This window comes from Callithrix jacchus, chromosome 4 (genome assembly GCF_049354715.1).
Source record: "Callithrix jacchus isolate 240 chromosome 4, calJac240_pri, whole genome shotgun sequence".
Taxonomy (NCBI): domain Eukaryota; kingdom Metazoa; phylum Chordata; class Mammalia; order Primates; family Cebidae; genus Callithrix; species Callithrix jacchus.
This window is the reverse complement of record NC_133505.1, coordinates 58,201,269-58,255,550: the sequence shown is the minus strand read 5'-3', so window position 1 is coordinate 58,255,550 and position 54,282 is coordinate 58,201,269. Positions and strand designations below refer to the sequence as shown.

The 54,282-nt window shown below is 33.9% G+C and overlaps 3 protein-coding genes across 3 annotated transcripts; all 3 read left to right on the top strand.

The window, feature by feature from the left end:
* The first annotated feature begins 8,654 nt into the window (after positions 1 to 8,654).
* DEFB113 (defensin beta 113) lies at positions 8,655 to 9,714 on the top strand. The gene is made up of 2 exons (XM_017970789.3): positions 8,655 to 8,778; positions 9,488 to 9,714. Exons 1-2 carry the CDS (start codon positions 8,721 to 8,723, stop codon positions 9,712 to 9,714), a joined length of 285 nt encoding a protein of 94 aa, XP_017826278.1. The 5' UTR covers positions 8,655 to 8,720.
* A 6,971-nt stretch (positions 9,715 to 16,685) lies between these two features.
* On the top strand, positions 16,686 to 20,748 carry DEFB114 (defensin beta 114). Its single transcript, XM_017971566.4, has 2 exons — positions 16,686 to 16,803; positions 20,553 to 20,748. Exons 1-2 carry the CDS (start codon positions 16,746 to 16,748, stop codon positions 20,705 to 20,707), a joined length of 213 nt encoding a protein of 70 aa, XP_017827055.3. The 5' UTR covers positions 16,686 to 16,745; the 3' UTR covers positions 20,708 to 20,748.
* Positions 20,749 to 34,253: 13,505 nt separating this feature from the next.
* Positions 34,254 to 37,584, top strand: DEFB110 (defensin beta 110). The gene is made up of 2 exons (XM_078370889.1): positions 34,254 to 34,311; positions 37,454 to 37,584. Exons 1-2 carry the CDS (start codon positions 34,254 to 34,256, stop codon positions 37,582 to 37,584), a joined length of 189 nt encoding a protein of 62 aa, XP_078227015.1.
* Positions 37,585 to 54,282: the final 16,698 nt, after the last annotated feature.

Sequence of the window (54,282 nt, the reverse complement as noted above, 5' to 3'; positions counted from 1 at the left end):
CAAACTATGTTTACTAATGGTCCTGCTTATCTTTAATTTATCTGTAATAAGAAAACTGTATAAGAGGAAAAATTTTATCTCTATCCTCTTAGCTTTTTCAGCAAGAACTGAGAATTATAATTTTATTTATGCAGACTTCCCTCAGCCTTGACTTTCCATTTCTCAAAAAGGAATATTAAAACCTGCTGGTATAGGAAAGACATCTTTCAGATAGGAATTTTATCATACAAACATCTATTTAGTTCACTTGTTTTTAGCAATTATACTTGGAGTCCTCAAGAAGATGAAATATTAAACAGCTAGTTTTCCGTCAGTTGAAGTTATTTTTTGTACTCATAAATTTTAAAATGTAGAGATAATATAAAATTACTCCCCACTCCCCAGCAGGCCTCAGTGTGTGATGTTCCCCTTCCTGTGTCCATGTGTTCTTATTATTCAACTCCCACTTATGAGCGAGAACATGTGGTGTATAGTTTTCTGTTCTTGTGTCAGTTTGCTGAGAATTATGTTTCCAGCTTCATTCATGTCCCTGCAAAGGACATAAACTCATCATTTTTTATGGCTGCATAGTATTTCATCATGTATGTGTGCCACATTTTCTTTATCCAGTCTATCATTGATGGGCATTTTATATACCCAAAGGATTATAAATCATTCTATTATAAAGACACATGCACACGTATGTTCACTGCAGCACTGTTTACGATAGTGTTCACTTTTTGATTAACATTGTCTTGCTTTAGCTGTATTGCTACAGAGTGATAATAGGCAGTGTTTAGAGTATGTGCATGGATGTCACACTGCTTGGAGTCTGATGGCCTGTGGACTAGTTGGGACCTATTCTTATGAGTCGTGAAACCTTGAGCAAGTTATTTAACTTGTTTAAGTTTTGGTTTCCTACACATAAAATGGAAGTACCAACAGGGATTTCCAAATTGATAACACACGCCTGTTACAATTTCTTAATACATCTAACTGGCAATATTTATATTCAGTCTGATTTTATTCACCTATTTGTCACCAGAAATAAAGAAGAAAGTGAAGGTGGAGTGATAAGAGTTAAGAAGTGAAGCAGAGAATGTACAATCAACCCTGCAGGAGCCATAGAGCCATGGCCATATAGTTCCATGCAAGTCTGAAGATTGGAAGGAAACATTGTTTGGGGTAGTGACGTGAAAGATTGTAACTGTCACACTAGGGATGTGTATAAAAAGAAAGAGTGTATATTTGATATGTCATCTGAGAACCTTGAAAAATGAGTCATCAAATTGGGCAGAAGAGAGGGGCCTAGATTTCAGCTAGAGAAGCAATGACAGCAACAGAAGCATGGAGCAAGAGTGATCCCCACTATGAGGTAACAAGTGCGAAGTCATTAAAACAGCAGTGAACCTCAGAGCCATGAGCAAACCACAAAGCTGTGAGTGAAGTCAGAAGGTGGTGATGACTAGTGAGACCACTTCAAAAGAGAACATAATGGCCATCAAGCAGAACACAGAAGCCACAGCTGACTCTTCCGGGGACATGGGAGACCTGTGGGCTGGGTGTCTAAAAGTAGAATGTCCATGGCTGAAAAACAAATTGTTCAATAACTTTCACCCACATTGTTTTTTATATTTCTATAAATAATTATTAAAGGTGGGCATATAGTTTAAAATAGTTAAGAAATTTGTCTAAATGTAAACTAGAGATTCAGGGTGGACTGCCAGGAAATCATTACAAAACTTAACAGTGTTGAAAACTACCAAGTTTTCTTGGTATGATAGCATACAGATTCTCTTTAATTTTTTTTAAGCCATACTAGTGAAATTTTTCAACTATGCTCCTCCTCAATAAGCCATAGATTCAATTAGCTTCTAAGATTTACTGAATCAAACCATGTACCACACAGGTGAAATATAAATATAAAGGAATAACTCATCCAAATGCTAAATAGTTTCATATATACAGTCTCATAGTTTCCTATGTTAAGAAAGCCCACCAGCCTACCAGGAAATTGCTATTTCTAATGTTTTCTATCCTTTTGGTACACATTTCCTCAAAAAAAGTCTAATATAGTTATTAGAATTTTACTTGAAAACAATAGAATGGTATTCCTGAAGTTATTTCCAGATTATTATGTATAATCCAAGTAAACATAGGGCTAGTAAAGAAGTGCTCATACAGAATTAATGATTAATTCATCAGGACATTACCAAACTTGTGACTGAGAACATCAAGCTTGAAAGAGGTTGTAAGGTGTGACTGGTAGCCCTAATATTACGAGTAAAATAGTAATTCTTTATTTTTTTTATTTTGAACTCTGAACTGAAATCTACACCTAAATTTAAATCATTCAGTTTTATTTATACTGGTTGTAACTCTTTTCCAGCACATATTCTTGTTAAACATATTCTTTTGCATCTTACAGGGAGAAAAGCCTGAGAGCTATATATCCTTCCCTGATTGATTTTTTTTCTCTCTGAACTGCTACTCACTTCACTGACTGAAAGGGAAATTAATTGTAGAATTTGGTTTTTAAAAACTGCATAACCAAAATTCATGCTTACATGCTTATTCTTTCATCCCAATTCCATCATAACAAAAACATACATTGAAGATGAATGAAAGAATAATTATCACTGCAACAATTCACTTCTAATGTGTTCTAGTCATCGTGTTCTGGGGGTATCTTCTCTATAGTGACATCAAAACTGCCCCCTTTCACTAATCAATCTTTCTTTCTCTCTTCTTTCCTCTTTCTCTCTTCCTCTCTTCTCTCTTCTCTTTTTTCTCAAGTGTTTATTCTCATAATTTTTCTGTTTAATGTTTACTCATCTCTCAGCTAACCAGAAATATTCCCCATGAGGGTTTCTGTTTCTTCCTTTGTGTCAGATGGTAACACAGTTGGGGAATGCACCCTAACATGTACATTTATCATAAGATAAAAGAAAAACCCATGACTCTAAACTCCCACATGGCTCCGTATATCCTATTATGGAACTGTTTCTTCAGAAGACACAGAGAGTCCAACTCAAGGCTGACCAGAAAGTGGAAGAAAACACAAGATACATATCAATGATTAGTGATCAGATAATGGGTCAGAACACTGGGACAGGCTCTTCTAAATTGTGATCAGATGTGAGAGACAAAGGTTTGGGCAGGTTTACATGAGGAGAACCTAGCAAACCCTTGGGGACAGTTAAGAGCAAAGGGAGAAAGGGATAATCAGCTCAGAGAAATACCTTATCTGGGCTACCATCTTTTCTCTCACAGAACACTGAAGGAGTCTCCAAAATTACCTCCCTTTCTGACTTCACTTCTACTCCCCTTCTGATAGTTCTAGAATTTGTAACCCTCAACTGGCATCCACTAAACTTAAAATAAAGTCCTTCGCTTCATCATGGAGTGAAGTGGCCTGTGTGTTTCTAGACCTCACCCTACCACTTGCCCCTTTCTCAGTAAACGCATCTCACTGGCCTGATTTTTGTTCTTCACACACATCATGCTTCCAGAAACGTTTACCTTGATCTCTTTGCATGAGACATTCTTTGTTGGCCACCTTCTTCCCAGGATGATAGAAATTATCTTTGATCACTTATGATAATGCCTTTCTTGATAGTCATTCTTTTTCCTACCACACTATTGGATTCTGTGCAGAGTGATTCAAATCTGAAATAACTAATTTGTTTGATTATTATGTGACTCATTTCACTTGCTATAAGCCCTAACAAGGGCTGTGACCATGTCTTTCTTGCTTACTGTTCTACTCTGAGGTGTCAAGTTGTGCCTACACAGAGTAAGAAGTCAGTATTCTTCAAAATTATTAATGAATGCCTTTTTGTCAGGTTCATGCATAATCTTATTTATCTTATTTAATATGCAATACAACCCAGTAAGTTTGATGTTACAATCGCCATTTTATAGATGAGGAATGGGACTTTAAAAAGATCACTTGGGTAGTAAAATCATGCCTGAAATTCAAATCCAGTTCTTTCTAATGTCAAAGAAAAGGCTCATGCTACATTCTAAACAGCTCATTTAGTCAAAAGGTATCAGACAAAGGTGACTTATCAAGGGTATGGATGCTCATAAGTAGGGAATTGTATTAAAAGGAACTTGGAAATACTTTACAAATGCTTTTCCTTCATTTACGAGCTTCTGGGAACCACTTTCAAAGTGATGTAAGCATGCAATCGAAGTTTTAGCTCTATTCTTTAGTTTTAGCTCTTAAAAGTAAATTCTTATTTATAGGACCTCATATTAAAGGCCATGTTCTCAAATGCCATATGGTTTGTGGTCATTTTTAACAATATAGGGTCTTTGTACTATGGAGGAATAAAGAAAAAGTATGCTTCACATGTGGCATCAGCAAGGGACATATTTCTGTAAGGATTGTGGACAATATAGACAAGCATTTTCAGATATTTTCAACTATTTTAGTTGTTTTATTCCTACTCTTTTTTCTTTTGCTTTTTTTCCCCAACTGTAAGTATAGTATACATTATTGTATACACAAACATACACACACACATAAATAATTTTCTTTCATAAGTAGTCTTCTGACTCACAAAGCACAAGGAAGTATCAAAGGAAGAAAGCTTCTGATAGAACTGTGGCTTAAGACTTCTGGAGCTGTTAATACAGTCAAATGTAGAGGGTACTAATTTAAAGGGAAGAAGCATTAGTTTAGGTACCAACTACTTGCCTTACACAATTTACTCTTCATTTCTTCAAGATGATTAATTTTATCCCCAGTACTCCCAAGAAAGCTGATGCTGAGAAAGGAAATTTACCTTGCCTGACACTCACAGCCAGAGAGTAAAAGGACACTTTTACTATTTTTTACTCAGTTAGTCTATCCACAATCACATGTTATGTTCACTTTTAGATTCTCTTAAAAACACAAACTCCCAATAGCAGTTTCTTTTCAAAGTTTCTGCTTTCAGTAGTGTCCCTCAGTTGTAAACGTAAAAGGTGAGGCAATAGAATACCACTCAGTCATGATAAAGACTTTGTCATTTGCATCAACAAGGATGGAAACATAGGACATTATGTTAAGTGGAATAAGCCACAGAAAGACAAATATTGCACATCCTCACTTATGTGTGAGTATAAAAATCACTCATATGTGAGTACAAAAAAAATTAAACCAGAGGCTGGCAGGGATAGTAAGAAGGTGCTTAAATAATCTAAGATAGAATAAAGGGATGATTAATGAGTACAAAAATACAGTTAGAAGGAATAAGAGCTAGTCTTTGGTAGTACAATAGGGTTACTATTGTTGACAATAATTTATGATATATTTCAAAATAACAAAAAGAGTAGAACTGGAATGTTCTTGACACAAAAAAATGATCAATTCTTAAGGCAATGGATACTGCAGTCACCCTGATTTGATCATAAGCATGATATGCTTGTATAAAAGTAGCACATGTACATCATAAATATGCACAACTGTTATGTATTCATAATTGAAAATTAAAAATAAATAAATACAGAGAGAGGACAAATAAATTATAATATTCCCTTTATCTTGGAAACCACATATGCCCTTTATTATATAAGTTTCCTTGGAATTCTAAGATAACTATACCAAGTGATTTAGGGTATGTCATAATAATGGTTTAGCAGGTAAGCTCTGCAAATATAATGTGTTTAATTCCAGTTTCACCACTTACCAGCAAGCTGATTGACGTTGGGCAAATAACTTAAATCTCTTTTTGTCAGTTTCTTTCTATGTAAAAAGGGGCTAACATTATGCCTATGTCTTAGGAGTTTCATGAGTTTAAACATGTTAGCACATGTAAATGCTATACACTAGTGCCTGCAGGCAATAAGCATTTAATAGTTGTTATAAGGCACAGCAGAATTAGGCATGACAGAAGCTTAGTTTTTCAGACTCATGGATTCTAAATATATGAACCCTCAACACTGGAATGTACATAAGAGCTTTTAGAGTAGAAAGAAGTAAAAGTTGTGGCAGAAGATCCAGCTACTGGCACCTATGCTATCTTTTGTTTTATTAGTAATTCTCAATGGCATCATCTGTAAAATAAATGTATTATTCTTTCAGATTTGAAAATATCTCAAATTTCCAATCAATGTCACTGTTACATAGAATTAGTCACATAATAGATTCTTTTACTTTATTTTTAAAGTTTTGTGGCCATCAGTTCATTGAGATATTTGTGTTTGGGAGTGGAGAGGAACTGGAATAATGCAGTGACTGGTAGTGAAGAACAAAGAATGGGAATGGCATCATAGTTTTGCTCTGCAAAGAGACCATATGTTGTTTTAGACTGTTATTCCTAAAATGTGAAAGCTGAGAACCAGGGACTGACTGACAAACCAATACTTGATGCGGATGACTTAAAGAAAGTATCAAAATTTTGATTAGCAACTCTTGTAAGAGAATAGCATTGCATTTGGTATATCCTTCTGATTATCTCCTCATCATCATACCCTTTATTTGTATTCCCAACATCCATGTCTTGGACTGGAAAAGTTTCCCTCTTAGGCATTTCTCAGCCCAACATCCACAAAGCCTAACCACCCTCTCTTTTACAGTTCCAAAAATCCTTACCTCTAGCTTTGAACTACTCAGTTACTGCCTATGATTATCTATTATTATAAGAAGAAAGATAAAACTGAAAAAAAAAATCTCAAACTCCTAAATTCTGATTCAAGTAAGTAGAAATATGAAGGCACATCCACCTTACTATTTAGTTCACACACTTAGAGTCAGTTCTCTATTCTTAAAGATTTTCTCTGTACCTCTTCTTTTTCCCTTTTCCCTTAATCACAACCCCAATCACTTTCTCACACAGCTTTCAATATTTTTGTCTCTTTCTTCCTTAAAAAATTATAATCCCTTAATCAGAACCCCAATCTCATTCTCACCCAGCTTTCTCTATTTTTATCTCTTCCTCCTTAAGAAGCAAAACAAAATAAATAAAAATGATTTTGTTATTAGAAATCTAGAATCTGAATTTCTTCCCAATTACACCACAAGATGCCCATTGTAAGCAATAAATAACTGAGTGAACTTGCTTTCTATGCATTTTGTTAGGTTCTACTTAATGTATCTTGCTGGGAGACCCTTACCTTTGTTCAATGTGATTCAGGCATAATTAGACCAAACTTCACTTTTCAATATATAAAGGAAAATATGCAATTTATGAGTTTGATTCATGTGCCAACTCAATAGAAGTGGCTTATTTTATACAGATAAATTGGATATGGTTGCACTCAAGCAAAAACAGGCCCTATTGTGTAAGGTCATTTTCTTATGCATGATATCACCATGATACTGCCCACTTTTTAAAATTTGCCATTGCTGTTTTTCTCTGTTTATATACAATTAGTGTATTAAATTTCCAATGGTTCAAAGGGTCCTTACTAGCATTTTACAGAGAGAAAATATTAACAGAATAGATTTTTCATGGTTTGACTATAAATAGATAGATACCTTTTGAGTGAGAAATGAATTACACAAAAGACAAGAGAACTGGACTGCTGCTTTCTAAATTCAGATAATAGAACATATTTCTAATTTGTTTCTCTCGATGTCAGAGGGAGTTAAAATATAAATTAAGTATAAATATAAACAGTGACATTCTCTAATAATAAGACAATATCATTAAGTTGTAAGGATACATCTTTTTGGATTTAAATACCCAGCTCTAGATTTGTAAAAGTGGACCAAATTGTTTAAATTGATTTATTGATCATTTATTATTTTTTACATGTTTTCTACTTGATCCCTGCTATTAAAACTCTGAATATGGTTGATCCTACCAATCTGGCCTTCAAGAAGAGAGTCCTAAGGCTTAGATAGATAAATATTTATCTCAAATATATAGATGGTAAACTGGAGACCAGACCTCAAGGTTAGTTTTCCCTATCTAAAGCTAGTGTTCTTTAGATTCTTAACACACTGCTTTCCTCTCCTAATAAAATAATCTCATGACTGAATCATCATTACATGGCATATAAATAATGATACTTATTATTCCTCTGGTACAACTATGATGATTGTTAATATAACAGTATTGAAACAGTGATATAGAAATATTTTATATTTGTATAAAATTGAATCCCAGAAACAGTGCCTGGTTCAGGCCATGTGTACACAGAATAACTACACATTACAGAAACCCAACACACAGCTGTGAGAGTGATGAGCTTGGAGGTTAAGAGAATGAGCTCCGTTATCATATAACCTGATAATCAGTCTCTACTCCACCAATGACTACATGTGTAATTTGTGAGCCATTACATAATCTGTCTGTGTTAGTTTTCTCTATTGGAAATTTAAAAGTTCCTATGTTATAGAATTTTTCATGAGAATTAATCCATATAAAGTGCTTAGAACAGCCCCTGGTACATAATAAATACTCAAAAAAGCATGTGGTTGAACATGTAAATGATACTGATTATGTATTTTCAATTAATTAGTGACCAAGAATACTTTAACCCCATTTTTTACTTAGAAAAATGGAAACGAATTCATGTTTGACTCACTGAAATTGTAACAGCACTAAACTCTCCAGTATACTTGTTTGCTATTTCACAATACTTCCATGAATATGCACTCAATCTGGAAAGGCAGCATGAATCAGAATTGTAATCATTCCAAGAATGCTATAAAAACAAGAGCCCACGTTTATTTTACCAAAGACTAGCACAACTCAGACATTTTGAACTCTGTCCCAACTTTACTTGGTGTAACTGCATCAATAATGAAGATACTTTGTATTTTTCTGACCTCTGTCTTCACTGTGTCTTGTGGTCCATCAGGTAAGATTTGTTATTACAAAAAAGATGTGAAGCGCAAAATGTTCTTATCAACGCTTTACTCCAAAAATAATAAAAACAAATAAATTATCATTAGCAGATTTCACATGAACAGCTTTTAAGGCAAGTTAGTCTGTTTTTTTAATGGGGGAAGAAATGAGGAGAACTGGTAGTTAAGAAAATAATGAAAAAACGTTTTCCATAACATGTAGAATTAAATCTATGTATTTTGTTGTTTTGTGTTATGAGACTGTAACTTTTTAGATACTTCCTACTGCCTTCACTTTCAAAATCAATTTTACAAACTGGCACTGTGGCTACTGTCAAAATTAAGCTTTTTACAGCCAACCTAATGATTGCTAGGGGTCGAGAAAAAAGGGGCTGGAGGTAGATGATTATTTAGAAGACAAAACATGTAGACTATTTCTTCCATGTCCTTTTCTCATTACACTTGAAGAAGCATACACAAATTAGATATTTTAAAATGTTCTATTTATAAAAAGTTAATTTAAAAAGCTAGTAACAAAAGCACTATTGTTGGATAAATAAGTATATTGAACTAGCTGGTAAAGGGAAAAATCTCAATAGCATTGCGTGGGCATGATTTCAGAAACAGAATGGTAGAATTCTACATATTAAAGAGTTTACTTTATTCATCTCTGTATCTAAGGATATTAAATCTGGACTTATGGTCATAGCTACTTTTTCCTAGTTCCACAGAAAAATACAAGAGAAGTTGCAGAAAGAAAAAGAGAATGTCAGCTTGTTCGTGGTGCTTGCAAGCCTGAATGCAACAGTTGGGAATATGTGTTTTATTACTGCGGTGTTAACCCCTGCTGTGTGGTACGGGAATACAAAAAGCCAATCATTAACAGAAGCACCGCTAAACCACCAAAAATAAGTTATAATTATGAAACACTATATAACATTACATCATAACAATGTTATTAATAAAAATGAATTTTTGTTATCAATCTATATTTGAGTGGTTGATCTCTGGCCTTCTGGATTACACAATGATATCATGACTAGTGAGTTCAATATTGGCTTAGTACAAGAGAAATAAAGAAAAAAAAAAGAATGGTAGCGTGTTCTTCACTAAATCGGCAGAAGTTTATCTCCATCCATATGATAGAGTACTTTTGATCCTTTACTCTTAATCTCTGTCCTATTTGTTTGTCTGGTAAAGAAATATTTATTTTCTTTTATGTACCTTTTCATAGTTTCTATATAAATGTGTTTTTTTCTGGGACACAAAGTTATACTGATGCTAATCACAAAATAGCAGAATATTGATAAAAATAATTTTAAGAAAGAGCTAACCAAACTGAAAAGAGAGTAAAATTAAATCTATTAACACCTTACCCATGTAAAAATACATCAAAAAAGAAAAACAGCAGAGGAAAAACACTAAGACCTAAGAGTAATTATGTTGGAGAGATGAGTTCGTGAGTGATTTATTTACTTCTTTTTTTAAAAAATTTTTTATTGCATTTTAGGTTTTGGGGTACATGAGCAGAGCATGCAAGACAGTTGCGTAGGTACACACATGGCAGTGTGTTTTGCTTCCTTTCTCCCCTTCACCCACATTTGGCATTTCTCCCCAGGTTATCCCTCCCCTATACTTCTTTATACTGTTATATTGTTTTACATATGTATTTATTATTTTATTATCAGAGTAAAAGCAAATTAAAACATTTTAAGAGCTTTTAAAAGTTTTAAATAATATGAAAATTTAGAACAATACAGAAATGTTCAAAGATAAAAAGAAAAGTCACTTCTAATTCTGACATCCAGAGCTGACTATTATAATCAATCTTGAACATAACAATTTAAGGGTCTTCTCTCTCGGTCTTCAAGAATTGTATTTAACTTCTCTCATCTTATACATTAACACTGAATGCTTCTGTTTCTGTCCTTGCCTTCAATGAATTCATTGGGTTTCCAAGTTTCCACATTCCATATTAATTTCTATTATGATATTAAAATAATTTTAACATAAACTATCTTATGAATTATAAAGCATCAGTCAAACTTGGCATTCAGAATTTAAAGTATCCACTGAATATATTTCTTACTTAAATCTATGACAACAATCTGGACAGTATAAAAATTTAGGGCAGAGTTCTGACTGAGAAGATATCACAGAATTTCAGTGAATTTGGGTTTAAAAGGTATAGATAACTTGCAGTTTTCTTACTTGAAATATTTGCCTAACAATGTGATCAGTCATTAGAAAATATAGTAAGAGGAGCAAACTTGGAAAGAAACACTTATGACATATTAAGTTTACACTTTCCTGCTATATTCATGTGTAAAGCACAAGAAAGAAGAATGTGTTTTCAATATAGATTTGTTGATCCATGAACTAAATCAGAGAAATAAAATCACCCAATAAAAAGCTACAGACTGATGTGGTAAAGTCTGGTATCCTAAGGAATAGGATTTACATAATTCTATGTGAAAACTGGAACCCACAAAGGAGGATAAGAAGGAGTCAGCCAATATGAAATCACTCCTAGGCTGTGTCTTCCTAGGCGAGCTTCCAGACTCAGAAGAAATAAGCCACCTCATACCCTATTATGTTCTATGTTAATTTTCTTCACACACAATTCATGAGCATAATAAAATGTTGCGTTTTTCTTAGGCTTTAAGTCATCTGGTTTTCAGAGTAGTTTATTGCATGGGAATATTGACCAGAACAGAGCTTAACTTTCAAATTAGAGAAGTTATTTTTATTTGTTCTTTGTTGTTGTTGTTGTTTTAAGTAGCAATAAGCAACAAATTATGGGCAGGACTTCTGGAAAAAATGGAGCAAAAATTTAAGAAAACCTGCTTCTCCATAAAAGTAAGAAAAATACTGCCATAAAATTGTCCAAATCCACTTTATAAAGAGCTCTGTAAATTAACTAGACTTGCAAAAAATGCAAGGAGCCTTTATTCAAGAGAAATTGTGGAATCTCAGTAAGAACAATGAGATTTTCATCGCCTTACTTCCGTTCTCCCGTTTCTAGCTCCACAGTAGCCTTGAAAACAGGCTGCCTCCCAACCATGGTAACCGTTAATATATAAAGAATACAGTATCTGCAACGAAAAACAAAATACACCTAACCCAATAGAAAAAGGTGTAAATATTTGAATAGCTATTTCTGTAAAGAAGATTTACAAATGTTCAACAAGCATATGAAAAGATGTTCCACTTTAATTGCAATCAAAGAAATGCCAATCAATATTTCAGTGAGATACCACATCCCACCTGCTATAATTAAAACCATAGATAATAACAAAAGTTGGGAAGATGTGGAGGACAAATTGGAATTCTCATACACTGCAATCATTTAAGCAGAAAATGGACACACAGGAAAAAAAAAAACAAAAGCTGATTCTTTAAAAGTAAAAATGGTCCTTCAGAAACCTCTAGCCAGATTGATCCAAAAGACAGATAGGTAGGTAGGTAGGTAGGTAGATAGGTAGGTAGATAGATAGATAGATAGATAGATAGATAGATAGATCGATATAGATATAGATAGATATAGATATAGATATAGATATAGATATAGATATAGATATAGATATAGATATAGATATAGATAGATAGATAGATAGATAGATAAAGATAGAACACAAGTTATCAATATCAGAAAAATGCCCATCAATGATAGACTGGACAAGGAAAATGGGGCACATATACACCGTGGAATATTTGGAATACTATGCTGCCATAAAAAACAATGAGTTTATGTCTTGTAGGGACATGGATGAATCTGGAAACCATCATTCTCAGCAAACTGACACAAAAACAGAAAACACTGTTTTTCTCACTCATAGGTGGGTGTTGAACAATGAGAACACATGGACACAGGGAGGGGAGCATCACACACTGGGGTCCATTGCTGGGGGGCTAGGAGAGGGACAGTAGGGGCTGGGAAGATTGAGGAGGGATAACATGGGGAGAAGTGCCAGATATGGGTGATGGGGGGATAGAGGCAGCAAACCACCTTGCCATGTAAGTACCTATGCAGCAACCCTGCATGATCTGCACATGTACCCGAGAACCCAAAGTACAATTAAAAAAAATAAAGTACTAATAAAAATTATATATATGAAATAAAATAGGAGAAATCATTATAAATGTAACAGGTATTAAAAAACAATAAGGGAATATAACAAACAACCTTATGCCAAAACTTTGACAACTTACATGAAATGAAAAAATTCCTCAAAAGACATGAACTACTCAAATTCACTCAAGAAAATATTTGCAACTTTAATAATCCTATGTTTATTTTTAAAACTAATTTATACTTAAAAATTTTTCTACATAAAAAATTCTAGTTACAGATGGCTTCATTGGTAAATTCTATCAAATATTTAGTAATGAAATTATACCCATTATAACACAAACACTTCTGTGTAAATGAATAGAAGAGAACATTTCCCAAATTATTTTAGGAGGCCAGCATTATTCTAATACTAATATTTAACAATAAATCACAAGGAAACTACAGATTAATCATCCTTATGAATACAGATTCAAAACTGTATTCAAAATATTTGAATACAGATTCAAAACTTAACAAAATATTATTGAATAAAATGTAAATTAATGTCACACTCAGAAATCCATCATTATAATTCCAAATAGTAAAAGAAAAGAAGCAGGGAATTAAACTTTAAAATGGTGAATTAAAGAATAAGAGAGCTGAACCTACTGACATATGACTCTTTGAAGAGAAACTTGGAGTTCACTATATCTAACACATAATTAGACACACACACACACACACGCACGCACACACACAAGACCTCTCTATACACTGAAGACTACCATGTTGAAAGGAATTTTTTAAAACACTTAAATAATAAAAAAATAAACTTTGTTCATGTATTGGCAATGTTAAAATGTCAAATTTTATCAAATTAATATATAGATTCAACAGAATCCCAACAAAAATTCCAAAGGGCTTTAAAAATAGATATTGACACTCTAACTTAAAAATGGATATGTAAATTTACAGGACCTAAAAACTACCAAAATAATTTGAAGATAATAGAACTAAGAAAATTTATTATACCCGATTTCAGGTTTTACTAATTACAGTGAACAAAAGAATTTTGTACTGACATAAAAGAGTAAGCTATAGATCAATGAAACATTAAATAGAATCCAGAAATAAACCTTAATGTGTATATAAAATATATGTAAAATCAACTGACTTTTTACATAAATGCCAAAGAAATCCAAATGGATTATATCTGCACTTCAGGAATATGTATTCTAATAAAAATACTGCATCTTGGAAATTCACTATAAGACAAGAGATATCGTTATTCCCTCATGAGGTTTTTAGTTTTGTTGGAATAAAGTTACAATTGAAGAATAATTAAAATTCTGTGTAGAGAGCTAAGATTTCTGGTATAGGAACTTTTGCCTCCAGAAAAAGAGCAAGGTTTCTTCTTCAAGATATGGGGAGTCCTAAGGCATTCCACTTGTAGTAGGAAGCCAATTCAGCCCACATTCACAGACTTTACCAAAAGAATTCCATTGCAGAGAAGAAAAGATGTGCATGACAACCAAGGAAATCCTACAATATAATTAAGTGCTTCATCCAACATATGAGTGAAATCAGCAGCATAAATATCTAAGATCACAATGACAAACAGAAAGCTAGACCCTGAGAAAACAGATCAAGGTAAAGAATATAATGTAATATAAAACAAACAAACAAAACCTCTCTAAAATGTATTTATGGAGGGATTAAAGCAGCCTTTATATCTATCATATAGGTCTATTATTCTATGATGTAAGAATTATCAGAGAACAGAAAAGGACATTGATATTTCTTTTTAAGCAAACAAACAAAATTGCTTAAAATACAAAGGCTAAATATAAAAGAAGATTTATTTAAAATAAAAAATAAATAGACATAATAGTAGGAGAGAAAAGAAAAAATTATAGCCAAATAGCTAAATATTTGACTTAAATACAGCCCCAAAAGAGAGAAAATAGACAAATAAGGGGGGAAGAACTTATCAGAGAAAGAAAACATAGGAAGATAGATAAGAAAATTTCCCAGATCCAAGGAAATATATAAGCTCATCTATACCAGAAAGATAACTTATTCATAAGAAATTTACACCAAGAAATGTGTGAATCATAAAGTTTGGGAGACTGAATCAAAAAAACCAATGTCCTAATGACATCAAGAGAGAAACAAATCAAAACATTTAAAAGGAGCTAGCCCAGCATTAGAGTTTTCATCAGGAAGACTGGATCTGGATTTTAGTGGAGTTAACAGCTTCACAGTTCTGAAGAAACATGATTTTGAACCTAGATATAACACCCAAATAATTAAATGTGAGGGCAGAATATTTTTGCAGAAAAATTCTAATTTTTAAAAATCTTTTCAAACATTTCTGGAGGGAGAAAAACAGGAACAACAACCACCAAAAAAAGACACAAGATCCAGATTAAACTCAGGAAGAATGGTTTAGAATGACGCACTCTCAGGAATCATCTATGCTACTAAGATAAACTTGAAGATAGGGAATGCCTATTGTTTATTTTTTCTTCTTATATGCAAAGAAAACTTCAGGAAGAAATACTTTTCAACAACGACATAACCAATCATTAACTAAAATAAAAACAAAATCACTTAAGATATAAGAAAACAGAAATAAGAAAAGAAAAATTTAAAAGAAATTATCGATAGTAATAATGTTAATAATAATGTCAATCTGACTTCAAAACCAAGAGCAATTCTCTTTGACTAACCTAAGTTTTGTGATATCGGGCACATAGAAAAAGGCAATATAATTGATACATCTTATTGTATTACAGTCTAAAAATAAAGCAGTGTTTTAATTCCAATTATACACAGAGTACACATATTATCTTACACAGGATAAAAGGAAATGTTTAACAAATGAATGATGTGAAAAGTGGGGAGAAATGCTGGAGTAATTGGCAAGAGAGCTAATATTTTCATTTTAAATGAGGAAGACAATATTGCAACTACAGTTGGTAGGAAAAATATTAGTGTTTTATTGATGATAACCTATAACATTTTTTTAAAAATAACATAATTTCAAAATATTTTATAAAGATAGCCTAGAAAAAAAGTGTAAGTAATCTAAATTTGTAGTTTTCTTATTAGAAACCAAGGAATATACTATGGTTGGTAAGACAAGATAATATAATAAACCAGATCCTTATTCTTATGTTAGTAATCACCAGACGGCCTGAAAATAGGGAAGTTAGGGCAGGAAATTACTGCTATTTATTTTAAAGTATCTTTTCATTATTTATTGTGTGCATGTAATAAAATACTTAAATGTTAAAAAATACTGAAGAATTATGGAGATTTACTAGGAAAACAAGAGTTTCAGGAATATTTAAGTTGCAGCTGAAAAATGTAACAGAAATTAGTGACAAAAGTAAGGCTTAATATTTGGGTCTTGTAAATGATTAGTTTGGGGAAAATTAATGGGATAACATGATATAATTAAGAATTTTTAATATACAGGCATATCGATGAATTGACACACCAGATTAGCGACTACAGTAAATTTTGAAAAGTAATCAACAGTTTAATGGACAATGTTCAGTTGTTTTAGTTCTAAAGCAGTAAATAAGTATTAACCTTAAATTTATTCTATGCATGCTCCTTTGTGTTGATCATTAAATATTAATTACCAATGATAGGAAGATACCATACTTACAGCTATCATTCATAGAGGGATTCCTCCCAAAAGCTCAATTATTTTCAAGAGTTTTCAATTTGGGTAATTCTTCCCACAGCCATAATCACTGGAGCAGAGACAGGTACACAAAATTAAAACAATTTCCGGATAAGGAGGGTTTCTCTTCCACTGGGAAACTATAAATGGTAAATGTCTTTTGGCTCTTTGGAAAGTTCTCTAGTCTCTATATTCTGTTATCAAATTTTTCAACAGCTTCTTTCTACAGAATGAGAATTTTTTACTATCTCCTGCATTTTCTGTGTTATGTGACCTTCATTCTACCAGGTAAAATAGATGTCTGTGTTATATTTGTGTAAAATTTCTCACTAGAAATAGAAATAATAAATTATTAATTGTAAAAGGAAAAATTTTTATGCAATCTTATCAATTAAAGAAGGGTCTTGATTTTATTGAATCTTGGTTTTCTCATCTGTAATTTCATTATACTGGTGTTTTTACCTAACTCATTTTCCAAATTAATATGCAGAGAAAATGAGATAATGAAGATAAGATCTTTCATCTTTTTTGGACCGAGTTTTCTTTCTAGATATTTAAATTCTAAAGAAAACTATAATATATTAAATTTATTTTTAAAACTCAGAACTGAAGGTTTAGTAGTAATTAGATCCTAGAGAAACTGAATGAACTGAGAACAGCAGTGTATATTTCTAGGAATTTCAATAAAAGGATCTATAAGATGATTCAAGATACAGTCCTAGAATATGCTAAGTACCGAGGTACAGTAGGAATAAAAGAGCAAGTGAAGAATTTGTAGTTCTCACATCTTTGTCAAGGTAGTCAATACATTGGTAAAGGAGTGAAGCAATGCACCTACAAATCAATACTTTTTAAATAATAAAAAATGTGTACTACAATGAAGCCCATGGATATTAGAAAATATTTTGAACCAAATGGTAATAAAAATGAGACAAATCAAAGTTCATAGTAGGGTTTACAAGGAAATTAATACAGTTATATCCATTATCTAAAAAGAATTAAAGCTAAAAATGTAACTAAAATTTTAACTGATGAAGTTACAAAAGGAAAATCACATTAACCTGACAGTTACAAGCATGTAATAAGACATAATTAGATGTAATAAATGGAAACAGACACTAGAGAAAATAAAAAGGTCACATTTTGTTTTTTAAAAAGACTAACAAAATTAATAAAGCTTTTACACAACTGTGAAGAAAAAGTAAAGGCAAAACCAAACTTTATCAGAGATATTAGCATATAGGCTACTGATATCAAAATGATCATGTGAGGGTGTTATGAAGTTCACCTTTAACTTTCTTTCTTGTAATATCCTGATCAGCCTTATTACCAGGTATTGTTGATCTTATAAAATAAGTTAGAAACATCCTTTTATTTTCTATTATCTGGAAAAGTTTGTGTATAATTGGTGTTACTTCTTCCTTAATTGTTTAGAATTCAACAGTGAATTTATCTGGGCTGGGTATTTTCTTTATACAAGCTTAATTATGAATTCTATTCCCTTAATCAATTTAGAAACATTTAGATTTTCTGTTTCTTTTTGTTGTTGTCCAGATTCATTATGATATATCTGTTTTCAGAAATTATCTACATATAAATTTTTGAATACATCAGTGGAGAATAGAGAACCCAGAAACAGATAAAGGTGGAACTAAAGAACAATGAGATAAATAAGCTTTTCAATAAATAGGACTGGTTTCATTGCATAGCTATATGAAGAGAAACTGAAATTATCACATCTAAAACATTATTCCAATAACCTGAGATGCAAACATGAAAAAGGCAAAACTGTAAGCCATACAAGTTAACATAAAATGATTTACTAACAATTTTGACATACAAGTTGTACAATTTCTTAATTAGTAGGAAAATAGTATTGATTACTTTAAAATTAGTAAATTTTTATAAATAAAAAAAATCAAGTAAAAAAGTCAAGCTCTATATTGAGAAAAGTACTTGTAATACATTTAGCATCAAAAAGGAAAACAGCTAGAATATATAAAGAACATACATAAAACAGTATAAAAAAGACCACCCAACAGGAAACCAAAGATTGATCACTTTCTAAACAATATATATGTATTAGGTCAATGAACACAAGAAAATATGTTACACTTTTTCGGTAATTGGAAAAATGGACATTTTATTATGAAATATAAATGAGTTGAGATATATGAGGTATCTTTACATTCACATCATAATTACTAAATTAAAAATCTCAAGCATTTCTTAGGTTTTAGATGTCCAAAACTATTATGTAAATGCTGCTGGAAGTTTAAGTTAGCACCAACGATTTGAAAATATGTTTGACATTATCTATTAAAGTTGAAGCTAGGCAGACACATTGCCATTGTATTTCACCCTTAGGGATATGCCCAACAGAAATGCCTGAGCATGTACCCCAAAAGTCAAGTACAAAAGTATTCAAAAACTGGAAACAACCTGATTATTCATCAGCAGATAAGGCTAAAATATAGTATATGTATATAACAGGCTACTATACGATAATGAAAATGAAAGAATTACAGATGTGAAAAATAAGAACAAATCTCAAAAAACAAAATTGTGAGTGAATAAAATCAGATGTAAAAATATATGTGCTGTACTGTTGCATTCACATAAGCTTTAAAATAAGCAGACTTAAACAAAACATAAATCAAGACTTTTTTTCTTTCAGAAACAATAGTGAAAGGAATAGTAATTGGAAGGGACCACAAGTGTGCTGGAAATGCTCTATTTCTTGACTTGAGTAGTGTGTAGATAAGTCCCTAGTGTTTAATAACACTCCTAGCTGAGCATTTATGTTTGGGCACTCTCTGCAAGTTTGTTTTATTTTCTTTTAAAGGTTATACATAAAGAAATAAAATATAATAAAGCACATGATTTTTCTATCATACATTTTTTAATCTAAGCTGCTTTTGTTTCTAAAATCCACAGCTATATTCATAAAATGCAATTGATAGCTGAAAGAGATCTAGAGTTAGTGAGAATAATTTTCACTGTATGCTTAATGTTATTATATGCTAACAACATTAAGCATACAGTGAAAATTATTTAAAGAAGTGTAGAAAATATGTTAATAAACAGTGTGGGACAATGTTTTAATCATTTAGAAGAAATGAAGTTAACTACATATCTGACAAGTATGGTTCATATAAAGAGAAAAATACTATAATAAATAAAGTACTATGATGAAAATCATCTGTGCAAGAATTTCTGATTTTAAAGTCAGAATAATACATTAAAATAAGATGATTTTTGTACACTTCTGCATATAAAAATACAAAATTGTTCACATTTTTAAATTGAATAATTATATATCTTATAATAAAACTGTTATTGTTTAAAATCTGTAACTAACAATATAAAAAACAACAAATAAGGAAGACTAATTGGTGACAAATATGACAGATAAATGTTACTATCCACCATATATTTTTTAAATACCTTTACATTTACTAATTTTTTAAATTCCAATTATATAACTAACAAAGTATATTAAAAATTTTTTTAAAGAAGGAAAAGTATTAAACATAAAGACATAAAAGTTAAAATTTCAATGGGACAAAAATCGCATGCACTTTAGTGACAGTACCAAAAAGCTAAAATTAAACTTTTTTACAACTATCATAAGGACATGTCATATAAATATTAAAAGATGTAACCCACACTGTTTATCATAATCCTAAAATATTAAAAATTTTAGATATGACATGACTGTCTGAAAATAACTGAAAGATTATGTAAATTGCCCTGTCACTCTAAAAATATCTTGAATCTTTTTGAGAAGTTGTAATGTGCTTTAAGTGAAAATGTAAAAATTCTTGACTTAATAAAGGAAAAAAAATGTATGCTGACCTTGCTAAAACCTATGGTAAGAAAAACATCTATCCATAATGTATGTCATGAAGTTTTAAATCATATGTTATTATTTTCTAAACTTGTGGTACAATGTACACATCATGCTTTATGAAATCAGAAGTAATCTATGCTTAAATAAAAGATTAGTAATTTCAGTTACTCTTCTTTTACTGTAGCCACATGCACCTTGGTGGATGCTGATCGTTGCACCAAACGTTATGGTCGCTGTAAAAGAGACTGTCTTGAGAGTGAAAAGCAAATAGACATATGTTCCTCACCAAGAAAAATTTGCTGCACTGAGAGGTTGTATGAAGAAGATTATATATTTTGAAGAGGAAAACATACCTCTGAATAAAGAAGTTACATGTGCACTAGTACAGAGAGATGGGAATAAAACTAGGACTTCTGAAATAAATAATTAAACACATAAGCCAATACTGCTATCTTCCTTTGTGGGTGTTAATTTCATATACAGTGAAATGAGATAGAAAATCTCTTATTTTTCTGAACTAACAGTTTTGATATAAGTATATCTGGAGGTATGTTTGCTCTGAGTGAGGTCCAGTTTTAATCTGTCTTGGGCCACCTAATCTTATAAAATTGAATGTTTCCCAATTTAGCCATGATCTCATTAGAAACTCAATTCATGAAAATCAATATTTATGGACTTACCAGTTGTCCAAATGTCCCTATCAGATTATTGGAGTCAAGACACAAAAAGCCTAAGTAAGAGCTAAAAGTATAAGTTACAGGAGAATATGGATATACTCACTAGCCCTCCCTTTATCACCTCACAAGAAACCTCATTCAAAAAGGAATATTACATCCATTTTTGATTCATTAAGAACTGGGTTTAAATACAATCTAAAATTGATTCATTAGGAACTGATTCATTAAGAACTGGGTTTAAATACAATCTGAACTTCAGATAAAGAATTTAGACTCACAAAACATTGCCTGGCTTATTAGCATTTTCTTATTTAGCTCTGGATGGAATAGGAAAGTGCATTAAGGTCTGTTATTTAAACCTCAATATAAATGTTAGACAGTACCAGTAGCTTCCCTAACATTAAAATATGGTGAAAAATATGAAGACTAGAATGTGTTTTCTAGCTAAAAACAAAGGTTAAATTTACCCCGTTATCAAATTTTACCAGGTAACCAAACAATTTGTTTTTAAAAACTACTGGTTCAGGATTATTGTTTTGCTTTTGTTGTTTTTATCAGTATTTTTAATCAGAGATGTTGTGAACTTGGTGGGAATGTCTACCATATTAACTAAAATTAGTGATTAAAAACCATGGGTTGGGTCTAGATCCTGTTGTCCCCTGCACAGAAAGCCAGTCACTGAGACAATAAATATAGCGAAGGAAGAAGGCTTTAATCAGGTGCCACAGCCAAGGAGATGGGAGCTTAGTCTCAAATCCATCTCCCTAAATGCCTAAAACTAGGGTTTTATATACCAAGGAAAACAATGTAACCACATGTAAAAGAAGAAAATGATAACTAGGGAGAGACACCAAAGCTGTCATGATGAATGAGGGGTCAGGCATCTCATTGTCAGGATGTGGTGATCTGGTGAATTTCAGTTCCTTGATACTTTTTTTGAGAGGCCTGAAGGGCCTTTTCTGAGGAAGGAACTCAGATAAAACAAATGTAAGCTTCAAGTTTTAAGATCAGAAGGGTCAATTTCTCTGAAAAGAATAGTCTATGGGACTATTGCGTTGGTTTCACTAGGACAAATATCAAATACCTATTGGGGATGTGAGTGATTTGTACAGTAGCCCACCCCCCAATATGTGTGGTTTCAATTTCCAGTTTTAATTACTTGCAGTCAAGAGTCTGAAAATATTACTTGGAAAATTCTAGAAATAAACTACTCTTAAGTTTTAAATTTTGTGCTGTTTTGAGTAGTGTGATAAATTCTTGCACCTTCTTGCTTCATCTCTCCTGAGACATGAATTATCCTTTTATCCAATGTATCCATGCTGTCTGTGATACCCACCTGTTAGTCACTTTGTAGCCATCTCAATTATCAGAGCAACTGTCACAGTACAGCAATGACTGCATTGAAGTAATGTTCTTTTACTTAATAAGGGCTGAAAACTCAAGACAGTAATGTTGGCAGTTCAGATATGTCTAAGAGAAGATGTAATGTGCTTTAAGTGAAAATGTAAAAATTCTTGACTTAATAAAGGGAAAAAAGGTATGCTGAGCTTGCTAAAACCTATGGTAAGAAAAAAATCTATTTGTGAAATTATGAAGAAAGAAAAAGAAATTTATGCAAACTTGGCTGTCATACCTCAAACTGCAAAAGTTATGGTCATAATGCATAATAAGTGCTTAGTTAAAACAGAAAAGGCTTTACATTTGTGAGTAGAAGACATGAACAGAAAACATGTTTCAATGGATGGCAATGTGTTGTGTCAAAAAGCACTGATCCTAAAGAAGACTTCAGCAAAGGATCCCCTGAAACTAATTATGCCAAGCCATTTACTGCAAGTAAGGGATAGTTACACTGATCCCAGAATATACAGTCCAATAGTAGCCTAAGGCTATACCCCAATGACTGTGTCATTCACTTCACTTCATCTCATCATGTAGGCATCCTATCATCTCACATCATCACAAGAAGAAAGGTGAGTGGAATACAGTAAGATATTTTCAGAGCAAGGGCCAGAGACTACATTCATTAACTTTTATTATAATGTATTGCTTTAATTTTTCTATTTTATTATTAGTTTATCATAAGTATGAATATATAGCTTAAAAACAGTATATACAGTGTTTGGTACTAATTGAGATTTAAGGCATTCACTAGGGGTCTTGCAATCTATCTTTTGCTGCTAAGGGGAGACTACCGTCTTTCAAAAAACAAGTTTAAGGTAGTAGAATACACCAGTTAGAGACAGGAAGATAGGCAACATCTGTGTCAGTGTCAATCAGGAGCCAGATATGAGGATCACATTCAAAGATTTGAGAAGAAAAGACACAAATGTGTAAAGCACACCAGGGATGAGAAATGAGTTTAAGAAGTTGAATGTAATGAGAAGTAAGAAAAAAATTCAAAATTTACAGTAACACTTTGAGAAATGGAATTCTAGCAAGATTGTGGCAACAACATAGTTGCCTCATCTCAAATGTAGAACAGTTTTGTAACATAGTAGGTGTTAATCAATAAATGTTGAAAAATAATGAAACATCCTAGACATTCTTACTTATTTCCTACATTCTTAAGCAGGCGACATTTCATTCAAGTTGTTATGATTTTTTTTTCTGGATCACATGGTAAGAATATGTTTAGTTTTTATACTTAGTAACATGTGTTCTTGTTTAAATATAATGTATATAATGTATATGTATTATCCATAAACTAATTTCAAAAAATAGTGGCATTTCATCTGTGAATACTTGGAAAGTTGTCCAATAGGTCTTCCTCTTTGAAGCTCAGCATCGTCTCTGATCACCAACCACTCAAATTGACCTGACCTTTATAAACATTGACAAGAAAATGCCAAGCAAGGTATATGGCATTTAGTGGATCCTCTCTCTGTTTTTCCTTATAAAGGTTCTATCATACATTGCTTACCTGGGAGGTTTTGTAAAACACAGATTTATGGTTTTTAATTTAAGTTGAGAAATGATCTGGCAAATTCTGAGAATTCTGGAAGAATGCATTTCTGATTTTAATTCTAGGTACCTATTGTTGACTCAATTTGTAATCTTAAACAAATTATTAAACTAGCTCTCAGTTTGCCATTCATAAATAACGAATACAATATGGAAATACAAATAAAGATATAGTCTATGTTATTCAGTCCTGCAAATGGGAATTTCAATCTTAATTCATATATTTCTCAAAGTGGTTCTTATATGTAATTCATAATAGTACTCATTAAAATACATTTTCTTCTTTTAATTTCTATTATTCTGACACTCCTAGCATACTTTTCTCTTCATAGTGGCAAGAGTGGGTATGTGAGAAGTAATTACATTCTTGATACATTTTAAAGATAGAGCCAAAAGAGTTGCTGGGGACAAACAATGAGGACTTACATCCTTGAATGCTATGAATGATGCTAAAGTTTTTGTTTGAGTAGTTATAAAATAGAGTGCCATTAAACGGGAGATGAAAACTGTGAGAGGTACAAGTTTAGCAAGGATGTCCCTATCTGTCAAGGGCTCAGCTTGGCCACATGATGTTAGATATTTAATTGAAAAGAGCAAACAACGAGTTGAATACTTGTATAAAGTTCAAGAGAAAGGTCAGGCTAGAGATTTTTTTAAATGGAATCAACAACTTTTAAATGACATTTAAAATTATCAGATAGAAAGAGATAATATCTTATTGGGAATGTGTATTAGTGACATTTCTAGGATTAAGCTTTGGAGTATTCCAAAATTTAAAGACAGCTGAGATGAAGAGCCAGTATAAGAGACTAATGAGAAATGGTCATAATATTAGGAGACAACCAGGTCAGTGTGGTATCCTGAAACTGACTTAAAAGTGTTCGTCAACTATTGCTATAAACCAAGAAATATAAAGTCAAATAAATAGTCAATGAATTTAGCATGTGAAAGTCTTTGAAGACCATGATTTAAAGCAATTGTGAAAGCAGAGAAGAAGCAAAAACCTGGTTCAAGAGAGAATTAGAAGATGGAAAATGGTGAGAAAATATAGAACATTATTTTAGAGAGCTTATCAGTAAATGGAATAAAGAAAATGGTTAGTAATTAAAGATCAGATGGGGTCAAGACAGAATGTTGTTCCAATATTTATCACTGAAAATTTTTAAACATTTTTAAGTGATGAAAAAGACTTACTGGCAAAGAAAATTCATGATGAGAAGAAAAGGAGAGTTGCTAGAGTGACATCATTGATTACATAAGAAGGCCACACCTAAAGCAAAAGTGGAGATGTTGCCTTTAGCTATAGGATCACAGTGACACAGAGAATTCACTCAGAGCAGTATAGGAGAGAACTGAAGTAATTCATGCCTTTGAAATAGAGGAATGGCAATTGTCATGAAAATTGATAAAGTTCCCTACTTACTGCCCCAATTTTTTTGTGAAGTATAAATGTCATCAAGTAAGGTTTAAAAAATAGGAAAAGGCTGTGTTGATTTTAGAATTAAGGAGACAGCATGAAATAATTAACTAACAGAGTAAAAGAGTGAAGGATCCAGGAAATGTGACAGGATTGCCAGGCAGCACTAAGAACCATGCTCCCTACTCCTCTGAAACTAGTGACAGTGAATTTGTGCTGAGAACAGTATGTTTTTGTGGTTTTCTCCAACCAAGTTCATTTGTGGGTGTGCAGTCATGATTTAGGCTGAGATGAGACTTGTTCATTGTCAGACCTAAAAGTTGATCACTGATGGATGAATCTTTAGGCTCAGCATGTATAAAGTTATAATAATATTGGGGATAGGTAACTGAAGAGGTCTCTCAAGTGGTAATTATTCTGTAAATATTAAACTACAGTAATTTTATTAGTCTTTCAATCTTTTATTCATTCATTTTTTAGCTCATTCACTCATGCAAACATTATGATCTATTCTGTTTCACTATACAAATTGTTGGCGATTGAGCAGCAAGCAGGATCACTGATATCATCAAGAAGATACTCGAGTGTGAAAGGGGAGGAAATTAAAACACCTTATGCAATTAACTATTGAATTTCAATTGTACTATATAACATTTAAGTGATTTGCTGGCATAATAAGAAAATACGATGTGAAGAACTGTATTACCCTGTAAGAGCTGCCATAAAAAAACACCACAGATTGGATGGCTTAAACAGCAGAAGTTTATCTGTCACATTCTGGAGCCTGAAAGTTTGAGATCAAGATGATAGCAGGCTTAACTTTTCCTGAAGCCTTTCTCCTTGGCTTGCAAGGCTTTTTTTCTTGCTTTGCCCTCACAAGGACATGTGAGGTATGCATCCCCAGTATCCCTCTTCTGATGAGGATGTGATTCTATTAGATTAGAGCCCCACTCTTGTGAGCTCATTTAACTTGAATTACCTCTTTAAACATCCTATCTCCAAATACAATCACATTAAGAATTAGTACTTCAACATAAGAATGACACGTTTGTTTACTGTTCAGTCACTGCATAATAAGAGCCTATGGAGTCAGAAAATAATTTTCTGAAAAAATGAGGTTTAAGCTGTACTCTGGAGAATGAGTAGAAGAAGGTATATTTCTCAATTCTGGTGCAAAATTAGGGGGCAGCTTCTAATACCAGTTTCACATTTGATCCCAAATTGCAAGTCCAGGGGTCTCCAAAACAACTCTCAGTTTTGATAATTCACTAGAAGGGCTAAATGAATTAAATGAAAGTTATTATACTGGTGATTATGGTTCAACATAGTTACATATATATTTAAAGTCAAGAAACAAAAGAGACACATAAAGCAGGCAGAGCTCTGGGAAGTTGCAAGAGTAGAGCTTCCAGTTGTCCTTTTCCAGGGCAATCAGGGACAATGTTACTTTTTCAGGAATGTGTGGCAATACACGTGATGTATCACTGTAGTTAGACTACTACAGTGTCCAGAAATTAAAATGGATACTTCATGACCTGAAATCCCCACACTAGATCACATTGCTTGACTATCTGGTGTGACCCCAGATGTTCAGGCATACAGAGACACTTTATCAAGTATGACATCTCAAGAACTTGGAAGTTATCTCTCAGAAGTAGATGGCAATGACCAGATCTCTCTTTAAGCAGGGTTAAATTCTTTACAACACATCTAGCAAAACATCACTGGGTTACAAAACCCTTACTTCACATTAATGCAATTTAGAAACAAAAAGTGACAAAACAATGAAACAGCTGTGGAAGAGTCTGGAAAAGAACATACACCCTGGAGCCATTCTCCTCTGCTATTCCTTCATCGTATCTCCATCTTTCCAGAGAACTAAAAAAATTATACTAAAAAGAAGGAATCCACCAAGGGGAAACAGAGCTAGCTGCAAATTATATACATATGTGTGTGTGTGTGTGCGCACGTGTGTGTGTGTGATATATACATACATGTATTATTATGTATAGATACATATATTGAAAGGGAAATCAGGTAAATTAGATAACATAGCCAAAAAGTACCTTCTTCTAGCTTCGGAAAGGTACAAAAAATCTTCATTGCTTCTTTTTAGATTATTGACTGAGGGAAAAAGAGAGCTGAAAATGAGTACCAGTGTATTTCATTGTGAGGCCATGAATATGAGGAACTAGAAAATGATGTTTAGGGATTAAAACGGTTGGAATTGGTTTTAAAAAGGAGGTGTTTATCTGAGACTCATTTAGCCAAAAATGTATGCCTGTTGGTAGTAGAATAGAAGATGATAAAATTTTGTAGGTAATAATGCACAGTTTGATTTTTGTTTTTGGAAATACTTGTTTCCTGTATGGTAAATCTTCGTACCTAATTTTAAGAGAAAATATGTCAAGTGTAGAAATAGCATTGTAGCAGAATTAATCTTTGGGCATGCACCACCATAACAAACATTTTTTACAGAATGCCTGTTTACCCACATAATTTAATTTGAAAATGCAACACAAAATTTTGGGGTCCATGTAAGGAATCATTATGGGACAGGGAAGATTTAGAATAAGTATGGAAGAGGTACATTACATAGTATCTTGGAAGAAAGGTTTTAATGATTCTACTGTTACAATGACTGGTTGGTGATCATCACAAATATAAGTCTTATCCAGAATATGAAGGAACATGTTAATGATAATCTGTTTCTGCTCATGTCAAATTTGTGGGTAAGAATTTTGCAGCATAAAGGTTGAACAACACATTCAATCAATTATTGAACTCTCAGGCATTAATCACTACCTTCCTAGATTGTGATCTACTTTAGTTTGACCATTGCTCTCCCATCTATGCACTACAAGACACAACAAGATACTACAAGAATGAGTATGGAAAAGGTCTATTACACAGTCGTTTGTTGTTCAGTCAGTGCATGTTAAGATTCTTCATAGAGCCTGGAAACATTCCTTCATGTCCTTTACTCCCAAATGCCTACTCCTCACAAATTTCAGGTCTTGCCACTATTAAAAAAAAAAATCAGGAATGCTTTTTTTTTTTTGAGAAAAAAGAAAGAAAGAGAGAAAGGAAAAGAAGAATGAAAGAGAGAAAGAAAGAGGAAGAGAAGGAGGGAGAGAGAACTGGAGTGTTGCTTTATTGCCCAGGCTAGAATGCATTCTAAAAATGGGTATTGCAAACCTCTTTTATGCCAATAATTGTGCTTAAAAATGGAGACATGAAGGAATAAGAGAGGAAAATAACAAACAAGCAGCCAACCAATATTTCATTTAAACCTGTGAAATGCTATGCAATTACTGAGGAGTGATTTACTTCTAATTATGTAGTCACTTTTAGAATAGGTGTGATGTGGTACTGATAAGAATGTATGTTTTGTGTATTTGGGATGGAGAGTTCTATAAATGTTTATTAAGTTTACTTGTTCTGGGTCTGAGTTCAAGTCCTCGATATCCCTGTTAATTTTCTGTCTCGTTGATCTGTCTAATATTGACAGTGTGATGTTAAGGTCTCCCAATATTATTGTATGGGAGTCTAAGTCTCTTTATGAGTCATTAAGAACTTGTCTTATGTATCTGGGTGCTCCTGTATTGGGTGCATATGTATTTAGGATCGTTAGCTCTTCTTGTTGCATTGATCCTTTTACCGTTATGTAATACCCTTCTTTGCCTCTTTTGATCTTTGTTGTTTAAAGTCTATTTTGTCTGAGGCGAGAATGCAACTCCTGCTTTTTATTTATTTATTTATTTTTGCTCTCTATTTGATTGGTAAATCTTCCTCCATCCCTTTGTTTTAAGTCTTTGTGTATCCTTGCATGTGAGATGGGTCTGGATGCAGCATACTGATGGGTTTTGGCTTTTTATCCAATTTGCCTGTCTGTGTCTTTTGATTGGGGGATTTAGTTGACTTAAATTTAGGATTAATAATAATATATGTGAGTTTAATACTGCCATTTTGCCCATTAGTTGATGTAAATTCTTCATTATGTTGATGCTCTTTACTTTTTGGTATATTTTGGGGAAGGCTGATACTGGTTGTTCCTTTCTATGTGTAGTGCTTCTTTCAGAAGCCTAGTGGTGATGAAATCTCTAAGTATTTGCTTGTTCACAAAAAAAATTTTATTTTTCCTTTGCTTGTGAAGCTTAATTTGGCTGGAAATGAAATTCTGGGTTGAACGTTCTTTTCTTTAAGGATGTTGAATATTTGCCCCCACTCTCTTCTGGCTTGTAGGGTTTCTGCTGAGAGATCTGCACTGAGTCTCTCTGGCTGCACTTAGCATTTTCTCCTTCATTTCAACCCTGGTGAATCTGATGATTATGTGGCCTGTGGTTGCTCTTCTTGCAGAATATCTTTGTGGTGTTCTCTGTATTACCTGGAGTTGAATATTGTCCTGCCTTGCTAGGTTGAGAAAGTTTTCTGGAATAATATCCTGAAGAGTAATTTCCAGCTTGGATTCATTGTCTTCGTCACACTCAGGTATACCTATCAAACATAGATTAGGTCTTTTCACATAGTCCCATATTTCTTGGAGACTTTGCTCATTGCTTTTTATCCTTTTTTCTCTAATCTTGTCTTCTCATTTTATTTCATTGAGTTGGTCTTCAACCTCTGATATCCTTTCTTCTGCTTGATCAATTCAACTGTTAAAACTTGTGCATACTTCCTGAAGTTCTCGTGTTGTGTTTTTCAGCTTCATTAATTCACTTATATTCCTCTCTAGGTTGTCTATTATCATTAGCATTTTGTCAAACCTTTTTTCAAGGTTCTTAGTTTTTTGCATTGGGTTAGACTATGTTCTTTTAGCTCACAGAAGTTTCTTATTATCCACCTTCCGAAGCCTGATTCTGACAATTCATCACACTCATTCTCCATCAGGCCTTGTTCCCTTACTGATGAGGAGCTACGATCCTCTGAAGGAAGAGAGGCATTCTGATTTCGGATGTTTTCAGCCTTTTTGCACTAGTTTCTTCCCATCTTTGTGAATTTATCCACCTGTCGTCTTTGTAATTGCTGACTTTCAGATTGGGTCTCTGTTTCTTTGTTTTCCTTTGGCAGACGCCCCTCCCCCACAGAGCTGGACCTTCCCGGGTTCAGCTGTGCTTGCTGTGAAACTCTCAACCATCAGTGTTTCCAGTTACTGTTTTTTTGTGGGGGTGGGACCATCCGAGCTTAATCACATGGGTCCCCACCTCGTTGCCCCCTCTTTTTCCTTTCCTAATTGAATGTTTTTATTACTCATAAGGTCATGGTTCTTCAGAACCTATTTTTACTGAAACAATATATATTTTTTGTCTCTGCAGTTTTAGCCATTTTCTTTATTGCTGATTTTGCCATTACTACTGATATTGCATTATCATGCTGCCTGTAAAGGAAGGTTTTAATGATTCTATTGTTACTATGAGTGGTTGGTGATGACCACAAATATAAATCTTACCCAGAATATGAAGGAACATATTAATGCTAACCTGTTTCTGCTCATGTCAAATTTATGGCTAGAAATTTTACAGCATAAATGTTGAACAACACATACAATCACTTACTGAACTCTCAGGCTTTAATCACTGCCTTCCCAGAATGTGATCTATTTTAGTTTGACCATTGCTATCTCCCATCTATGCACTGCTACAAGATGTGAGGGTAGAAGAGAAGCCTGCAGTTTGAGCAAGAAGAGTAGTCTTATTCATAGCTACTTTAAAAAGAGAAAAACAAAAGCAAAATCAAAGATTTAATTCTCATGCTTCTACTCTTCAGACCTCCAATAGGAGATTCTCAGTGGCATGCATTTCCCAGACAACTAGTTATAAAAACATAATTATATACTGTGGATATCATAATCCTTTATATCCCAAGACTAAAGCAAAGAAATGTCCAGCACTTTCTATCCAAGTACTGCTAAACAGAAGTGTTAACTTTTGGTAAACCTCAGGGACTAAATTTGCATCACTGCATGGAGAGAGCCCAAAAACTCCTGAAACTGGTAAGCCTCTTCAGCAAATTCTCAGGATACAAAATCAATGTGCAAAAATCAGAAGCATTCCTATACACCAATAACAGACTGAAAAAGAGACAAATCAAGAATGAACTGCCATTCACAATTGCTACAAAGACAATAAAATACCTAGGAATACAACTAACAAGGAATGTAAAGGACCTCTTCAAGGAGAACTACAAACCACCGCTCAACAAAATAAGAGAGGACACAAACAGATGGAGAAACATTCCATGTTCATGGTTAGGAAGAATCAATATCCTGAAAATGGCCATACTGCCCAAAGTAATTTACAGACTCAACACTATCCCCATCAAGCTACCAATGACCTTCTTCACAGAACTGGAAAAAAACTACCTTAAACTTCATATGGAACCAAAAGAGAGCCTGCATAGCCAAGTCAATTCTAAGCAAAAAGAACACAGCAGGAGACATCACACTACTGGACTTCAAACTATACTACGAGGCTACAGTAATTAAAACAGCATGGTACTGGTACCAAAACAGAGATATAGACCAATGGAACAGAACAGAGGCATCAGAGGCAACACAACATATCTACTACCATAAAATCTTTGATAAACCTGACAAAAACAAGCAATGGGGAAAGAATTCCCTGTTTAATAAATGGTGTTGGGAAAACTGGCTAGCCATGTGCAGAAACAATAAACTGGGCCCCTTCCTGATACCTTACACTAAAATTAACTCCAGATGGATTAAAGACTTAAACATAACACCTGGCACCATAAAAACCCTAGAAGGACATCTAGGCAAAACCATTCAGGACATAGGAGTAGGCAAGGGCTTCATGACCAAAACACCAAAAGCATTGGCAACAAAAGCCAAAATAGACAAATGGGACCTAATCGAACTCCACAGCTTCTGCAAGGCAAAAGAAACAGTCATTAGAGTGAATCGGCAACCAACAGAATGGGAAAAATTTTTTGTAGTTTACCCATCTGACAAAGGGCTGATATCCAGAATTTACAAATAACTAAAACAGATTTACAAGAAAAAATAAACAAGCCCATTCAAAAATGGGCAAAGGATATGAACAGACACTTTACAAAAGAAGACATACATGAGGCCAACAAACATATGAAAAAATGCTCATCACCACTGGTCATTAGAGAGATGGAAATCAAAACTACATTGAGATACCATCTTACGCCAGTTAGAATGGCGATCATTAAAAAATATGGAGACAACAGATGCTGGAGAGGATGTGGAGAAATAGGAACCCTTTTACGCTGCTGGTGGGAGTGTAAATTAGTTCAATCATTGTGGAAGACAGTGTGGCGATTCCTCAAGGACCTAGAAATAGAAATTCCATTTGACCCAGCAATCCCATTACTGGGTATATATTCAAAGGACTATAAATCTTTCTACTACAAGGACACATGCACACAAATGTTCATTGCAGCACTGTTTACAAAGCAAAGACCTGGAACCAACCCAACTGCCCATCGATGATAGACTGGACTGGGAAAATGTGGCACATATACACCATGGAGTATTATGCAGCAATCAAAAACAATGAGTTCGTGTCCTTTGTAGGGACATGGATTAATCTGGAGAACATCATTCTCAGCAAATTGACACAAGAACAGAAAATGAAATACCGCATGTTCTCACTCATAAGCAGGTGATGAACAATGAAAACACATGGACACAGGGAGGGGAGCACTACACACTAGGGTCTATTGGGGGGAATGGGGGGGCAGCCATGGGGGGTTATCTAATTATCCAGCAGATAAATTAGAAAATTCTTCCCTTCACAGGTTTATCTGTATTTAATTTAATTCTCCCATACTTTTACAAGGATTTATTTGTATTCAAATGGACAGATTACGTAATAGGAAATTTTTGAAAATATGTATCAAGAGATTGCTATTTTCATTGACTTCCTAAGATTTTGTGTAATCATTTGAGTTAATATTGATAGCAAATATACTAATCTAATATTGAAAAAAAAAAATTAATACCGAGCAAGGAAAATCGGGCAGCTCCCACTTGAGACTCGGTCTTCTTGATGGCTTACAATCAAGAGGTTTTTTTTGGGGGGGCTTAGAGAGGGCAGTTTTATTGTCTCAGAGGGGCAGGGCTGAGGGAGGGAGTGAGGAGTAACGTCCCCCAGGCCCCAAGGACACACACGCTATCCTTCCCATGGGCCACCGCTCTGGAAGTGACCCACAGAGGCAAGAGGAGGCTCGCACTGCCCCCAGGGTTCTCAGGCTAGGGAGGAACATGAAAGTGACCACATGCTTCTTAGACATGTCATTGGCTGTAAACACAGGGCTGAGGGGGCCTCCTTGCTCTGGAGGGGGTCTTGGTCCATCCTTGGTTGGGGGGTGCCCAGCCCCTTTTTAGGCCTACAGTCTCCAAGAGGGTCAGGGGAACTGGGCAGCTGCTAGGACAGTGTGCTACACCCTGGGCAGGCAGGTGAGCCACAGGCTTGCCACAGACCACAAATACACACACACACACACACAGTGCAATTGAGAGCCTTGGGCCAGGATGCTAGAAGATAGGGATGTAGTTGTCAATCTTAGCGCGGTGGCATTGGGCGATGCACTCAGCAATCGCCCTGGGGAGGGATAGCATGGGGAGAAATGCCAAATGTGGGTGAAGGGGAGGAAGGCAGCAAATCACACTGCCACGTGTGTACCTATGCAACTATCTTGCATGTTCTGCACATGTACCCCAAAACCTAAATAGCAATAAAAAATACTTTCCTTTACAAAAATAAAAATAAAAAGATATGCTCTCTACCTTTCTCTTACTCAAAGATTGCAGAGCTGCTGATTTGGCTGACAGTCTTCAATCATGAAGATTCCTGTCTTTCTCTTTGTTTTATTTTTCTTTATGTCCCTATTGCCACCAGGTAAAATGTAAATATTAATTGAGAGGATAAAATGTCTTTCTGGAGAATTACATCTTGGTTGATGTCAACTGGAGACAAAGGAGTTACCAAATTGTTAGGAGAGTGGTTGGTTATTGTCCCAAGAGTAAATCACAAATAAAGAAAGGACTGTGATCTTATTAAAAAGTAAGGCTCCTGGTGAGTCATATTATTGTGGAAGACAATTTAAAGACCTTGATTAAATGATTACAGGCTAGTTGTCCAGACTGACTGCTGAGATAGAATATTAAAGTATATCCATCTGGATTCTTGAGACATGATGGCCACTGTGTAGTACAATAAAAGTTGGTTTTTCAGTAACCTAATGATTGATTTGGTTATATTATGTTGCATGATTTACTTTAAGAAAAATACTTCTTAAAATGATGTTTTCAACTATTAAGAATTGAGAACTTTAGTGGCTATATTACCTCAGGTCCAATTACATAGCAATAAATACTAATCAGATAATTAAACTTTGGAGTTATTGATACCTTGGTTCAGATTTAGTTTATGCCATGTATTGACTATATAAATCTATCAGATAATTTAAAGTCATTTAGCATCAATTTCCTCATTTGTGAATTAAATATAGTATTTAAGTATACCTTGTAGTATTATAAGGTTAATGATATTTAAATATACAAAGTGCCTAACATAAAATATAATTAATATTAGATTATTCTTAAATAGTATTAAAATTACTTTTACATTGTATTGAAACACCTTAAAAAACAACTAACTTCTAGAAATCTCATCGTGAAACTTTCTTGACAACTATTGCAGGAGAGAGTGGAGGTAATATTCACCATGCTGGATTTCATGCACTTAAACTGTGTACCCTCATTTGTAAACTTTCACTGTGCACATTACTTTTAGATTGGATCAATAGCCAAGGGAAGTATCTTGATGGAGATCATTGAAAGTAGTTTTAACACAGTTCATGGTACTTGAGATAGGAAAAGTAATTTTTTGTGTGTATGTTAAGACCCTGTAAACAATCATTTTACACACACACACAAGAAAATAATTCCACTCACCTTTAGAAAATAAAACAAACAAAACTAATAACTCTAGGGTGTTCTGATTTATGAGTGGTCTAGAACTGCAATAGTTTCCTTTCTGAAGCCCAACTTCATTACTTAGCAGCACAGATGAGACCAAAAAAGTCTAACTCTAACAGTAAGTCTGGTTGTGAGTAAACTCAAACATCTAAGTCTTTTGGATAAAAGACTCAAATCAGCTGAATTATTTTATAATTCAAATAAAATATGTCACACGATAATTAGGAGGATTGTTATTTTATTACATTATTCTAAACCCACGACTAATGGAATTAACAATCAGAGTTTGTTTTTACTAAAACCAAACAGGGATGATCTTAAAATAAAGAAGATTGTTATTTAGTGCGACCACATTTGGATAATAAAATTAGCTCCAGTGTTGTTTTCATCATTTATATGTATGCCTCATGTCACTTGCTTTGGGAAAAAAGGTGAAAACTTTCATGACATTTCAGTATCATTCTAAACCCAAGAGACATTGTGAATGTATATGCATAGTTTCATCTAAAACTGGATTTTTGTGTTTCCTACTTGTACATAAATATACATTTTTGTGTTATACAATAGCTGTTATCTAGAGAAAAGCTATTTGTTGTTTTTGTTACTAGCGGAAAAATGCTAATTTACAATTCCAACTTAAATAATGCTATTCTTTTATTAATACTAGTGCTTGACAGCTGTCATCTCTTATTATTTGTAAATTCCAATTAAGTCAACATACATGCTTCACACCCCTCATGTAGGAAACTGTAAATTGAGGATGCATTTTTAAGCTGGCAAGATAATGCCTTTTCCCTCTGGCATCAAAGACAATAAATAGCATCTCTCTAGATAGTACAAATAAGGAGATATCCATCATTAATTTATACAATAAAAAAGCCTATCTCCTTGCTTAAAATATATGGCAAAAAATTAAAAATAATATGTATAATTTTTTTTCTAAAATGTCTAGTTACTCAAAGTAACAGTGAGACAGTATGCCAACATAACTTCACTGAAGGCAGAGAACATGAATTGGGTTGTCAGTACCATTGACGCCATCTCAGATGAATCCTGTATGTTCAGAACCTAGGGAAAGAGCACTGTTCACATACCTTCAGCACTGATGTTTGATAATTTACCATTACATTTAATGCTTTTACTTTGGGTATCTTCCTTCCTATGTGACCTTTCTAAACATTTAAACATTTCTTGAGATGAAATATTAAGTCTTATGGCCATATATAGATGAGCTCATCAGTTGGTATATGCTATGATAATGCAATACTGAGTACCTTATAAAGAAGATTCTGAAACAAGGAAACATAGGGACATGTTGACTGATATCAACCCCTTCTCACTGAACTTAAGTTTTGTCATTCATGACAACAATCATTCTCTCAGCAAACCAGTCTCCTTCCTAGTCTTAAATCTTTGAATATTAAAAGAACTTTTCTTATCCCAGTGTCTGCTAGGTTTTTTTCACTCCTCTATTAAAAGAGATATCTAAAAAGATTCAAGCAAGATAGCAGTTTAAGCAACACTAACTAATCTTCCCATTTTAAATCCTAAAACAAAAATGTTTAAATGTTTACCTATTTTTTAAATTGAAGAAAAAAGCCTTTGGGAGGTGATGGGATCATAGGTATTTGTATACGCCCAAATTAATCAATTTGCACACACTAAATATGTGCAATTCTTTTTATAGCAACTACACCTCAGTAAAGCTGTTTAAAAATATTAAGTTTGGTGGGCAGTAGGTAAGTAGCCATAAAAATATGCAGTATTCATTCCAGAACTACTTGGAACCTCACAATTTTTATTTAGAAGTTCTCAGGGAAAACTAACTTTTAACAACTAATGGATAAAGCCAGAAGTTGGAGAGGAAATTAACAATGAAAGAAAAAGTATCACAAAACAATCATCACCAGAAAAGTAGCAAAACAAATGACTTCCCAAGTCCCTACCCCAGAATGCAAGTGCCATGCTTATTTTCACGTCAACAACTATTTATTCCAACTTGGGATCTTAAGGCACTTATGGTGACTCAATGGTTTATGTACTTTTTTTCCTTTTAACAGTGAAATGTGCCATGACAGATACCTATAGTTGCTTTGTCATGAGAGGTAAATGTAGACATGAGTGCCATTATTTTGAAAAAACAATTGGTTTCTGCACAAAACTAAATCAACTGTTGTATGTAGAAGTTTGAAATAAAAATCAGCATCACTGAAAAGTAAAGCACAGTGAGTACAATGATTAGTAATAAATGGAACTGAATTAACAACCATTGTCCAGTCTGTGATGTTCTCTTGGTTACATAGCATCATTTGAGGAGCTATGTTTTCTCCTAAGAATCTGAGAGTAGTGGGAGCCATCCAGCATGTAAAGGAGCTCTAGGGAAACATTTCATCATTTTGGATATCAATGTTCTACTAATTAGCAGAAGAAAGATAAATTACACAAAGAAGTCTTAATGACATAAGTAATTATTATGTCTTCAAATAAAGGTATCCAAAGTAATAGGAGTTTAGAAAGATCAAAGAGAATGAACAAATAGCACTTTCATCAGGTCATGGATCAAGAGATCTTATTCACTGCAAGCAGGGAGACATAGCATCAGTTCAGTCCTTCAGGATTTTTGTATTTGTTCTTTTGAAAAGGAAATTTTTAAAAATAGGCCATATATGAAAGTAAGGCATAGGTGTATTGCGTCTGAAACAGGAAACTGGAGAGGTCTGACGAAAGATGGAGATGTTTCATAACTAATATCTACTGAATAGGAAATGCAGAATTCAGTGTGAATAGTACAAAAATAATTAAATCAAAAAAAGCATTAGGAACTTTACTGATAGTGATATCATCTTTATAGCTAATACTAATGTAAAAGCTTCACAACATTTTGAGATACAGAAATGTTTTTGATGATCACAAAATCTCTATGAGGTAATGCAGTGTCCATGAAACATATAAGAAAACTTCAGAGCACAGATCCTGGAACCAAATTCCCAGAATTCTAGTTCTGAGAGCAAACACTGTGTACATTTTTATTAGATTAACCTGCTTGTTAAACATATTTAGAAAGTTTGTGAGGTCAAACAGCTATTCAATAAATTTAATAGATTGATAACTTAAGGTCTGCCTTACAATGAACACAAGTCTGAATGCTCCCTTCCTTTGAAATCATCACAGGTAGTTTGAGGAAGAGGGTGAGGTAAATACTGAGTTGAACATGGAGGCTGCATTTGAAACTAAACAACAGACATAAGAAACGAGAAATAGGCAGCCAGGGGTGGTTTGATTGCCTGAATGTCCACATTTGACAACTAGCACAGGTTAATAAGCTGCTGAGATAAACTTCTAATTAGATTACTCTGACAGTCATGTAATAGATGCTTAAAGTTTCATTCATTTTCTCTTTTATCACTTTTCCTTACACACACAACTTTCCAGATTAATTCTAGCAACTGAGAATTTTATAAAAGAGTAGAAAAGATGTAACTCCTTGCATAATTAGCTTTCAAACCAGTTTTTTTCTTTAACTGAGTATAAATCCATAGAAGCAAAAACTCACTCCCTAGCCTACAGCATTAATTCCTAGATCGTTTTGAATACAGTCACTTTTACAGTCAAGAAACAACAGATACTGGTGTGACTGCAGAGAAAAAGGAATTTTATACTGTTGGAGTGTAAATTAGTTAAACCATCATGGAAGACAGTGTGGCAATTCCTCAAAGATCTAGAAGAAGAAATACCATTTGACCCAGCAATCTCATTACTGGGTATATACCAAAAGGAACATAAAACATTCTATTATAAAGATACATGTACATGTATGTTCATTGCAGCACTATTTACAACAGCAAAGACATGGAATAAACCCAAATGCCCATCAATTGTCAATGATAGACTGGATAAAGAAAATGTGGTACATACACACCATGGAATAGTATGCAGCTATAAAAAAAGAATGAAATCACATTCTTTGCAGGGACGTGAATGGAGGTGGAAGTCACATCCTCAGCAAACTAATACAAGAACAGAAAACCAAACACCGCATGTTCTCCCTTATAAGTGGGAATTGAATGATGAGAGCGCATGGACACTTGTCGGGGAATAACACACACTGAGGCCTCTTGGAGGGTGAAGGGAGGGACAGCATCCGAAAGAATACCTAATAGATGCTGGGCTTAATACCTGGGTGATGGGTTGATTTATGCAGCAAACAACCATGGAATACATTTACCTATGTAATAAAACTGTACCTCCTACACAGGTACTCCAGAATTTAAAATAAAAGCTGAAGACAAAAGAAGACCACTTTTACACAAAATGTCATGTTTCTTCCATAGGAGAATATTTGCAATTGTAGCATCTAAAAAGTTTAAGGAACTATAGAATGACTAGAAAGTAATCTACATGTGTATACAAACATGCATACATACACATGTGTGTGCATATAGATATGCCAGGTATGTAACTAGGTAGATAGATATACATAAGTTTTTATTCATTTACTCTACAGATAATATTTTTATGCATTTGAACTCACCAATCACTTCCAATCAACTTCCTGATGAATCTTAGCAAACAAATTGGGTGCCATTGGCATAGATAGTTTTAGAAAATGTCTATAAATTCAGTATTTCAGTATCAGACTCACCAGGGCACATGAGAGTCAAAAATCTTGTTGGCTTAATCTGTACTACAAAATTTTCATTTTCACTAAGATTTGAAAATGATGAAATCAACTCGTCAGCCAAGCTGGCTCTATTCTAGTTCTGAAGTCAGAACCCAAGCACATTACCATGAAGCTGATAAAAGCCATCACTTAACTGAGAAATGGGCCACTTTACTGTGAAGTGTTTATTACTGATACCTGATTAATAGATTGTCTACTTAACCCTCTGACAGATGCTAAAGAATATTATTAATGCCAATTGTGACAAAAGTTATATAAGTGGTAGTGATTCATCCACTTAAGTCAAAGGGTCCCATCTCTCTAAATCTCAATTGAAACTTTATTTTCTAAGTATCTTGTTTTTGTCTATTGCTAGCAGAAACTTCAAAAAGTTTCAACAGATTTGAGTCTCAAATTAGAAGGTATTAGATTTTAGTCTCTTCTCTCTCAGAAAGTCACAAGAATCCTTTTGCTGTCGTTAGCTGTACTGTGTTAATCAGCATTCAATGTCAACTGTTCTAAAAAAATGAAAACAATATAAAATAATAAAATTGCCCTTATATTACCCAGAAAAAGTTATTAAATAGACCACCAGTATGGTCATGAGATAAGTAAATGAAATAGGGCAAGATACATTGGCCTTGCTAATTTGCCAATTTATTAAATTATCAAATGACCAGGTTGACAAGTCAAAAGTTGGGAAAACAGAAATCTTATAGATCAAAAACTACTATTTTTAGCAGATGAGAAGACAAAATAAACGTGAAATGTTTGCCACATTTAGAGAAGAGAGCCAGAAGTTAACTGAGTCCCTCTTTAACATAAATACCAATTCAATAATTCCTTAATTTTAACTAGTTATGGAGAGTAAGCATGCAAACTCATATTACTTTTACTTTTTATGTCTCCTAGTTTCCATTTAATTGCATTTCAACTTTCATTTAAAAATGTAAAACTGCAATGGAGCCTCACAGTGTAATGTTAAACTTTCTGCTAGCCAAGTTAAAAGGAAAAAATAGCTGTATAGCTTCTATTTTTTTAATTTAAAAATAAGCTTTAAATTTTTCCATTCTAAAGTTACATTCAATTTTATAAAAAGTGAGAATATGAAATGCTGGCAACTACCATAGAAATTAAGAGCATCTTGCGAAATTCTCTATTTGAGAACTGGGCAGCGATGCATCAGAGACTTTCTCAAGGTTCAGAAAAATATATGACCAGAGCCTCAATCCGTAGGCTTTCAGAACAAAGGACGAGGTTTGACTTTCATTTCCACCTAGGTGTTTTGGTATCCCCTGCCAATGTGGGTATGTTCTATCTGACAACACCTTGAGTCACAAAGAATCTGATTCTGGATGTTTTCCTCTTGTATCTTTTGTATATGAGAGACAGAAAAGACAGAAGTAGGAGGGAAAATTTGGCAAACATTAAAAATTATTTTGAGGAAAAGTGAACTTCTGCTCTCAGAGCTGGAACTTGAAGAACAAACACAACTGGTTCATCCTTCTTGGTAATTTCAGGGATTAAATTAACTCCAAAAGCTCAATGTTAGTTGTTCTTAAGTCTGAAAAAAATTTATATTAAATAGTGAATAGATAAGTCTTTTACCTAATGCAAAAGGTAAAGAAAAGGTATTTAATTGGCTTCCTGTTGTCCAGAGGGTAATGAGGAAAACTAGCATATAGGCAAGTAAATCAGCCAGAGGCCACAACATGGGATGGAGAATGCTTAGCTGATGTGGACACAGGGAGAAGCTGCTGGAAGGATGTTGCAATAATCCATGTTATGAGGACAAGTACCTGATCTAAGAGGGTCAGAGGACAGATTTGAGACATTTTAGCAAGTGTTTTATTCTTAAATCATACTCTAGATTGGATAACACGAATACTAGTACAACTCTAAGAGAAATTCACATTATGCCATGTTTCCACTTGGAAGTATATAAATAAGTATATACCCTCTTCAAAGAATGGAAGAAAAAGATCTTATTCTTCTAATTCACTTTATCAGTACTTTTTATCAGTATTTTCAAGTTTTTAAGGATAATGGTGAAACCACAGAGTATTATTTATGAGGACTTGACCAATTTTAGAATTAACAGGATGTAAAAGAAGTTCTGAAATCTTCCCTGGAAACTTTCACAAGTTTTCCATGGTCCTCAGGATGTAATGCAGGCCTCTTGATTAGGCTAAACAATCTACTCCTCACCTTACACGTGATAGCTTAGTTATACCCAATTTGTTTTAACACTTCCCTCCAGTCTTTTACACATGCAATTCTCTCTTCCTAGAGCATCCTCCATCCTTCCTCACCTAGCTAACTAGTCTTTCAAGTCATATCTTAGAAACCGTCACCTATGAGAAAACTTTATGTATCTTTCTCCCCACTCCAAGTGATCCACCTAATATTCTATAACATCACTATAACTCAGAACTGTATGTGCCTATTTAAGTATTTTTATCTGCGTGTCACATTAGGCTATAAGCTTCATAAACGTGAAAACTCAGCTTCTTATTTACTATAGTATTCTCAATACCCAGGGTCTCTTCTAAGACAATTTGTCAGTAAAAATTTATGGAATAAATAAAGGAATAAAAGAGAGAGCTAGGCATATTGTGAGAGGGAAGAAGAATGGAAGAAAAAATAAATGTGACATTTACACCAAACCCAAAAGGCAAGTAAATATCCAGGCCCCAAGTCACTAACAGTGATTCAACTGTGTTGTGCAGCCTGTTTCTATCTACAAAGAATATAGTTGCTTCCTTAGCAAGAATATGAACAGACTCTGGTGTCTAACTGAGATCGGAGATCAATAGGACTTGCTTATCAGACCTGTTACAACCCTGCTGATCAAAATAGGATGCTGCAAAGAAATTGGCCAAAGCCAGCTAGAACCATGATGGCAAAAAAGTAACCTCTAATTACACTCCCTGTATATTTTCATTTTCATGCTGTAAGACACTACCATCAGCACCAGGACAGTTTACAAACGTCGCCATTGCAACAACCTGGAAGTTACCTTACATGGTTCCAGGAATGCCTCACCTCTTTTTCAGGAAGTTCATGAATAACCCACAACTTATTTAGCAAATAATTTAAAATGGGTATAAATAAAGTTAGCCAGTGATCCACAAGTGCTACTCTAGGCCACTCTGCCTATGAGAAAGCCCTGCTCTGTCATTGGATCTGCCATTTTGCTGTACACTGTTGCTCTAATAAATTTGTCTTCTTCTACTGTCTGCTCATTCTTAAGTGCTTTCCTGAGCAGTTAAGAACCCCACTGTGGTAAGCCTCAATTTTGGGGTTCACCTTCCTCATAATCAAAACATGAATATTACCGTCCTGTCTCCTGGCATATCTTTTTCTCTACCTACAGACTGCAACAACTGGAAGTGAACAAGCTTACTATGAAAGGCAGAAGAAAAAGTTTAGCATTTTTCTGATCCTGGCTCATGTACATACTCAGTATTTCAATGAACAAAATAACACCAGCAGTGAACATGCACTGACCCTGTGCATATGTGTTGATGACTTAGGCATTGATTGAGAAACCAGTACTTTCATTGTGTTTCTGAAAGTAGTAGAAAGTAGTGACTAAGAAGCTAGAAGTTTCTCTGGGGTAAGAGATTTCTGTGGGAGTAGATAAATCAAAAAGGTGAGAAAAGATTCACGATGATTAATTCTTCATGCTTTAAAATTTGATTGCCCAGGTTTGAATACAGCTTCACTATATCCTTAGCCATGGGATTTGAATAAAATCATCACAAGCTCTCCAAACCTCTGTGTCCCCATCTATAAAATTAAAATTACCCTAACTGCATGTTTGACATGTTTAATATGAAGGTAAAATGAAATAAGTCAAGTACAGTTTATATGCAGAGTAGTATGTCAATAATGTTAAAATAATAATCATTATTATCATAATTATATCAATAATACTATACTTGTTTAAGGTTTCAAATCTACATATATATGTGCAGAGGTCATCTGGTAATAATAAGAAACCAAGTCATCTGTAGAAAGATGAAAATGAGTAAGATCTTCAAATGTGGATAGAATTGAAAAATCTCAAGGAATATTTCCTAAGGCAAAAAAGTCATCCTGGGATAATTCAACCTTTTGGTTTCTGCGTTGTTTCTTGTCTATGTTCTGAGTAAGGAAGCAAGCTAGGACTAGTACAATTTTCTCAGATGACCTAGAAGCATTAGACAACTTGACATAGTAATAAAAACCTTCTGGATTGTATAAGATGGCCAGGATAACTTAGTTATAAAGGTCAAGGCCACACAACGTTAACTATAAGGTACAAGGTGGTTCTCAAGTCGCAATCTATCTGCCGCTTCTTGGAGAAGGAAGAAAAAGCAGCAAGCCAAAATAATAAACTACTACAGTAACTGTATTTATATAAACAAATGTGACTCCTATAGTTAAATCTTTTGGCAAATGTAGTAATGATGATAATAATCATTAGAGATAGGAGAAAAAGCTTTAATGTTCTACACCACGGTAGGATGACTATAGTTAACAATAATGTATTATGTAGTTTCAAATAGCTAGAAGTACATTCCTGAAACAAAGAAATAATAAACATTTGAGATGATGGATATGCTAATTACTCTGATCTGATCGCTATATTATACATATTGAAACATTACTATGTACCCCATGAATATGTACAATATTATTTGTAAAATAAAAATATAGTTTCAAAAACAAATTACTTCTTATTTCCTACACATTTTATTTCCAAACATAATTAACTGTGTAGGTCTGGTGTGTCATAATAGAATCATAAACACATCTGCAGTTCCCGGGAATACATGGTTGATTGACTTTTTCCAAACATTTTCTTTACTAATTATATCTACTACCACTAATTAAATGAAAAGAAATGAATTCAAAATCTGTGGCTCTAACCTTCATTTTCTTTCTCAACACAAGATGCAACTATGGTTATTTGATATCTCTTATGAAAATTCTGTAGATTCTTTGAACTGAATTCTACCAGAATGATTTTTTTCTCTTTTCTCACCTCTGATAAACTGATTTCTCCTATACTGATGAGCATTACAGGCATCACAGGCCACCTAAAGGACAGGAATGCTCTCTCATCCTCTTCTGTAAGTACATTTATTCCAGTTCCTAAATAGTTCTGGAAAATTCTCTTTCCATTCTTGCTAACACTGCACTGATCAAGCTCCCATTGTTCCCTCTGACTGCCCCACATTCATGAAAAATGATTACAATAATGTCTGCCTTTCGGGCAAGTCCCTACCCAACTTTTAGAAAATGTCAATAAGATGCAAATCCATCACCTCATGCCAGCATCTGAGTTAGCACTAAGTGCCACTCCAATGCTGAATAAAAGAGACTATAGGTTTCAAGAAGTCTGTAACAAACATGTATTTATTAGTATGATCACTGTCAAAATCACATAAACCCAGTTTCTAACCTTTCCTTGATGCACAGTGTTCTGGGAAAAAATGTACTGAGAAAATGGCATTAAAATTAGGACGTGAGGAACGAGGAAAAGTTAGGTAGAATGTGTATATGTAACTGGGGAGTAGGGAAGGTTGCGGGGAATAATTTTGAGATGTTTCCGGTAAATGGAGCAAGTGAGTATGTAAAAGTTCTAAGGCAGAAAAGAGCAAAGACATATTATGTATAACAGAGAAAGTTTACTATGGTTGGAAAAGAAAGCAGAGGTGGTACAGAAAGAAGCTAAAGATGGAAGTTTAGGTGAGTCAAGGTCATGAAGGATCATGTTAAGTATATGAAGGGGAAAAAAGGAAGTCCAAATGGGAGGCTCCCTTATCACAGCCTTATTCTATTTTTGTCACATAATTTCTGCCATAGCTGTATTTCAGCTTTAAGTTTTCCTTTTTGCTATTCTTAAAATTACCTTGACAATTAACTACTAGTTCTCATCTATTTCCAAAATTACTGCTGAATTGTAGTTTCATCACCTGGAATTTTCCAACTAATATTTCCTTCCTTCATGCCAACCTTGGTCTCTGATTTTAAAATCTAGATGAAATCTGGATATGTCACCTTTCCTCATCATGATATTTGGACCATGGAGATCCACAAGTGCTTAATGAGGAGCTGAAGTGTCTGGACTCCTTATTCCCTCTAGTGCCACATGGCTGGCACTTCTGAATATATGACATTTGTCCTCCCTGATTGGCTATCAGTGATTAGTTGTCATAGCCTGCTATTCACTTCTTACTCCAGTAGATTACCATGAATTATAATTTCATAGCTTCACCAGAATAACATTTACAAAAGAAAATTTGTAAAATTGCCCTAATTTTGAAACATGCTGATGATTCCTCATTCATATAGAATATTGAGTCTGCCAGTGTCACCATGTCACCATGACCTATTCTTCTTCTTAACTTTTCACATCTAGTGACATTCATAACTCTGAGACTGTGCTTATTGAGTTATATTTCAGTAACTTCCTTTAGTTTCGGTCTATAAAGTTCCTCATTTTTCAAAATACATGACTGTTGTCCTCTATAAAGCCTTTTCTACTTTTTCATCTTTGGGATAAATAATTTTCATAATATATTCTGATACTCATAAACCACTTAAGAATATTGTCAGGATGCAACAATGCTTGTGTTACACTCCATAGTTACAACATAGAAACTTACTCCTCATTACGTCTTACACACTGAAATTAAAATTTCTAATTTAGACATCTAAAACAGTACACCAATAAGACAAATATTGAAACAAAACACTTAGTGGTTAAAATGCTGATATTTATGGAATCCTGAAGGAATCTTGATTAACTGGAATTTTATCATACAAAACATTAGTAAACATATATACTTATATATTTTCTTTGAAATATACTACCTCCTGTGTGCTACCCTAGCCACATGGACAGATGTTATCACACACTTACATGCACACACTTTTCCTGAGTTGTCTCCTTATGAGTTTTTCTCTGACACAAGATTAAAATTTAAAATATAAAGATAGAAATTATGCCTGAGTAATTTCACTGTCCTTCCATATTTGGCTAGTAAGTAGTTATTGAATAAATTAATAGAACCATCACAATACTCAGCATAAGGCCACAATCAAAATAAATGAAGTATTATATACACCTATATATTAACTTTATAACGTTTCTTTGTTTGGAATATTCCCAATAAGCATATCAAACTATATATTTAGATCAAATTTTGAAAAGTTACCTCGGCAAAGTCTGCTAAGGATATATTTGAGAGACATCAGCCTTCTCACATCTGGAATAAGTAGGAGGGCTGTAAAGAAAAGGATGACATCTCTAAAACACATTCCTTTCCCAACCAACAAATGTTATCTCTTTTGACAGAAAATATGCCATTCTTAGACAATCACTTCAGAATATCTTTTAAGGAAATTCTATGACTCTGCTCTAGGTTCTTAATCCTACCAGTATGGGTCAAATAAAAATAAATTGTATTTGCCAGTCTTCTTATACCCTCTACCACTCTTTGATGTGGCTAAGTCCACAGAGAGCCATTGGAATTTCCTCTCCTGACAAAAATTGAGAAAAATTATGATGACACAAGTGTCATGTGCATTCCTTTTTTATTATTTTTAATGACAATCTTCCTCTGTTGCCCAGGCTGGAGTGCAGTGGCATAATCTTGGCTCGCTACAACCTCTGCCTCCCAGATTCAAGCGATTCTCCTGCCTTGGTCTCCTCAGTCTCCTGAGTAGCTGCGATTACGGGTGTGTGCCACCACACCTGACTAATTTTTGTGTTTTTAGTAGAGACAGGGTTTCACCATATTGACCGGCTGGTTATGAACTCCTGACTTCAGATGATCCTCCCACTTCGGCCTCCCACTAAGTGCTGGGATTACAGAGGTTAGCCACCATGCCGGTCCCGTCCTGGGCATTCTTTTTGGTATTCCAGGAATTGGAACATTTCCTCTTTAGAATTTTCTCTTTCATCCATTTGCTTTTCATTAAAGGTGAGGTGAAGATCCAATAAAAATAATTAGAACTTTACCAGATATTTGTGAGCATATTGCCATTAATATTACCATTGCTGAATGCCACTGACTCAGGTTCTTCATTTGCTTTAGAGTAGTACCTCGATGGCCACATCCAAAAATTCATGGGGATATGTGGGAATTTTGGAAGTGACAGATTTACACATGGAACCAGTGTTCTCTTACCTTTTTTACAAGGTAGACTGTCTCTGTTTCTGTTTACATCTTTGCTGCTTATGCTAAGAATGCTGACCACTAGGCAGAGCGATCTTCTGCTAGAGGCTTTCTTGAACCCTCAAAGAACCGAAGCTGTCATCTGTCCTCTAGGAATTGATTTGAATATAATATTTTGTTCTCTTGTTCTCCCTCTCACCTAAACCCTTTCTTGTGTGTTGGCTTTAAGCAGTGCTAATTCAGGCCCCAGGTAACATAGGTGAACCGTAATCTATAATCAATACATTTCCACAGCTACTTGAACACTCCTTTCATTAAAGTCTTAAAAACAGGCCGGGCACGGCGGCTCACACCTGTAATCCCAGCACTTAGGGAGGCTGAGGAGGGCTATCACGAGGTCAAGAGATCAGACCATCGTGGCCAACATGGTGTAACCCCGTCTCTACTAAAAAGTACAAAAATTAGCTGGGCGTGGTGGGCCTGTAGTTCCAGCTACTCGGGAGGCTGAGGCAGGAGAATTACTTGAACCCTGGAAGTCGAGATTGCAGTGAGCCGTGATTGCGCCACTGCACTCCAACCAGGCGCCTGACGACAGAGCGAGACTCTGTCTCAAAAAAAAAAACAATCGGCCCTTTAGGCTGATTGGCCAATTGAAATCACCAAGCCGTTTCTCCCTGGTAGCATGGCTGAATTCTTACTTAAGCCTAAATATAAAGCTCCTAAATATATAATTTATCTACAAATGTATAACAAGGATTATAGCATACTATTCCTTCAGTTGCCCAAAGTCAAATTGCATCTTCATCTAGTTATTGTAGAATGTCCCTGTTTAATACTTCTTAGAAAATAGGTGGCATCTGTATTTTCTAAGATTACATTTTCCTTTCATTCAGGTAATGGCTTTCCTTGAATTCTATCAACCCTCTGCACCCAGGGTTTAAAATCTCTCATATAATGTCTCTGAAGAGCTAACACAGTTCTTGCCGGAGGAGGTGAGATAAATATTCTTTATTCCAGAGACTCTGAGGAGCCCAGTAGCTATGTGGAGGTATGAAGGTAAGTGCAGTGGTGGGAAAAGGGGAGGAGATTTATTGCAATAAATACTACTAGTCTGCATTTATGGAATATTTTGAGCACCAACAGTGGAGTGATAATAAATTGAGTATAATCATACAATGAAATTCTATATAGCAATGAGAATAAATGATCTTCAACTACCCAACAACATTGTTTACTGTTTATATTTTCTATAGAATATATTTTGATATAATTAATAATAAATCTTACAAAAATATTGCATGAGAGAAGTCTGATACAATGAAATAAATGCTATGTAAAAAGGTTCATTTTTCGTTATCAATGAATACTTTAATTATTATGTTAATTAAAATTAATCTTATCATTGAATGTTTGGGTTACGCAGTTACCATAATATATATGCTATCCCTTTTTTGTAAATTACAAAAAGCAAGCAAAGCTGATGTGTGCTTTTAGAAATCAGAATAATAGTTGTTCCTGGGAGGTTGAGTAGTAATGACTGACAGAGATATGAGTGGGAATGATAATGTATTTCTACATGTTGGTATGTTGGTAGTCATTTAGTTGTGTACAGTTTATAAAAGTAACTATTCATTTATCATATATGCACTATTTCATGTATATGTTGTACTTCAAAAAAGTTTTTTAAGGTATAAAAATATACAGAATCAAATTGAAAAATTCTTTCTCATCAGGCATATCTTAAACCCACTCTTGTCTCTAGAGCAAACCACTATAAATAGTTTTAGGCATATTCTTCCAGTGTTCTTTTCATATGTGCTTTTCATTTTCATACCTATATGCGTGTGCATAGATAACTTGTACTTGACTCCCAGAAAAATATGTGTTCATATCTCTTTCAACTTTGTAGTCAGCAAATTCGTGATTATAGCTTGAAATTAGTTGTGTTGGGAGTATTTACACCACAGAAATTGAAAACTGCTACAAATCAGATATTTTTTCTCTGAGAGCAGGTTAATGATTCATAAATTTTTCTGTTACAAAAAAAATGTTTCACTAAGCATAAATAACATATGGCTTGAATATATTGTACTAATGACTCTTATTATTCACACTTTCTAATGAAAAGTCTGATGTCCAAATGATTATTGATATTCATGGAAAGAGTTCCCTCACTCACTCTCTCACACTGATTTTGATTTCTCCTCTATATTCTTGGGATTTTGAGATTTTACCACCATCTCTTCAAGTAAAATCCAATTTCTTATGGAATAATCTTAGGAATAAAGCATATTGGTGATGAGTTGTTGAATCAGACATCCCAACACTTAGGAATGACTATAGGCAGTAGCCTACATAGGCAATTTCTATAATCAGCTCCTCTCCCAATGGCAATGAGACCCTAAACATTTGGAACATTCTTAGGAAAAGTGGTTTTAGATACTTGAGAAAACTAGATTTATTCAGTAGCCAAGATTGAAAAGAGTGAGCATCAACATAAAAGCAGTAAAACAGTACGGATTTAAGTCATAGAAACATGGATTAAAATTGTAGCACTATTATTTATTAGCTGCATATTTGACTTTTACCAAATAATAAAATCTCTCTGAGTCTCTATTTCCTTAATTTTAAAATAAAAATAATAGTTTTTATATGTTTTATTTTGTTGTTGAAAATTCAATAGCCTAGTATAGATATTTGAAGAAATTCTCTCAGTGTTTGGAACATAATATTCTAGCTTCTTCCCTAACTTTTTTTTTAACCCAAGACATTGTCTAATACTCCACTGGGGACTGTAGGTCAAATTCTTGCTGTTTCTTTCCATACTTTCTATTTCACTGGCAACTGTTTGAGCTAGAGGTATGTGATACGATATAGCAGAAAGAGGACTCTATGCTGCTATTATCTTGCTCCTACTCAGAAATTGTGACAGTAAAGATGCCAAACCATGTCTCTGTATCTCAGACTCCTTACCTCCAAAATGAGTAGGTTTCCTGGGTAAAGTGTTTACGAGACCCAAGTGTTTACCAGACCTGAAACTCTACAACATTATAGAACAGACTCTTCCATCTCCCTGTGTAAGAGTAAGTGACAGTGAAGGCAAGGAAGTAGAGGTTCAAACTGAAGTGGAAAGCCCACCTTTTCTCAAAAGAGGTAGGACAACTGAAGAACAAGATGGATAAAAGTGATGTGATAGAGAGTAGTGATTTGTTAGGTGTTTCAATGAACCTACAGTAAAAAGGTTTTAATCAAAGACTGTAAGTGTAGAAATGAAAGTGAGTTCAAGAACTAATAAAATAACTGATATTGGATGAACACTTACTCTATGCCAAAAGCTATGTCCATAATCTCACTTAGTCCTCATTATGCAGTTGGTTCTATTATCTGTCAAATATGGAAACGAAATCTTGATGAGGTTAGTAATTTGACCAAGAATCTACAACTAATATGTAGTAAAACTTGTACTGAAATCTGTGCCTAGATGTTTGGAGTAAAGCAATAGAGAGAGAAAAGAGAAATGAAAAGAACAAAGGACTAAAGGGTACGATAAACCCACTGGGTTAAGAAACAATGTCTATAAACCTTTGAAAACACACAATACACAGTAAAATGTGTTGTTGATTAAGCACTTGAGAAGTTGTTGTAGGTCAGCTGTTTCAAACACACATGTATACACACACACACAGAGAGACACACACACGTTTAGAAAGAAAAGCCAAACAATATTTAGGTTTGTTCATACCTAATGACTCTAAAAGTAACCACATAATTTATTTAAGAGATTCAGGTGTTCCTATGTGTATAGTTCAGTGACTGTATGTACAAAATGCATCTTTTGTGTTCTTTGGACTGTAGCATATAAATAGACTAATCAGGAACAGAAAATTCTTTGTAGGGAGTTAATGGTCCAGCTTTCATGCTCATGCATTTTCGAAATAGCATTTAAGATTAAAAGATATTGTACTTCTTTTTTAGTCCTTATCCCCATTTGATGCTTGAATTCTTTCTGACATATTCCCACCAAGTAGTTATCCAACTTGCTCTTGAATAACCACAGTAAAATAAATTTACAACTTCCCAGAGCAACTAATTCCAGTTGTACATAGCTGATTTGTAGATCATCTTCATATTCAGCAGCAATCACTTTCCTTGTTATTTTTATATCCTAGTTCTACACTTTGAGGTTATATTTAAGTAGTTTAATTCCATTTCCCACATCCAACCTTCAAATTTCTGAAGACGTCTCTCTAGTCTTTCATGATATTTTATGTTCCTTTTACTAAACATTCCCATTTTCTTTCCCACATGATATGATTTTACATTCTCATTCCATTCTGGCACTGCCATAGAGAAATTTCTACAGGATTTTCAGTGTTTCGTTTTCTTTTCTAGAGCCAAATTCAAGATTCCAGGTGATGTTTGACTAGAGACAAAACATCTCTCTTGTTTGGAATTACTTTTGTTGACTCACGCGGTCTAACCTAATTACACAATCAAAAGCGTGTCTCTTTCCAGGGACAACTGAATAACAAAACCAATATTTTCTCATTTTTCTTCTATACATTACAAAGCACAGAGCTAAAGCAAACTAATAATATCTTTTTTTAAAACATCTGTTTCAGACATAAATTCTATTCTGTTAATATTTTTCCTGAAATTATATATATACACACACATATTTATGTATATGTGTGTATATTTGCACATATATATACACACACATATATATGTACATATGTATGTGTTTATTTGCTTAGCTCTCTGAAGAAGTAAACTAGTTTTAGCATCAAGTTCACACTGAAACTGAGTCATATTGAGTATAATCTCAGAAAAAATAAAACTCAACTAGTGCAAGGAGTCACAGTAGGAAAAGCAAGGAAAGGAGAAAAGTTCAAATGCTAATTGTATAATCCCATGTATTTGCAAAAGAAGGGATGGCAAAAGTTTAGGTTTCTTCTAATACAAATTTTGTGTAATTTCCATACTTCTACAGAGGAAAATGAAGCAGAATAGGGAGAGTAGGGAGTATCTTGATTAAATCAGAACCAGAGCTTTAAGAAATTTGCTCTCAAACCACAAGGGTAAAACCATATGCAAGTGGCAAGCCATTTAACCATTTGGCGCTGTTTTCCCATGTGGGAAACAAAGAGTTAAATCACGTGCTGTGAATAGTTCTTTCAATTCTAAAATATATGATTCTAAGAAAGCCGTTCCAAAACACATTTCCAGAAGCACCCTGACGTGTGCATTTTAACCAGAAGATTCTGAAATGTGTGTTTTTATGAATGTCTTGGGATTTACATATATTATTGTAAACAGGGGTATTGTTTATGCATGTAAAAATAAGTAGGCTTTATATTTTGGTAATTGAACTACTCAGTCCTCCAAATAATCAAAGTCTTTTCAAAATAACAACTAAGGGATTTTGTTCACACATTTATTAAGTTAAAATTGTTTTACCTCAATGGGGTAGTCTCTAAATTACTTGAGGCATGAACACTATTATTCACTTTATTATGTGCCAAGTGCCTTCCCTATGGTAGGCACTCAATAAAAGGCTGCTACATTTACTCTTATAGAGATTTATCCTTCTAAAATCCAAGATCTCTTTACTAAAAGTCAAGGTAGAAAAAACAATTTTCCACATCTGATACTGCAACTGAGATCAAATTTATACAAGTATCTGAATTTTCTACCAATTTCAAAGTACCAAGGTAAAATGAAGATAAAATAACACAAACAGTGTTTTCGCCTGAGAAGTTCAAAAAGAACAATCATTGATTTTTAAAAATTGAAAACATGATTATAGCAAAAAGTTACATTTTCAAAAAATATTCAAAGGACCTAGAAGAATGGCTGTAGGTCACATCTGCTATAACACTCACATTTCCTACAGTATTATTATTATGGAGTTATGTGTCTGAACTCTAATATCTAGAAATTAAGGAGAAGATATAACTCCATTTTTCAGGCTATTAGGCATATAGCAAGAAGTCTAGATAGGTGGAAATGCAAGTATGCTAGGAAAATGTAAAGGTAGCCTAGCATTTGGGAA

Bases quoted from the DNA above. Each gene is read 5' to 3' on its own strand.
- DEFB113 (XM_017970789.3), top strand. From the start codon at position 8,721: ATGAAGATACTTTGTATTTTTCTGACCTCTGTCTTCACTGTGTCTTGT. The intron at 8,779-9,487 runs GTAAGATTTGTT...ACTTTTTCCTAG, and splicing joins TGTGTCTTGTGGTCCATCAG to TTCCACAGAAAAATACAAGA.
- DEFB114 (XM_017971566.4), top strand. From the start codon at position 16,746: ATGAGAATTTTTTACTATCTCCTGCATTTTCTGTGTTATGTGACCTTC. The intron at 16,804-20,552 runs GTAAAATAGATG...CTTTTACTGTAG, and splicing joins TGTGACCTTCATTCTACCAG to CCACATGCACCTTGGTGGAT.
- DEFB110 (XM_078370889.1), top strand. From the start codon at position 34,254: ATGAAGATTCCTGTCTTTCTCTTTGTTTTATTTTTCTTTATGTCCCTA. The intron at 34,312-37,453 runs GTAAAATGTAAA...TCCTTTTAACAG, and splicing joins TATGTCCCTATTGCCACCAG to TGAAATGTGCCATGACAGAT.